The 60,751-nt window shown below is 45.4% G+C and overlaps 1 protein-coding gene across 2 annotated transcripts; it reads left to right on the top strand.

Moving 5' to 3' along the window:
- The first annotated feature begins 22,682 nt into the window (after nt 1-22,682).
- Nucleotides 22,683-45,082, top strand: SC5D (sterol-C5-desaturase). 2 transcript variants are annotated; one of them, XM_008161025.3, is made up of 5 exons: nt 22,683-22,767; nt 36,569-36,786; nt 37,992-38,124; nt 40,927-41,027; nt 42,789-45,082. In XM_008161025.3, the coding sequence occupies exons 2-5, from the start codon at nt 36,577-36,579 to the stop codon at nt 43,242-43,244; spliced, it is 900 nt and encodes a 299-aa protein (XP_008159247.2). In that variant the 5' UTR covers nt 22,683-22,767; nt 36,569-36,576; the 3' UTR covers nt 43,245-45,082. The 2 variants fall into 2 exon arrangements, with proteins under 2 accessions (XP_008159247.2, XP_054568451.1); XM_054712476.1 differs by lacking the exon at nt 22,683-22,767 and adding an exon at nt 22,860-23,009.
- The last annotated feature ends 15,669 nt before the right edge of the window (nt 45,083-60,751 follow it).

Here is a 60,751-nt window from a genome sequence, read left to right as displayed (position 1 = left end):
ATGAAACACTGCACTTGCGACAACATGGATGGACCTTGAGAACATCATGCTAAGTGAAACATGCCAGTCAGAAAAAGCTAAGAACCATATGATTTCACTCCTATGTGGGATATAAAACTGAAGCTGATAGACACCAACAGACAACAGGATGGCGGTGCCAGGCGGCCGAGGGTGGGAGATAGAGAACAGTAAAGGGGGCAAATGCATGATGACAGAAGATGCTGTGACTGGGTGGTGGGCACACCATGCTATATACAGAGCACGTGTGATAGAACTGTGTGCTTGAAACCTAAACGGCCCTAGTAACCAATGTCACCCCATAAGTCTAATTGCATAAACAGATAAGGCTGCAGTGAACATCTGAGTGCAGATACCTGTTTTGAGTTAGTGTTTGCGTTTCCTTTGAAACAATACCTGGAAGTGGCGTTGCTGTGGCACATGGTCACTCATTTTGAATTTTCTGACGATCCGACATACTGGGGTTCACAGTGGCTGCACCCATTGGCATTCCTGCCAGCAGTGCACAAGTGCTCCCTTTTCGCCACATTCTGACAAACACTAGTTCTTTCTTGAGGCTTAATTGACATTTACAAAACATTTCACCCCAAAGTTGCAGAATATACATTCTCCTCAAGTGCACATGGGTCATTCTCAAAGATAGACCACATGTTAGGACACAAAACAAGTCTCTACAAGTTCAAGAAGATTGAAATCACATCAAACATCTCAGATAACAATGGCATGAAATTAGAAATCAACTACAGTAAAACACTCAAAAACATTCAAACACATGGAGGCTAAATAGCATGTTATTAAACGGTGAATGGGTTACCAATGAGATCAAGAAAGAAAGAAAAAAGAAAAAAAAAAAAACTTCCTGGAAACAAATGAAAATGAACACACAACAACCCAAAATCTCTGCGACACAGCAAAAGCAGTCCTGAGAGGAAAGTTCATAGCACTACAGGCCAACCTCAAAAAACAAGAAAAAGCATAATAAACCATCTAACCCTACAACTTAAAGAATTAGACAGAGACAACAAGAAAATCCCAGAGGAAGTAGAAGGAAGGAAATAGTAAAGATCATAGTGGAAATAAATGACATAGAGACTAAAAAAATAAAAATACAAAAGATCAATGAAACCAAGAATTGGTTCTTTGAAAGGATAAACAAGATTGATGAACCTTTAGCCAGACTCATCAAGAAACAAAGAAAGAGACTCAAATAAATGAAGTCAGAAACGCTAGATGTGAAGTAACAACTGACACCACAGACGTACAAAGGATTGTAAGGAAATACTATGAGCAACTCTTTGCCAAAAAAAAGGCAATCTGGGTGAAACGGACAACTTCCTGGAAACATGCAATCTTCCAAAACTCAATCAGGAGGAATCAGAAAACCTGAATAGACCAATAACAACTGATGAAATTGAAGCAATAAAAAAATTTAAAAATACAGCAAACAAGAGCCCTGATCCAGACGGCCAGACGGCTTCACAGGGGAGTTTTACCAAACATTCAAAGAGCTAGCACCTGTCCTCACACTATTCCCAAAGAGCCCAGAGGTTTCCTTATGTTCTGATGCTGCCACACACAAGGCTTTGGGGTTCGTCTTGGCAAGGGAGACAGGGTGGGAACCACACCCCACAAGAGACACATATCACTTCTGTCCCCGTTTCATTGGCCAAAGCAGGTCACAGGCTCTCACTGACTTTTCGAGAAAGGAGACTTCCAGCCTGCCCTGAGCCTGGAAGCAGGATGACTGGGCATCTAGGTGCCAGCGCCACACTGCCTCCGCGTACGTTAACCCTCTGCGTTCGGAGGAATGCAGCTGCAGAGCTGAAAACAAGGAGGCCGCTCAGCTGCCGGCCTGCAAGGCAGAGCCTGGAGATGACGCTCAGCCTAAAACAAGTTGGTCGGTGTGTCAGGAAAACCTTAACTTCGCTCTCTCTCAAATGAGAACAGTACGCTTCTTTAAAAACATGCTTGTGTTTTAAAATGACACCATACAAGTGTAAACCACATGACAGTGCGTATTTACGGAACCCCAGAGCATTGTTGTTTTCTCACTCAAAAAAATTGGCCTCAAGGGAGGGAGGGAAAGCATGTGCTTAGGAAAAGTTACAAAGGATGTTTCTGTGGAATCCCATTAACTTGGTGTTTGTCTGATGGCAAAAGAAGCGACACCTTGGAACCTGGTGTTTCTGACGACTGGGAATTCGATAACTCTCAAATTATTTTTAGAATAGGAATGTGCTCTCCTCAAAATCCCAAAGGCAGAACTTGAGAGCACAAACTGTCCCACATTGCCTAACATTCTAGCTGTTTGACACTGAAGTAGAATAAAAAAAATTTCAATTAAAGGAATTATCAAAAGATGATAATCATGCAGGCTTGGGCTGATAACGACTCTTTCTCGCTAATTCAGAATTATTTAGGCATCGGCCCCATCCCGAACCCTCCAGCCTCTCTCCTGGAACCCTAATTCCACACCTGACTTCACTGCTATTTGGTCCTGGTCAGAACAGGATGGCATTTCTAGGCCTTATGCACTGCTAGCTGCAGTACCACCCGTGGAAAGGAGGATCTAACAGCACCCTCTAGTGTCCTTCTTTATTTTTGCCTGGAATCCAAACGTGTATATTGCACCACACTAATTAAATATGATTTCTCTCCGGCTGGTGTGCTTGGGCGTCGTCCCACGCACTGGAAGGCTGTTGGTTTGATACTCGGTCAGGGCACATACCCAGGTTACGGGCTCAATCCCATATGTTTCTCTCTCCCTTCCTCTCTCTCTCTAAAAATAAATTTTAAAATCTTTTTTAAAATATTATTTCTCCCCCTTCTTGAAAGCTTAGATGCAGAACATTACCAGAATATAGCTTTAGAGAACACACAAATGCCAAGGACATTTTCTGGAGAACAGTGTGGGGTTTTTACACGCACAGTAAGCATCTTTCCAGGAAAATATCAGCTCTTGGCATCCCATGCAAATTTTGTCTTTAACACCCATTTTTCTAACGTGTTGGGGGAAAAATTAAGAATCTCTTTGAAATGTTAAGAAATAATCTGATTTTAAAAACTCAGGAAATATTTAGCTTCCCTATGCATTAAGTCTCCCCAGCAGTAACTCTGGTCTAACAGAAGGCTCTGTTTATGATGATTTAATTATTTTGCTGAAATAAACTCTCATATAAGACAAGATCGGCATGACATAGGGACATATCTCTGTGTCTATAGATAAAAAATAAAGCACAAAAGACGCGTGGCTCCACAAAGAACTTGCAATCACGTTCTGTTTGCTAAGGAAACAACGTGCCGCTCTGTGCTTCTGTTCGCATGGGCCTCTGCGTGAGCTGCTGTTTCGTTTGCTGGCGGAGAGAATTGAGTTGAAAGAATCGGTGCAGGGGGTTGAGCCCTTGCTCAGAGTCATTTCAGGGCTCCTATGAGTTTCTAAGTTTCCTCTGCAGAGCAAGTGCCGCCCTTTCCCTCCCTGTGTCATCAGTCTTCGGTGACTTGGTGGGTCCATCCAGCTCTTCGGAACCATTTGGAAATCGTTTAAAAAGGAGCCCTAAGGAGCTGACCCTAAAGACTAGAGTTTAAGTCACGGTTACTGTTCACTTGTCTGTGACAGGGGCTTTCCATCTATTATTTCTTTTCGTCCCCCTTAATAATCCTATAAAACAGTCATTTCCTTCTTTTGTACATGAAGAAACAATGGTCTAAAAAGGTTAAGTAACTTGTCCAGAATCATCTGATGTCACAGAGCATTTGATAGAGTGGACAGAATCATTGCAAAAGATCGTGCAAACAAGCCCCCAAGTACGTCTCCTCCATGTTGCCCAGCCCCGTGCGTGAGGACACAGGTTGGTCAAGCTCTGTTGTCACCGGAGTGTTAGCATACGGACTATCAAATTCTAAAACAATTTTATATTTTTATGCTAAAATTAATTTCACGGCATTCCACTGGAAATGGAGCAGTTTTGCTCATAGCATCATAATTCAGAACACGGATTTTGGAGTTAAACAGATCTGGGTTTGAATCCAGTTTCACCACTTACTAGCCAGATGCACTTCATTCATTTACTCACCAAATACTTGATTGGCTCCTTGTACCAGGTCCAAAGCGGTAAATAAAAACAGATATAGTCCCTGCCCTTATAGCACGTACAGGTAGGTGGGCAGAGCAGTAGTAAGCAGGCAAACAAACCAAGGTGTCATTCCCAGTGGAGAAAAGTCTTATGAAGGAAACATAGGGCATCATGGAAAAAAGGAAGGGCGTACACATTTAAAGCAACGTCAAGCAGGCCTTCTGAGAGGGCACCATTTCAGCTGGCATTGAGGGAAAAGAGGAACCAAGCTTCAGGAGAGGCATTTCAGGCAGTGGCCAGAGCAAGGACAAAACTCTATGACTTGAGAGTGGTGTGTGGCAGGGATGAGAAAGAGCACGTGTGGGTGGAATTTTCTAGGCTGGCATGCGCTAGGATAGAGAGGTAGGCAGGGGCCTTATCGCCATGAGAAGTCATCTGAGTTTTATTTCAATGGTAAGAATAAGCCACTACAAGACTGTCTGTAGGAGAGTGGTATTACCCAATTTATTTTTTAAAATACTTTATATTTTAGAGCAGTTTTATGTTCAAAGCAAAATCGATCAAAAGTTACAGAGTTTCCACATAGCCGTTGTCCACACACAAACACAACCTCCCCCACTGTTGACACCCACACTAGGGACATTGACATCGTCACCCTGAGTCCAACATTCATAGCAGAGTCCACGCTGGGTGCTGTTCATTCTGTGGGTTTTGACAAGTGTATGAAGATTTGTATCTCTTTATAGTATCACCCAGAATAGTTTTACTGCCCTAAAAACCCTCTGTACCCTGCCTATTTATCATTTTAATTTTCATTTAAAAAATAATTTCAAACACTACGGTATATCGAGAATGGATTTGTATAGACAGGAAGAGAGGAAACAGGAAGAACAAGTGATGACTGTATTACCAGAGTTGGCCAGAGCCCTGGGACAGAAGACATGGGAAAAATTAATGGCTTTGAGCTATATTTTGGACTGAGTGATAGATACTGAATTTGAAGATAAAGGCAAGATAAGAATTTTAAAAGATTCTGATTTGTACAACTGGGTGGATGATGATGTCATTTACTGAGTGGGAAAAGTTTAGTGAGAAATAGTTTCAGGGGGAAAAACCAAGGGTTCAGTTTTGACATGTTGAGCATGATGTGTCTGTAAGTGATCCAATAAGGTGTCACTTAGGCAGTAAGATACATGACAGGAGCTCATCAAACTAGTCTGGTGTGGTGATAAGCCACATACAGGAATCATATCAATTTAGGAGGCATTTTAAACTTAAGATAGAATTAAGGGAGAGAGAATAGAAGGGACCTCAATCTTAAGAGGCTTAAAAATCTAAAAGATCAAAATTTAGAGGTTAGACTGAGAACCAAGATGGCGGCATAGGTAAACACCTGAACTTGCTGTCTCGCACAACCACTTCAAAACTATACAACTAAGAGAAAAATCGGATTTCACCCAGAACCAAGGAAGGCTGGCTGAGAGGAATTTATTCAACTAGGAGGAAAGAGAAAAGAGCATCTAGACTGGGAGGAGGTGCAGAGGCGCGGAAGAGCGAAGGTACCGAGGCGCCGTGGAAACGGGCTGGCAACTGAGTACGCTGTGGCCTTTTTCAATCAGGAGGGAGATACAAGCTCCGGATGCTCTGAACTCTAGTTCCAGGCGAGACTCTGGGGACCCAGACTCATACGGGGAGAAACTGGACTGTCCAGCATCAGGCCGGAACACGAGGGCGGCTTTCGATCAGAGGTGGTCACAGTGTTCATTGTTCCTGCACGGGGCCACGGGACACAGAGACACAGGGACCTATGGGGCAGAGCAGACTGGCAGATATTGCAGTTTGCTCCGCCCAGTGATTCCCTGAGACCACGCCCCACCCAATTTACAACCCCACCCAAGCTATGCACAGAGGCGTTTGCATATGAATGGCCTGGCCTTTTGCAACCTAACCTTACAAACTGCAGCTGGGTCAAAGAACCCCAGAGCTTCCAAAAGACAGCCTAAGGCTCAGCAGCAGCCTGCACTCCTTCACAGCTGGGCCTCATCTGGGCACCTCCAAACCCCAAACTAAGAGGAGGAAACTGCAGATCTCTCTGTAGCTCCTGCTGGGTGGCCTCAGGCAGAGGCTGACTTTGCATCTCCTTGGAGATCCAAGAACCAGTGTACCCAGTGGTCAGAGTGAGACCACACCAGATTACAACTCTTCACATCCATAAGAGACACATTCAGGGGCAGACTCAGTGAGCACCAAAGCCCCACTGAAGCAAGTCCTGCCAAATAAGGGTGTCTCCAGCACAGAAGTTCTCCCATTGTAGACACAGCTGGACCTCACAGCCAATTGACCTGGAGGGCAATTCCTTCCAGTGATACCAACAGCAATCAAGGCTTAACTACAAGAAGACTGTGCAAACAGCCCACAAAGGGGTGCACCAAGAGTGTCCACCTCTGGTGACTGGGGAGGCTGAGCCACTGGGCCCTATAGGACACCTAGCACACAAAGCCACCCTATCAACACAGGGAAGCAGCCAAAATGCAGAGAAAAAGAAACAGGTCACAAATGAAAGAAATGGAGGAAAGCAAACTACAGGATATAGAGTTCAAAACCACAGTTATAAGGTTACTCAAGAATCTTCTAGAAACCACCGAGAAATTTAGTGAGATCCTCAAGGATATGAAAAAGGACCAATTAGAAATTAAGCATACACTGATTGAAATAAAGACTAATATACAGAGATCCAACAGCAGACTAGAGAATCAAGTCAAAGATTTGAAATATGAAAAAGCAAAAAACACCCAACCAGAAAAGAAAAAAAGAATCCAAAAATATGCAGATAGTGTAAGGAGCCTCAGGGACAACTTCAAGCGTACCAACATCCTAATTATAAGGGTACCAGAAGAAGAGAGAGAGCAAGATACTGAAAACGTATTTGAAGAAATAATGACAGAAAACTTCCCCTACCTGGTGAAAGAAATAGACTTACAAGTCCAGGAAGCACAGAGAACCCCAAACAAGAGGAATCCAAAGAGGACCACACGAAGACACATCATAATTAAAATGCCAAGAGCAAAAGACAAAGAGAGAATCTTAAAAGCAGCAAGAGAAAAACAGTTAGTTACCTACAAGAGAGTACCCATACGAATGTCAGCTGATTTCTCAACAGAAACTATGCAGGCCAGATGGGAGTGGCAAGAACCTACAACCAAGATTACTCTACCCAGCAAAGCTATCATTCAGAATTGAGGTCAGATAAAGAGCTTCACAGATAAGAAAAAGCTAAAGGAGTTCATCACCGCCAAACCAGTATTATATGAAATGCTGAAGGGTATTCTTTAAGAAGAGGAAGAAGAAGAAAAAGGTAAAGATAAAAATTATGTGACAATAAATACATATCTATCAACAAGTGAATCTAAAAATCGAGTGAAAAAATATGAACAGAATAAACTGGTGAATATAATAGAATCAGGGGCATAGAAAGGGAGCGGACTGACAATTCTCGGGGGACAGGGATGTGGGGGGTACGGGGAGAGACTGGACAAAAATCAAACACCTATGGACAAGGACAGTGTGTGGGGGGGGGTAAGGGCATGGGGTGGGGTGGGAACCGGGTGGAGGGGAGCTATGGGGAGAAAAAAAAGAGGAACAACTGTAATAATCTGAACAATAAAGACTTATTTAAAAGAATTAAAAATAAAAATTTAGAGGTTAGAAAGAGAGTGGGAAATTGCTAAAGGAAACCAAGTAAACAGCCAGAAAACTCAAGAACGAGTGTGACTGATACTGAGGAAGGAGTATTGCAAGCAGGATGGAGCGGGAAGGTCTTGGCGAGTTATTTAACACTAGAGGCCGGGGTCCCTAGGCCTGTCCAGCAATCAGGGCCAATTGGGGCCGGGCCAATCAGGGCTGGGCCAGTTGGGGCCTAAAGGCCCCGATGGGGTCAGGAGAGGAGGCAATGGTCACTGGGCCAGGCACAGAAGGAACGGACACCGGACACTGACACTGGCACCCTACCACCGCGGTTCCCCGCCTCCTCCCCTCCTCCTTCCCTCGCCTGTGCCACCACCGGGGTCTGCCGGCCAGGGATAAGAACAGGGGTGAGGGACTGCGGGAGGTTGGCCACCAGCCCTGAGGAGGGAGCCGGCCCTCAGTTCCCCTGGGAAAGGATCCACGTCCACTGCCACCCACCCCCGGTTCCCCACCCCAGCCTGGGGCTGGGCCCCAATCAGGCAATTGGGGCCTGCCGGCCGCAGGGGGGTTGGGGGAGGAGGGGAGAGAGGAGGGACCATGGGAGGTTGGCTAGACAGGGGAAGTTGCCTGTGGGAGCACGCTGACCACCAGGGGCAGCTCCTGCATTGAGTGTCTTCCCCCTAGTGGTCAGTGTGCGTCATAGCGGCCGGTCGTTTCAGTTGTTCCAGTCGCTTAGGCTTTTATATATATAGATTTCTGAGAACCTATAAAATCAGTAAAAGAGGGATAATGCTTATTCTTACGGTTATTCAGCATATTAAATGAAAAGACAAATATATTTAACGCAGGACTCTATTATAATACATGTGCAGTAGTTTTTTATCTTTGTTATCCAAATGCCGTCAATTATTGCTCATTGCAGATGTGTGGAAGAGAATCTAGTAGAGAGCTGTGTTTATAGGAATGCCAATTCAACTGCCTTTTATTATCACTCTTTCCTTACTGACATTATAAATTACTATAAATGTATAAGGATAAATTGCTTCTCGTGTAGAAGAAGAAATGGCCCAGCTAGTGTAGCTCAGTTGGTTGAGCATCAAACCATGCACTAAGGGGTCGATTCAATTCCCAGTCAGAACACACCTCGTTTGTGGGCTTGACTCCCCAGTAGGGGGCATGCAGGAGGGAGCAAACTGATGTTTCTCTCGCATTGATGTTTCTCTCTCTCTCTCCTGCCTTCCTCTCTCACTCAAATCAATAAAAACAAATATTTTTAAAAAGAAGAAGAAATATCCGTGAGAGAGTAATTTACTTAAAACCTGTTCTACTTTTCCACCATTTCCTATACTATTTGGCTATCCTGTAAAGTGTATGAGTGGTTTTTGGGTGTTTTTTTTCCAGTTAATTTTATCTGTCACCTGAGGATTGACCAAATCAACAAAGTTACTAACATATTAAAATACTAGCCCACACCCCAGGCAGTGTTACTCAGTGGTTGAGCACTGACCTATGAACCAGGAGGTCATAGTTCAATTCCCAGTCAGGACACATGCCTGGGTTGCGGGCTCAATCCCAGTGGGGGGTGTGCAGGAGGCAGCTGATCAATGATTCTCTCTCATCATTGATGCTTCTATCTCTCTCCCTTCCTCTCTCTGAAATTAATAATAATATATTTTTTAAAAACTACTAGCCCACTTACTATAAAAGCATTCATATAGATATCTCTTAGGGGAATATCCTCCAAAAACCATAGTGTTGTTTCTGAACGCTGACATGCTGTTTAAAGAGGAAAATTATCAAGCACATAGGCTTTCCAAAAGAGCATGATATAATTAAAAACTACTAAAAACTGAAGCGTTAATTTTAAAAGCAGCTTTTATTTATTAAAATTATACAAACATACATTTCAGACCCATTATTAATGCACTTGGATATTTTTGCTAAATAGTATCTGCAGGTTGAAATATATGGTTTAAATTTGTTCTTAATAGCATTTAAAAATAGAAAGCTATTTTCAAAACAGTGGTCCTTATTAAGTTTTATGAAGACCAGTTGGACTGCTAATAATTACATTAGCCTAGCAAAATTCAAACAATAGAAAGTAAAGATTAAATTTCCTAAGCTTATGAAAAAAATCCAAAAGAAATAGAAGGACCCCTCCTGCATTACTCTCCAAATTGAACTCTTGGAAATTTTCCCTAAAAAGATGTATCTCAATAATTTTATGATTCAATGGAGACTCCCTTATAAGCAGATATAGCAGGCAATTTTCTATAAAATAGCTTATTAATTTGTATTTACCCAATGAATACTAATTAGTAGATAATACCCATGAAAGAGAAAGCTAAATATCCATGAAAAACTGTAGTATGAATTGGATATTTGGGGCCTAATTCTGATTATTGCATTAGAACATATATGAGCTGGAGCTGACCAAGACACTTATGTCCTCTAACTACTCATTTTTTCTCCTCTCATCTGTGTTCTCACTTACACTCTCTTCCTTCCCTTGTTCTCACTGTGGTCCCAAAACTCTATAAGGCAATAGCTGAATCATAAACAACCAAAAAATGTATTGTTCATAAATAGATGGGCAAAAGGTACAAATATAAAATAGATGCTGCTTTGCATGTCATGAAATTCTACATAGGGACTAAGAAAGAGCCACTAATTTTGGTTCTAAGGTTTCTAGGAAACAATGCAAAAGTAACTCAATTTAGGATCTATAATAAAAAAAAAACTGCTTAAAAATAACTGGAAAATGAAGTAGACAAAATGGGTATAATTATTTAGTAACTCCAACCATGAGTCACTTCCGTTGGGATCTACATATTCGCGGAGGTACTTTTGTCACCTGTCAGCCATTTTAACCACGTATGAAGATCAACTGAACTAAGCAGCAGACCTTACTTGTTTTGGCCTGTTTGATGTACACATGAAACCATGTTGTCCAATACTAAACCAGAATTTTATTTTTAAAAAAGAACCAGATATTCCAATATCTGCATTCTAGAGCGTTCTGGTCAAGACTGCAGAGTACAGAAATGCTGTGCTCACCTTCTTCCGTGACCACTTCAATTACAACTGAAGTCTAGAACAACCAACTTGGAGGACCAGCTGATGACCAGCTGAACTGAAGTTCAAGATACAAAGAAAAAGCCATGCTGAGGCAGGTGAGATGCAAAGCAGCTGTCCCCACCCACATTCACACATGTGGCAGTTAAGAATTAGGAGAAACAGCTGCAGGTACCTCCTGAGGAGCAAGGGGTCTCAGACCCACACCGGCCCCCCAGCCTGGAGCTCCAGTATGGGAAAGAGAGGCCCCCTCGCACGTGGCCGTGGAAATCCGCAGGGATTCCGTCCATCCACACGAGAGGGGAGGCTGCTGAAAACCCAGGCGCTCTTTACAGACCTCTTCACAGACTCACTGGCTCGCAGGCACTCACCCGGGCTCTGGTGGGTGAGTGGCAGCTCAGGAGGCACCACAGACAGACAGAGAGGCTGAGCTGTGTGTCTCCCAGGCGTGGGCGGGAGGAACAGCCGCCATTGTCCCTGTGTTGAGCCCTCCTCTCACAGGGGCAGAAGGTGGGCGCCATCATTCCTGTGTTGAGCTGTACCCCAACACAACCCACACTGAACCTGTATGAGCCTAGTGAACACCACTCGGTCCCCTGATGACCAGGAGACTCACCCAGAGCGCACGCACCAGCGGCCCTTGTGGTAGCAGGAAGCCGGTCTCCTCCTGTGCTGTTGTTCTTAGAAATTAGGCGATGGCCTCGGTATGCCATGTGCCTTTTCCAGGCCGCCCCAGGCTCAGCGCTGATGCTAAAGCTGAATCTGCATTGACCTGCGATTCCCTGAGACCCCGCCGCACCTGACTGCGCACTGCACGAGACACTTCCCACGCCCGGGTCTCAGGGGCAGCTTGCAGGTGGCAGTAGAGCATGGGTACCCTGTGCCTTTTGATGAATGGCCCCAGTACTGCTGGTCCAGGTGCAAAGCATGGCCTCTCCCACATGCCTCCAGTTCCAGCACGAGCAGCTGTCAATTACACATCGATCTGTAGCTCCTAACAGTGTCGCTGAGCTGATCACAGGCAGCTGCGGCCCTTGGCCTGCAACAGAGACCCAAGAGGCCTCAGCACCAAGCCGTGGTAGCTGGCGTAGACTGCAACAGAGTACCACCCAAGCAGCTCTACCGGTGGCACCCCCAAAGGTGGTTTTGGCAGGCACCAAGCCCACTAGGGTGGAGCCTGCTCAATGGGGTAAGCCCTCACGGAGCAGCCCTCACACTGTGGCCATGGCCAGTCCTCCGAAGGAAGGGTCAATCCCATGCACAGACGGTCCAACAGCAATCAAGACTCAACTACAACAGTCGGGCTCACACAGCCCACACAAGGAGCACTCCTGGGGCACCCAGCTCAGGATCAGAGAGCCCGTGCCACTGAACCCACAGTAAACCCGCCACATGAGGCCATCCTGCCCAAACTAGGAAACGCAGCAGATCTGCCTAATACACAGAAGCAAACACAGAGAGCTGATCACAGGTAGACAAAATGAGGAGGCAGAGGCATGAAATGAAGAAAAACTCCAGACAAAAAATCTTTCAAAAATGAGGGAAATCTTCCAGACACACAGATTTTTTTAAAACTGGCTATAAGATTACTCAGGAATTTAGGAGAAGAATAGATGAACTCAGTGAGAATTTCAACAAAGGAATAGTGAGTATAAAAAAAATCCATAGAAACCACAAAAAAGAACCAATCAGAAATAAAGACTACAATAACTGAAATGAAAAATACACTAGGAGGATCAAAGGCAGATTAGATAAAGCAAAGGACCTAATCAACAATTTCAAAGACAACATAGCAGAAAATACCCGATCAGAACAAAAATAAAAATAAAAAATGAGGATAGTTTAAGGAACTCTGGGACGACATTAAGCATAAGAACATTTGCATCACAGGGGTACCAGAAGGAGAAGAGCAAAAGGAAATAATTGAGAACCAGTTTGAAGAAATAATAACTAAAACCTTCCCTAAACTGATGAAAAAAAACAAAACAAAAAAAACATGCAAGCCCAAAAAAGTGCACAGAGAGTCTAAAAATAAAAGATAAATCCAAAAAAGCCCACACCAAGACACATCATAATTAAAATGGCAAAGGTTAAAAACAAAGAGAGAATCTTAAAAGCAGCAAGAGAAAGGCAGTTAGCTACCTACAAGGGAGTTCCCATAGGACTGTCAGCTGATTTCTCAACAGAAACTATGCAGGTCAAAAAAGAAGGAACAAAATATTTAAAATGATGAAAAGCAAGGACAAACAACCAAGACCAACATAATGGCTATCAGAAAGTGAAGAGATAAGAAGCTTCCAGATAAGAAAAATCTTAAAAAAAAAAAATCTTCATCACCTAACCAGTGTTACAAGAAATGTTAACGGGACTTCTTTAAGAAAACAAAACAAAACAAAACAAAAAACAGAACATAAATGTGAATAATAAAATGGCAATAGCTCTGTATCTATCAATTTTAAATGTCAATGAATTAAGTTCTACAATCAAAAGACATAGGCTGTTGATTGGATAAGAAAACAAGATCCATACCTACATTGTCTACAAGAGACCCACTTCAGGTGAAAAGACATACACAGACTGAAAGTAGAAGATGGAATAATATATTTCATGCAAATAGAAACAAACAAACAAAATGTAGGGTATAAATACTTATATCAGACAAAACAGACTTAAAAACATAGGCTATAATAAGAAACAAAGAAACATTTAATGAGGAAAAAGGAATCCATGAAAAAAGAGGATATAACATAGACACAGAAGCACCTAAATATATAAAGCAAATATTGACAGATATAAAGGGAGAGATCAACAGTAATACAGTCATGGTAGGGAGTTTAGCAACACATCGACATCAATGGATAGATTTTGCAGACAGAAATTCAACAAGGAAAGAGCTATCTTAAATTACACATTAGACCGGATAAATGTATTGCATATTTTTAGAGCATTTCACCCAAAGTAGCTGAATATACATTATTTTTAATTGTACATGAAACACTTTTTTTCTGACTAAATGTTAGGCAATAACAAAAAATAATCTCGCCCTGACTGGTCTGGCTCAGTGGATAAAGCATCGGCCTGCGGACTGAGGGGTCCTGGGTTCGATTCTGGTCAAGGGCATGTACCTTGGTTGCGGGCACATCCCCAGTGGGAGGTGTGCAGGAGGCAGCTGATCGATGTTTCTAACTCATCGATGTTTCTAACTCTCTATCCCTCTCTCTTCCTCTCTGTAAAAAAATCAATAAAATATATTTTAAAAATCTCAATAAATTTAAGAAGATGAAAGTCATATCAAACAACTTCTTCAACAACAAATATATGCAACTAGAAATCATTTACAAGGAATAAAAAACTGAAAAACACACAAACACATGGAAGCTTAATAGCATGTTACTAACCAATGAATGAGTTACCAATGAGATCAAGGAAGAAATCAAAAGATATCTTGAGACACACAAAAACAATGAAAACACAAAGACCCAAATTGTATGGGACACAGCAAAAACAGTTCTTGGAGGGAAATTCATAGTAATATTGGCCTACCTAAAGAAGAAAAAAAAAATCTCAAATAAACAATGTAAGAGTAAATCTCTTAAAGGGACTATAAAAACCTCACATTTAATTAACATACTAACCAAGAATTTAAAATAATTCAAAGTGAGTAGAAGGATGGGAGTAATAACTATCAGAGGAGAAATAAACAAAAGAAAGTCTAAAAAATCAATATATAAGATCAAATAAATGGTTCTTTGAAAAAATAAACAAGATTGATAACCATTAACCAGACTCATAAAAATAAATAAAAAGAGCAAGAACCAAAATAAATACAATCAAAAATGAAAATGAAGTCACAATTGACACTACAAAAATAAAAAGATAAAAGAATTATATGCCAGCCCATAGAGTGGTCTGGAAGAAGTGGGTCCATTCCCACAAGCATACACTCTTCCCAGACTGAACCAAGAAGAAACAGAAAATCTAAGCAGACCAAGTATTACCAATGAAGTCAAATCAGAAATCAAAAACTACAGGTTTGCTCCCGTGGGCGCTGGGCAGGCGTGGCTCCCACCCAAGGGGAGGAGAAGGAACCAGACGGGGAGGTCCCAGCGTTGGGGCCACAGGGGAGTCCAGGTCTGCTCTCCACATGCGTGCCTGTCTGCTACCTTTTCAAAGGGCAACCTGCACCCGGGGTCAGCTTCCTGGAGCCCACCACGGGGAGGACTGCGACGAGGCGCACGAGGAACCAGGGCCAGGCCGCGGGGCAAGGACAGGGCAGGATCCTGGGCCCCCGGCAGCACAGCCCCAGAGCCAGCAGCAGGCAGCCCCTCACAAGTCCCATGCAGGACCAGGGCACCGTGTTGGGTGCTGGGTGCTGGGAGCTGGGTGCTGGGAGCTGGGAGCTGGGTGTTGGGTGCTAGGTGCTGGGAGCTGTGAGCTGGGTGCTGGGAGCTTGGTGCTGGGTGCTGGGTGCTGGGAGCTGGGTGCTGGGAGCTGGGTGCTGGGAGCTGGGTGCTGGGATCTGGGTGCTGGGAGCTGGGTGCTGGGAGCTGGGTTCTGGGTGCTGGGTGCTAGAAGCTGGGTGCTGGGTGCTGGGAGCTGGGAGCTGGGAGCTGAGTGCTGGGAGCTGGGAGCTGGGTGCTGGGAGCTGGGTGCTGGGTGCTGGGTGCTGGGAGCTGGGACAGGAAAGTGTCCTACTGCCTGTCACTACCAGAGTCAAATAAGTAGAGATGAGGCTGACTCTTTATGGTGCATATTATTATTATTCAGACGGCCGGCAACCTCAGAGAGAAGCAGGTGTGACACCATGAAAAGACCACTCTCACATTCACCTCAAGTCAGCCCTTGTTTATATATGGTTGGACGGTGGGAAAAATCTAAAACTAGTGAGTTCCTAGGGTCTGATTTCTATCATTGTCCCGGCAAAGACTGCCTGCAACGCTGCAAAGTTTCACTCCAGAACACCGACTCCCTTTAGATAGGTCAGTCCTTGGTCTCCACTCAAATGTACCTTCTGAGGAATGAGCCCATCCAGGCTCGAGGCCGCCTTATCTTTACCGCTGTTTCTCTTCTTGCAACACATCCTCCAGTTTCCTGGGCTCTGTAAGAAAGTCTTTTTTCTATTCTTTGCCCCTCCCCTCTGATTCCCCACTGCTAGTAGTAAATCTTCTATCTGTGAGATTAGTTTCATATGGAAGCCTCAGTAAATCCAGGAAGATTGGAATCATATCAAGCATCTTTTCCAACCACAATTGCCAAAAACTAAAAATTGACTACAAAAAGAAAACTGGGGGGAAACAAAAATATGTGCAGACTAAACAACATGCTATTAAGCCAATAATGGATCTAAAGGAAAATCAAACTAGAAATCAAAAACTATCTTAAAGCAAATGAAAATAAAAACACAACTATTCAAAACTTATGGGCTGCAGCAAAAGCAGTTTTAACAGGGACATTCATAGCTATATAGCCTACCTCAAGCAACAAGAAAAGAAAAACAAATAAACAATCTAAATAAATTGGAAAAATCAATAAAACAAAACTCCAAGTAAACAGAAGGAAGACTATTAATAACATCAGAACAGAAATGCATGAAATAGAAATTAAAATAAAAACAGTAGAGAAACCAAGATGGCGGCATAGGTAAACACCTAAACTGCTGCCTCACACAACAATTTCAAAACTACAACTAAAAGACAAAATGGACATCATCCAGAACCACAGGAAGGCTGGCTGAGTGGAAATTCTACAACTAGAAGGAAAGAGAAAAGCACACTGAGACTCAGAGGAGCTGTGGAAGGCAGAGGTACAAAAGTACGTGTGTGGAGAGGGCTGGCAACTGAGTACGCAGTGGGCTTTCTCAATCGGGAGGGAGACAAAAGCTCCCGACTGCTCTGAACTCCAGTTCCAGGCGAGACTCTGGGAACCCAGACTCATTTGGGGAGAAACTGGACTGTCTGGCAGCAGGCGAAACTCGAGGGCGGCTTTCTCTCAGAGGTGCTTGCAGCGATTACCGCAGGACACTGAGACCCAGGGGCCTCTTAGGGCAGGGCTGACAGGAAGCCATTGCTGTCTGCTCCATCCTGAGACTCCGCCCCATCCAAGCTGAGCACAGAGGCTTTTGCAAGTCTTATCTCATAAGTGTGTCTCCAGCACAGAATTCTCCCATAGTAGACATAGTTGATCCTCACAGCCAATTGGCCTGGAAGTCAATTCCTCACAGTGATACCAACAATAATCAAGGCTTAACTACAACAAGACTGTGCACACAGCCCACAAAGGGGTGCACCAAGAGTGTCCACCTCAGGTAACTGGGGAGGCTGAGCCACTGGGCCCTATAGAACACCTAACACACAAAGCCACTCTATCAACTCAGGGAAGCAGCCAAAATGCAGAGAAAAAGAAACAGGTCACAAATGAAAGAAATGGAGGAAAGCAAACGACTAGATATAGAATTCAAAACCACAGTTATAAGGTTTTTCAAGAATTTTCTAGAAAAAAGGCCAATAAATTTAGTGAGATCCTCAAGGATATGAAAAAGGACCAATTAGAAATTAAGCATACACTGACTGAAATAAAAAATAATATACAGAGATCCAAGAGCAGACTAGAGGATCACAAGAATCAAGTCAAAGATTTGAAATACGAAGAAGCAAAAAACACCCAACCAGAAAAACAAAAAGAAAAAAGAATCCAAAAATATGCAGATAGTGTAAGGAGCCTCTGGGGCAACTTCAAGCATACCAACATCCGAATTATGGGGGTGCCAGAAGAAGAGAGCAAGATATTGAAAACCTATTTGAAGAAATAATGACAGAAAACTTCCCCAACCTGGTGAAAGAAATAGACTTACAAGTCCAGGAAGCACAGAGAACCCCAAACAAAAGGAATCCAAAGAGGACCACACCAAAACACATCATAATTAAAATGCCAAGAGCAAAAGACAAAGAGAGAGTATTAAGAGCAGCAAGAGAAAAACAGTTAATTACCTACAAGGGAGCACCCATACAATTGTCAGCTGATTTCTCAACAAAAACTATGCAGGCCAGATGAGAGTGGCAAGAAATATTCAAAGTGATGAATAGCAAGAACCTACAACCAAGATTACTCTACCTAGCAAAGCTATCATTCAGAATTGAAGGTCAGATAAAGAGCTTCACAGATAAGAAAAAGCTAAAGGAGTTCATCACCGCCAAACCAGTATTATACGAAATGCTGAAAGGTATTCTTTAAAAAGAGGAAAAAGAAGAAAAAAGTAAAGATAAAAATTATGAACAACAAATACATATCTATCAACAAGTGAATCTAAAATCAAGTGAATAAAAAATATGAGGAACAGCATAAACTGGTGAATATAATAGAATCAGGGGCATAGAAAGGGAGTGGACTGACAATTCTCGGGGGGAAATGGGGATAGGGGGTGCTGGAAGAGACTGGACAAAAAGTGTACACCTATGGATGAGGACAGTGGCGGGGGGTAAGGGAAGAGGGTGGGGTGGGAACTGGGTGGAGGGGAGCTATGGGGGGAAAAAGAGGAACAATTGTAATAATCTGAACAATAAAGATTTATTTAAAAAATAATAAATAACAAAGTAAAATGTGCCATGTAGTGGGTTGTTTATTCTAAATGCTTGATCCTATTAAAAAAACAATAGCCCTAGCTGGTTTGGCTCAGTGGATAGAGCATCTGCCTACAGACTGAAGAGTCCCAGCTTTGATTCCAGTTAAGGGCACATGGCAGGGTTGCAAGCTGATCCCCAGTAGGGGACGTGCAGGAGGCAGCCAATCATTGATTCTCTCTCATCATTGATCTTTCTATCTCTCCCTCTCCCTTCCTCTCTGAAATCAATAAAAATATATTTTAAAAAAAAGAACAAGACTTCCAGTTCTACCAGTCACGTATGTAATTGTCTGTTTCTTCACATTACTCCCCAATTTACTATCATTTTTTTTTTGAATCTTTGTCATTTTGATGAGTGGAACACGATACTTTTTCTAATTTATTTAACTAATAATAAGATTGAACATCTTTTTTCCTTTCTTTCTTCTTTTGGCCATATGTATGTTTTCTTCTGTCTTTAACCATAGGCTGTCTTTAACTATTTTCCTAATTGGGAGCTTGTCTTTTACAAGTTATTGAGACTGTATCTTAAATCCTATATAATAAAGCGGTAATATGCAAATTGACCATCACTCCAACACACAAGATGGCTGCCCCAATGTGGTCAAAGATGGCCGTCACTAGATGGCCGGCAAGGAAGGGCAGTTGTGGGTCATCAGGCCAGCAGGGGAGGGCAGTTAGGGGTGACCGGGCTGGCAGGGGAGGGCAGTTGGGGGTGACCGGGCCTGCAGGGGAGGGCAGTTGGGGGCAATTGGGCCGACAGGGGAGCAGTTAGGCATCAATCAGGCTGGCAGGAGAGTGGTTAGGGGGTGATCAGGCTGGCAGGCAGAGTCGTTTAGGGGCAATCAGGCAGGCAGGCAGGCGAGTGGTTGGGAGCCATCAGTCCTGGATTGTGAGAGGGATGTCCCATATTGAAGAGGGTGCAGGCTGGGCTGAGGGACACCCCCTACACCCCCGTGTACGAATTTTGTGCACCAGGCCTCTAGTAGATATATAAATGTACATTGCAAAGTTCATTTTGAGGTTATTCACTTACTTTTTAATTTGTATGTAGATTTCTTTTAAAATCTATGCAATTTTAAATTTTGGTCAAATATTTCTCTCTTTGATGTCATATTAGGTATCTCATATTACTACGTAAAATGTCTACCATCTTACTATTTCACTCATGTCTTTTTAGTAAAATTATTTTACTTCCTCTCTGGCCCTATCTATTTATATTGCCCTATCCTATCTAATAATAGACAAATATGCAAATTGAGCATACCTCCGACACACCCACAAGCTACGCCCACCATCCAATCAGAGCGAGCATGCAAATTAACCCAAACCAAGATGGCTACAGCCACAGAGAGCAAGGTTTCCTAGGTAACAGAGGAAGCCAAGCTTTCCGCCTGCCCTTGCCAGGCCTAAGCCTCCACTCAAGCTACAAAGTTTCAATTATAGAAGGTAAGCAAATTCAAACAAATGGTGGCAGAATGGAGCTTGAGAGAGCAGGCCAGGGTTGCTGCCGGCAACAGGGGAAGCAAAGCTTTCTGCACACCCTGGCCGGGCCCACCCACTTAAGGCAACAAAGTTTCAATTATAACCCCAACACAATGGCTGCCGGCCTCGGAGGGAGCCCCAGGCTTGGCTCCGCTCCAGGCTACAAAGTTTCAATTGTAGAAGGAAAATAAATTCCAGATACCAGGGCCTCCACTTGGGTTGCCAGGGGGCGTGGCCGGCCTGCAAACCACCACAGGCCCCTCGCTCAGGCTGCCCCACGCCCCAAGGGAACCCCCACCAGATCCGGGACGCCCTTCAGGGCAAACCAGCTGGCCCCCACCTGTGCACCAGGCCTCTATCCTATCTAATAAAAGAGTAATATACAGATTGATCATCACTCCAACACACAATATGTCTGCCCCCATGTGGTCAAAGATCCTGCCCCCATGTGGACACAAGATGGCCACCACATGATGGCCAGCAGGAGAGGGCAGTTAGGAGGCACCCGGCCTGCAAGGGAGGGCAGTTGAGAGGGACCAAGCCTGCAAGGGAGGGCAGTTGGAGGTGATCAACCCTGCAGGAGAGGGCAGTTAGGGGTGACTAGGCCGGCAGAGGAGGTAAGTTGGGGGCAAACAGGCTGGCAGCAGAGTGGTTAGGGGTTGATCAGGCTGGCAGGCAGAAGCAGGTTAGGGGCAATCAGGAAGGCAGGCAGGCAAGCAGTTGGGAGCCAGCAGTGCTGGATTGTGAGAGGGATATCCGACTGCCCGTTTAGGGATCCGACTGCCCACCGGGATCGGGCCTAAACGTGCAGTCAGACATCCCTTGAGGGGTCCCATATTGGAAAGGGTACAGGCTGGGCTGAGGGACAACCCCCCTCCGTGCACGAATTTCGTGCACCGGGCCTCTAGTAATTCTATACAACTCTCCAACACATCCAATGTTCCCAAGTTCCACTAAAGGCCTCACCAGCTCTAGCAAAATGTAGCTGTGTGGGGACAGGTGGAGGTGGGCAAAGGAGGGGGTGGGAAATGGGGGATGAAAGAGACTTGCTTGAGGCAATGGGTGCCCGAGGCAGTGTGCAGACATGTTTATTGACTTGTACACTTGAGACCTGTATGGTTTTATGGACAATGTCACCCCAATAAATTCAATTTAAAAAAAATGTAGCTCCCATTTCCCCTTTCCTTTTCCATTGCTAATGACCTTATTTAAGCCTCCCCAGAGGCACACCCCCTTCCACATTGTCTTCTACATACAATTCTTTTTCCAAATAATAATGCCTCACTGGCTAATGGCCTCTCCCCAGGTGTGACTGGCAAGCACATTCCCTAGTCATTCCAATGGCCCTGGGCACACATCTGTCTGCCCTTTGTCCCTTTGTCCCCTCCCCTCCTCCAGTGCTTTGCAGGGAACAAGCCTCTAATGTCTGGCCTTTTATGAGTAACTAGAGGCCTGGTGTGAAACAACCCCCAAACGCAAGAACAGAACTTTCCAGAAAAAAAGCTAAATGAAATGGAAGCAAGCAATTTATCACAGAGTTCAAAGTAATCATTATAATGATGCTCAAGGAATTTAGTGAGAACCACAACAGCATTAAAAAGAACGTCAATACCTTTTAAGTCACATTTTTATTTTTCCTAGATATGAATATAAAAATCTTAATCTAAAAAATTAAAGGGTGAAATAAGATAACAAAGGAAAGAAAAAAGAAATGTGATTTAGAAAGCAGGGAGGCAATTTTACAATATATAGAAGTATAAAGTTTTGTACAGCTGACAATAATATGTTATATGGCAAATTATTTTTTAAAAATTAGGCAAACTACAGATATTTAAAACAATACTGAATATAGGTTTGTTTGGAATCTAATAATCACCCCCCTACATTACAGCACTTCCAATAGTCCCATAAGGAAATGGAAATGATCCCCCCTTTCCATGCACTTTCTTCTGTTTCTCGCTCAGGGGGCGCGGCCGGCCAGGTTTCCTTGGATTGGCCAGCGTGCTGGAGAATGGTTCTCGGGCTCCATCCCGCACTCAGTCACCGAAACAGGCCCCCGGCCCGAGAGCCAGCCGGACGGCGCCGCGGGAGGCGGGCTCCTCCACGGGCTCCAGAGGGGCCGCTCACACGCGCGGCCCCGGTCCGTGTTGGCAAAGCTACGACCACAACACACACCGCCCCGCACACAGCGGCCCCCGCACACAGCGGCCCCCGCACACAGCGGCCCCCGCACACAGCGGCCCCCGCACACAGCGGCCCCCGCACACAGCGGCCCCCGCACACAGCGGCCCGGAGCCTGCAGCCCGGAGCGCACGGTGCGCTCGCTGGTCCGGGCACGGCTGCTGCCCGTTACCCGCCCACGGAGACCGGCCGGAGCAGATTCCGCCCTTCGCGCGGCGCGGAAAGGGCGGCTCGCGGAGGCCGGGCGTCTAGCCGACGCTAGCGCCGCCCTCACGAGGGGGAATGCCGCCATTCCCCTCAGAGGGAAGGCCACGCTCCCTCCGGGTGGAGCGCCGCCGGCAGGGCCGTAACCAGGACTTCGGTGAACCTGCTCGGGGCGGGTCACAAACACACAACACGCCCCGGCCCCCCGCGCGGCTGCGACCCGCGACCCGCGCCAGGCCCCGCCCACCACCACGTGACCGCGCTGAGCGGCGCAGGCCCAGTCACGCGATCCGCCGTCATATCAGCTTATGGCCGCGGCCCCTGATTGGCTGGCGGCTCCGGGGGTCCTGGCCCCGCCCCCGCAGGAGCACCTCTCGGCGGCCCCGGCCCGCCCCGGCCAGTGGACCCGAGCGGCGGCCGAGCTCACAGGTAGGGGGGCGGCGCGCGAGCGGAGCGGAGCGGGTGGGGCCGCGGGAGGGGCCCGGGGGAGTGAGGGCACCTGGCCTTGGACGAGCGGCGGGCGGCGGGGGAACTCCTGCCGAGGCCGGCACCGGGCAGGTCCTGGGGCGTAGGCGAAACTGGCCCGAGCGCTCCGCCGACCGTCCGCGGACACGAGCCGGTGGTTTTACAGGTTTTACCTGTGGTTTTCCCCGGGCCCACACGGCCGGCAGGTGAGCGACACCCCGAAAACAGGCCGGGGGACGGGACGGGGCGGGGGGCGCCGCGGGCCCGGCTGGGGGAGCGGGGCCCAGGCCGGCGGGGGCCCAGGCCGGCGGGGCCGCTGCCCGGCTGGAGCCGGTACTTGGGCGCCCAGAAGCCTGTCCGTGTGGACGCTGACCCGGGGCTGAAGAGAAGGGAGTGCCTTCCGGGGGCTGCGGGGTGCCTCGTGCAGGGAAGGGGGCCCCGGACACCTTGCTGTGCCGAGAACGCCTTTCGTTTGTTTCTTACGGGAAAGGCGCGGCTGAGGTCCCCGGTGACTTCCCCGCTGCCCGCTGGTGCGGGCCCCAGGTTGGGGGGGGGGGGCTCCACAGTCTGAGGAGACGAGAAGGGGCACAACCTCTGACGTCAGCACCCTAAGGGGAAACCATGCCCACTAGCGTTCTGTGGGTAGCGGAGGGCCTTTGGAGATTGTGTAGAAAACAATGGTGCCTCTTCATCAGATAAAGGCCATCAGATAAAGTTTCCGGAGGGAAAGTTTTGGTAGCTGGGTGGGTAGGTTTAGCCAAACCTGGGAGCTTACCTGAACTTTAGCACCTTCCTTTCTTTTCCCCTTAACTTTGTCATGATAAATAACTACCAATAATAAGTGCGTGGCCCTTTATCTTTAAAGAGTGCTTTTCCATTCATTATGTATTGTAATTAACACAGAAGCTCAGTTTCCCATCTGCATGTGTAATATCTTGAGAGAGAATATGATGGAATAGCTAAGTGGACAGACTCTGGAATATACATCCCAGCTGCTGCTTGTTTCTGAACAAGCATTTAGGTACTCCTGATATTAGTTTCCCGTCCACAAAAGGGGGTTATAGAATTGAGAAATGGGTTACAAGAATTAAACAATGGAATACATAAATAGTGCTTTAAATATTACTAGGGCTATGAGAAATGAGGTTATGAGAATTAAGCAATGGAATACATGAAAGTGCTTTAAATAATACTTGGTTCTTAATAAGTTTTAGCTATTAACTATACTTTTAAGATAAAGCAAAATAGTAATGGTAGACTCAGTCATTCTAAGCTTAATTGTGTTTTATTGATAATTACATTTTAAGAAAAGATTTCTTTATTTTTGCAAAGGTAAAATAATATTTATTGTAAGCTTGTATTTCTGGCAGAGGTCCTTAACTTTGGGTTTGTAGAGCCCCTGAGGTCAGCCCCTTAAAATTATATGAGCTTGTAGAGTCGCTGAGAATTTAAAAAGTTAAAGCACTAAAGAGTTGAGAGTGACAAAGAGGCAGTAGAACTCGGTTAAAATCAATCAAGTGGCGCCTTATTTTTTAGTTAGGTTGAGGTAGTTTTAACACAGCTTTGGCTCCCATTATAGTAGCAATAATAGCTCCTATAAATTGACTGTTTTCTGTGTATCAGATGATGCCTCAAAACCGTGTTCTTAGTCTCTAAATCTATAATGCGGATATGTTGTCACCACTTTATAGATGTGGATTTGAATCTAAACTTCAAAATTGAGTTGCAGTTTTGCAATCATGTTGCTGTTGATTTCAGAAGATTTTATGTTAGATGTAAGAAATTACAGCAATATATTCATAAATGTCTACTTACAACATTCAACAAATAGAATGACTTGAAACCAAAATTCTGAAAACTGCCTGTAGATTGACTGAGGCCTTTTTCCCTCCCATCCAGCACTGGTTTACCATCTAGTAAAACCTCAGTATAACAGATTGATTCAGGAGAGGGGTGTCCTTTAAAGCCGAAAATCTGTTATATAATAAACTAGGTTTTTCGAATGCATATGTAAAAAAATTGACAATTTAGTTTTCCTGTTTTTACTTACGTAGACAGGTTTGTGTAACTAAAATGAAGTATGTATGAAAAGTTTAATTTCATTTTAATCTTTGTATGCTCATTACCTAATGGAGTGTTTGATACTTAATTATTGATTGAATGAATAATGTATGATGAAGGATATATGCCAATATCTGCCATTTGGTATTAATTAATTAAAATTTTCTTTCAGTGATAGTGAGGAAAAATGTGTGCAACTTATATCACAAACAAGGGGCTACACCCTAATACATAAAGAGCTTTTAGAATGTGATGTTAAGAGACTAAAAACCCAGTGTGAAAATGGGCAATGGACAAAACACATGATTTACAGAAAAAAATACAAATGATTCTAAATAGATAAAATGATGTTCAACCTCACTCATAATAAGACAAATGTAAAATAAATATGCAAGGAGAACCAAGTACAGGTGTTTATGCCATAGGTAAACACTGTGTTTATTTGTGCCATAGGTAAACACTTGTGTTTACCTATGCCAGGGGTCCTCAAACTTTTTAAACAGGGGGCCAGTTCACTGTCCCTCAGACCGTTGGAGGGCCGGACTATAGTTAAAAAAAAACTATGAACAAATTCCTATGCACACGGCACATATCTTATTTTGAAGTAAAAAAACAAAACGGCAAAAACACCCGCATGTGGCCCGTGGGCCGTAGTTTGAGGACGCCTGACCTATGCCATAGGTAAACACCTGTACTTGCTGCCTCCCACAACCACATCAAAATTACAACTAAAATACAGAACAACTGCCCTAACCGGTTTGGCTCATTGGATAGAGCATGCGCCTACCGACTCAAGGGTCCCAGGTTCAATTCCCATCAAGGGCATGTACCTTGGTTGTGGGCACATACCCAGTAGGGAGTGTGTAGGAGGCAGCTGAACAATGTTTCTCTCTCAACAATGTTTCTAACTCTCTATCCCTCTCCCTTTCTCTCTGTAAAAAATCAATAAAATATATTTTAAAAAATAAGAGAGAGAGCAAAATATTGAAAACCTATTTGAAGAAGTAAAGACAGAAAACTTCTACCTAGTGAAAGAAATAGACTTACAAGTCCAGGAAGCACAGAGAACCCCAAACTAGAGGAATCCAAAGAGGACCACACCAAGACACATCATAATTAAAATGCCAAGGGCAAAAGACAAAGAGAGAATATTAAAAGCAGCAAGAGAAAAGCAGTTAGTTACCTACAAGGGAGTGCCCATACGATTGTCAGCTGATTGCTCAACAGAAACTATGCAGGTCAGAAGGGAGTGGCAAGAAATATTCAAAGTGATGAGTAGCAAGAACCTATAACCAAGATTACTCTACCCAGCAAAGCTATCATTTAGAATTGAAGGGCAGATAAAGAGCTTCACAGACAAGAAAAAGCTAAAGGAGTTCATCACCACCAAACCAGTATTATATGAAATGCTGAAGGTGTATTCTTTAAGCAGAGGAAGAAGAAAAAGGTAAAGATAAAAAATATGAACAAAGTGACAAATACATATCTATCAACAATTGAATCTAAAAATCAAACAAATAATCTGATGAACAAAATAAACTGGTGAATGGAATAGAATCAGGGGGATGGAAATGGAACAGACTGACGATTCTCAGAGGGAAGAGGGTGTGGCGAGTACGGGAAGAGATTAGACAAAGATCTTATATGCTTGTATGCATTTCCTATGGACACAGACAATAGGGTGGTGAGGCCCTGGGGTGGGGTGGGAACTCAGAGGGGAGCTATGGGGTCGGGGGAAGAGGGACATCTGTAATCTCAACAATAAAGATTAATTTAAAAATAAAATAAATATGCAGCAATATATCATTTCTTTGCTATGAGATTAATGAATATCCAAATGTTTGATGATAGTCTTTGTTGTTAATGTTGTAGAGAAATAGGCACTATCCTACATTACTATGGACCTGCAAAGTAGCACAACCCCTATGAGAAGCAATTTAACAATATTTACTAAAGCTACCAATGCAGTTACTCTTTGACCTAGTTCTTCTGCTTGTAGTTTACCAATATAGGGTTAGTCATTGTAGCATTGCTTGTACTAGGTGTACCGGTTAATAATGTGGATTATTTTCAATAGATGGAGTTACACATATGTTGATATATACGCAATTTGATATGTATGCTATTTTGTATTGACAACAAGCTTCAAAACTTCATATGTCATATTTGCTGAAGGTGTTAACATCATATATATTTTTACACTTAAAAATGTCGAATTTCATGCAACAAAAAGCATTTGCAGGAAGTTATAATTCACTACTTTATTTTGAAGAAAAGTGCTGTTGAATACTTTGGGAAGCTTATGGTGAACATGCTCCATCTCAGGATACTTGTGAACACTGGTTTAAACGCTCTAAAAGTGATGATTTCTATGTGAAAGACAAAGAATGTCCAGGTCAACCAAAAAAGTTTGAAGACCAACAATTACAAGCACTATTGGATGAAGATGCATGTCAAACTCAAAAACAACTTGCAGAAATATTAAACACTAGAAAATTCATGCACTGGAGTGGGGGGGGGGGGTCCCTCAGCCCTGCCTGCCCCCTCTCACAGTCTGGGAGCCCTCAGAGGCAGGAGGCGACGCCCCATCACATCTCTGCTGCTGCCACTGCTGGCAGTGCAAGCCTCGGCCGGCCCTGGTTACCTGAGCCTCGGGCGGCCCTGGGCGGCTGGGCAGCCGCGCAGCCGCCATCTAAGGCTTGCCTGGCCTTGGGCCGGCCCTGGGTGGCTGGGCAGCTGCCATCTGAGGCTTGCCTGCACCTCGGGCTGTCCCTGGGGGGCTGAGAGGACTGGGAGACTCTGGAGGCAGGTGTGTGGAGCAGCTGGGACTACCTGGGGGCGGGCCTGGCCTTGCCGCATGCCTGCAGCCCTGGCAGGGCTGAGAGGACGGCGCGACATCTTTGAGGGCGGGGCAGTCAATTAGCATATTCCCTTCTTATTGGCTGTGGGCACCACCATTTTTGAGGGCAGGGCAGTCAATTAGCATATTCCCTTTTTATTGGCTGTGGGCGCTGCCATCTTTGAGGTTAGGGAAATTAGCATATTCCCTCCTTATTGGCTGTGGGCGCCGCCATCTTTGAGGGCATGGCAGTCAATTAGCATATTCTCTCCTTATTGGCTGTGAGTGCTGCCATCTTTGTGATGGCATGAGGGTCAATTAGCGTATTCCCTCTTTATTAGATAGGATTGCTCAGCAAACAATTTCTGATTGTTTACAAGCAATGGGAAAGATTTTAAAGGGTGGAAATGGTTGCCACATCAACTGAACGAAAGACAAATGGAAAACCGAAAAGTCATCAGTAAAATGTTGCTTCAGTGGCATGAGAGAAAGTCTTTTTTTGCATTGAATTGTGACCGGCGATGAAAAGTGGATTTATTTTGAGAATCCCAAATGCACAAAATCATGGGTTGATCCAGGTCAACCATCAACATCGACTGCAAGGCCACATTGTTTCGGAAAGAAGACAATGCTCTGCATTTGGTGGGATCCGGAAGGTGTGGTGTATTATGAGCTTCTCAAACCAGGTGAAACCATTAATACTGATCACTACTGACAACAAATAACCAATTTGAACCACGCTTTGATCGTGAAATGACCAGAATGGGCCAGAGGACGGCAAAGTAATTTTGCTTCATGATGATGTAAAGTGTGCATCACACACTTCACAACCAGCTAAAGATACGTTAAAAGATCTTGCCTGGGAAGTATTAACCCACCCACTGTATTCACCAGACCTTGCTCCTTCAGATTACCACTTGTTCCGATAGCACATACACTTTCTGAGCAGCACTTCAAAACATACGAAGAAGTGGAAAATTGGGTCTCTGAATGGTTTGCCTCAAAACAAGAAACAAGAAAAGTTCTATTGAGATGGTATCCACAAATTACCTGACAGATGGGGGAAATGTGTAGCTAGCGATGGACATCACTTTGTATAAAGCATTTTTGATGTTTCTCTTGAAATTATCGTGTTTTCTTTGATTACAAAATCTGCTATTATTAACTAGTACACCTAGTAATAACAAAGGGTTAGTTTCTATCCAGGTGTCTATATGTAGATTGAATAAACAACAGAGAAATCACACAAAGGAACTTAGGCCCACAGTCCCTTAGCCACAGTTTCAAAGTCTGGAAAGACCTGAAAACCAAAAGTTCCTTTGTTAAAATTTCACATTCAGCCCTAGATGGGTGGCCCAGTTGGTTGTAGCATTAACTTGTATGTCAAAATGGTGAAGGCTTCAATTCCAGTTTAGAGCACATACCTAGATTGTGGGTTCAGTCCCTGGTTAGGGCACATATGGGGGCAACTGATCAATGTTTCTCTCTCACATCTATGTTTCTCTAAAATATTCAATAAAAACATATCCTCAGGTGATGATTAAAATTTAAAAAATGGTGTTCAAAGTCATTTAATAGCAAATCTTGACTCTAGCTGACCTAGGTGTACCTACCAGATCCTGCCTCTATTTTTTGTTCGTACTGTTTTGTTAGTTTGGGTTTAATTACATGTGAAAATAAAATATAGTTAAAGGTAACCCTGTGAATAACAGAATGAATGGAAGCATCTGTGATTAGTAATAGTACAGAACATGGAGCTATTATAAGAGCTTGTGCCTGTTATGTCTACGAAGCATTGTACTAAAGAATAAGTGAATTAAAGAATAGAAAGAGAGGCCTGACTGACATGGCTCAGTGGTTGAGCATCGACCTATGAATCAGGAGGTCACGTTTCGATTCCTGGTCAGGGTACATGCTTGGGTTGTAGGCTCCATCCCCACTGTGGGACTTCAGGAGGCAGCTGATCAATGATTCTCTCTCATTGTTGATGTTTCTATCTCTTTCTCCCTCTCCCTTCCTCTCTGAAATCAATAAAAGTATATTACAAAAAAAAAAAAAACAGGAAGATAGATTGCAGATATTTTACACTGGCAATGAGGACTGAGAAGGATGAAAAGTAAAGAACCATTGTACGGGTTAGAAAATGATGATCCTAACCATGTCTTCATTAAGTAAATTTGATAAGGAAGTAAATAAATGCCACTGATTGCTTTGTTGATCGTGACATAAACTAGAATATATTAGGAAGAGCTGCTACTGAAGATGAGTGTTAGTGTTGCAGGTAGAATGGGGTCACAAGGAAAGCATCCAGGAGACCCACATCTGGGAGAATAAGTGATAAAGTTGATTGAAGCTGAAGTAAATGCAAAGTGTTGTCCCACGTCCAGCTCTGTCACGCTCGGAAAAAAGTTCAGCCTTGTCTTCAACAGGCCCTGAAATAAGGCAGCAGTGTCCAGACATTTTGCGTGAGCAAATGAGGCAGACCCATGTTTCTGGGAAGGAAGGCGGAAGAGAGGGAGCCGCCCTTTGTCTTTGTTAGGCTGGTTATATTATCTTGGGCTTGGGAAGGATCAAGCACTTCTTCAAACTAACCAAACAATTTCCAATATTTCCTGGCTGGCACTGCATCCTCCCTCTAGCCAGTCCACTTCCTAGACCTTCCAGGGTCCTGTGTCCCTTAACCAATCCCATCATTTCCCAGGCTGAGTTCACCACCTTTGCTTCTACTGTACATGTGCGTCTATCTCCTTTATTGTTCTACTAGAGGCCCGGTGCACGAAATTCATGCACTGGGAGGTGTCCCTCAGCCCAGCCTGCACCCTCTCCAATCTGGGACCCCTCAGGGGATGTACGACTGTGGGATTGGGCCTAAACCGGCAGTCGGACATCCCTCTCATAATCTGGGACTGCTGACTCCAAACTGCTCTCCTGCCTGCCAGCCTGATCACCCCCTGACCACTCCCCTGCCAGCCTGATTGATGCCTAACTGCTCCCCTGCCAGCCCAGTTGCCCCCAGCTGTCCTCCCCTGCCAGCCCGATCACCCCCAACTGTCCTCCCCTGCCGACCTGGTCGCCCCCAACTGCCGTCCCTGCCAGCCTGGTTGCCCCTAACTGCCCTCCCCTGCAGGCCTGGTCACCCCCAACTGCCCTCCCCTGCTGGCCTGGTCGCCCCCAACTGCCCTCCCCTGCTGGCCTGATTTCCCACAACTACCCTCCCCTGCAGGCCATCTTGTGGTGGTCATCTTTGACCACATGGGGTGGCCATCTTGTGCGAGGGTGTGAGGATCAATTTGCATATTACCTCTTATTATATAGGATTCCCCCCAATGATCTGTGGGCACAGACCCGTAGTTCCCTATGGAGTGTGTGGAGCTGTAACTTCCTAGGGAAGCAAGCCAGCTTATTATCCTGTTCAGCTCCCTGGTTTATTAGGCTTAATAATGTCTGATTCACTTTGCTCCCTTTCTTTAATAATATCTAGCTACCTACACTAACATTAGTACTAAGAAGGAAAGATTCAGAAATTTAGGAAGCCGTGTTGTGAAAAATATCTGAAAGTCTGGTAAATATTCTGCTGACCCTAAAGTAGCTAAACATTTACCTTGATGAATGTGCTAAGATAATATCTGATGAAAACCTGAATGCTGAATAGATTTGCAGTGGTGATGAAATAGTTCTGTATGTGTTTCACATTCCAAAAAATACTTCAGACTGCAGGAGCACACCAGTGCTTCAGACACGCGAAGATAAAGTTGGCAGTGATAGCAAAAGCCACCACCTAAAGTGTTTGAATGAGCCTCACAAAATCCTGGGCATCTTTATGCCAAAATCTTTGGGCTGATTCAGTAACACATCCTAGACAGCTCTTTAGTGCATTCTCCTCAACTTTTTGTTAAAGTAATATTTTTTCCATTTGCTTTCCACCCTCTGTGACTGAAATACAGCCTTTATAGCACCTTATGTTACACTCTGGGAAAAATAATGTGTGTTTGTGGTGCCTGCAGTAGTTAAAAGAGACCTACAAATTAGCAAAAACAAACAAACAAACAAACCCCTCACGTGTACATAGCACACAGACGCGATAACAGTGGCGATAACTGGAGGGAAAGGTTGGTGGGGGCTAGGTAGAAGTGGGCAAAGGTGGGGAAACGGGGATGGACAGGGCCTTGCTGGGAGAATGGACGCACAGTGCAGTGTGCAGGTGATGTTTTATTGAGTTGTGACTTGAAATCTGCATGGTTTCACAGACCAACATTACCCCAATAAGTTCAGTTAAAAATGAAAAGCTTCCTATGACCCAGCAATCCCACCTCTGGGAATTTATCCAAAGAATCCCGAGACACTAATTTGAAAGAATACATGCACCCCTGTGTTCATTGCAGCATGGCCAAGATTTGGACACAGTCCAAATGCCCATTGGTAGGTAATTGGATAAAACGGTCTGTGGTACATTTACACGATGGAATACTACTCGGCCATAAATAAAAGAAGGAAGTTTTACCCTTTGTGACAGGATAGATAGACCTGGAGAGCATTTTGCTCAGTGAAATAAACCAATTAGAGAAAGACAAATACCATATGAATCTAATGAACAAACAGACTCATAGATAGAGAGTAGGCTGATAGCTATTGGGGGAAGTGGGCTGAGGGGGGTGCATGGAGGGATTGAGCAAAAGAGAATAAAAGAACCCATGGACATAGACAACAGTGGTGATTGTAGGGGAAGGGGCCCCCCCGGAGGGGAGGATGGTATAGAGGAGATATATGGTGATGGATGGAAATTTTACTGGCAGTGGTGAACACAGTATACAGATGATGTGCTGTGGAATTGTGCACCTGAAACCTGTATACTTTTGTTAACCAGTGCCACCCCAATAAATTTAATAAAAAGGAAAATTCTAGCATATAAAAAAAAAGTCAGTCGTAAAGATCTTGTTTTCCAGATTGCTAATGCTTAAAATGATGTTGATGTTGATAAATCTGCATTAGTAAGGTGACAGTAAGGTTTGAAAATGAACCTGCAAATAAAGATTTTGCACCATTTTGTATCCCCAATGAGAAGATGACACCTGACTCCATTACGTACGCCAGATATTTAACAGCCAGAACCATAAGAAGTCAGCAGAATCTGACAGGGAAGAAATGCTGGACATGGATCGCAATGCTTCTGTTACGCATTCTTGGACGGTGGGGGAACTACTGAATGGTGGTTAAGCAAGCATGAAGACAGTCCTGACTGCGGTGATGGCTACCTTGTGAAGACAAATGGGAAAGTTACTGAAGGCATTATGGTGGCAGTTAAACAGCATTGGTGGGGCAGAAACATTTGGTAAGACAGGTGGCCTTGGTAGAAATCTTCAAGAGGCCATCTTGAGTAGCGTTGCTCTATCACTTGAGAATCCTGATCCTGGCCCGTCATCAATGTCTAATTCCAACCTCATGGGCCCTTCTCTACAATATCCTCCAACTACCAGATTTAATGAAAATGTATTACATATACAGACACACATACATGCCGTTATTTAACTTTGGAATGTATGTGAAAGTTTACAGGATATTTTCTCTTAAAAATAGAAGTAATAACTGTTTTAGTCTATACAATTCTTTATTTGTTTATTACTACATATAGTTACTATATAAATTATTATACTGTTTGCAGTGTACATCGACTTAATGTGAATATTCATACATTTTTCTAAACAAATATTTGTGTTTACTGGTAGGAAGATGTTTTTACCTTGGAAAAATCTAGAAATTCTGAGTTGCAAAATACATCTGAAACCAAATGTTTCATGGGGAAAAAAATGGTAGCCTTGTGCTATAAAAAAGGAGATGGTGACTTCCAGAATAGCAGAGTAAGACCCTCCTCTGAAAGTCTGCTTTTTTATAAAAGCAACAAAATACTGACAGAAGTTGCCAAGATCAATTTTTGTAGAACTCTAGGAATTAAAGATTTACAATAATTCTAGGAAGGTTTATTCTAGAAAAATGACTGAGACACAGAAAGAACAGGAAGCTTTGTGGCATTTTAGCTTTCCTCATTTCTAGCCCCTCCCCCAGCTTCGTGGGAGCCTTGAAAATGAGCCTTGAAGCTGTGGGAATCGTGAAGCACTGCAGCCTAGCAGCCCTGGAAGGGACAGGACAGGTTTGCAGTTCCCCAAAAGCCCCAACCCAGAGAATTTCACTATATGACCTCTCTGGCAGTTCTCTGAAAAACTGTGTTCTCGAGGTTTTTGTCAAGTGGTGATCGCTTCACCTCGTAGTTTTAGGAGACAGTTTTGACTGTTGGCACTAACAAGAGCCAGAGCAAAACACTTACAAGGAAGCACTGAGGGGTGCCCGTGACAGTCTGCAAAGCTCTGCCATTGTGTTGGATCTAGAGCGATTTCCACGGGAAGGCTTGTGCACCCAAGGAAGGTGGGAGAAGGCCCTGATCTCTCACTGCCGGCTGGCCTTGCAGGTCTGTGCAAGCAGGAAGTGAAGGCTACGTCGGAGATAAAACTGCCCACGGGAACACTGAAAGCATGGCCCCACACACAGCACCTCACAAAGGCTGGTGGCTTAAGGCATTTAAGAAAGTCTGTCCACTCATTCGTGATAAAGACTTTAGTAGCTGCACACAACCAAGAATGCAGCCTGGAGAAGTCACTAACAGCAGCAGCATGGAGCCCTGAGGAAGGCCCATGGGAATCTGGTTTCCCCAGCTGCCACGTTATGTGGTTTAACATGTTCCTTAGGAGACACACAGAGGAACAGGTAAGTATGGCCTGTACGTGCACAAAAAAGCAGTCAATTGAAACAGTCTCTAAGAAAGCCCAGATTTCCTGGGAAAAGACTTTAAAATTGGCTACTACAGACATGTTTAAAGAACACCATCTAAATAACAAAGTATGGAACAATATCCAGCAAATAGAGACTATCAGTAAAGTGATAGAATTTATTTGTTTAAAGAAAAGAACCAAATAAAAATTCAAGAATTGAAAATATAACTTGAGTTTCAAATGAACGATCAGACTTAACATCATATTTGAGCAAAGAAAACAAAGAAAGAATTTGAAGATAGGGCAATTGAGATTTATCCAATCTGAGGAACAGAAAGTAAGAATGAAGAAAAATTGCCGAAACCGGTTTGGCTCAGTGGATAGAGCGTCGGCCTGTGGACTCAAGGGTCCCAGGTTCGATTCTGGTCAAGGGCATGTACCTTGGTTGCGGGCACATCCCCAGTAGGGAGTGTGCAAGAGGCAGCTGATCGATGTTTCTCTCTCATCGGTGTTTCTAACTCTCTATCCCTCTCTCTTCCTCTCTGTAAAAAATCAATAAAGTATATTAAAAAAAAAAAAAAAAAATGAAGAAAAATTAACAGTCTCCAGACTTGGAGGATGCCATCAAGGATACCACCATAAACATAATAGGAGTCCCAAAAGAGAAGAGAGAAAACTAGTAAAATGGTTGTTTTAAGAAGTTATGGCCCAAAACTCCTTAAATTGGATGGCAAACAATGTACACGGCTAAGACGCTCAACAGTGTGGAGAATGCGGTTTCTTGTGGAGGTGATGAAAGGGTTCTGAAATTGGATAGTGGTGATTGCACAACTGTGAGAATATGCTAAACACTTTTCAATCATTCCCTGTAAATTGTATCGTAATAAAGCTACTTTATTAAAAACAAAAAGGAGGATATTCTTTATATTATAATGGAAAGATCTCCAAAATACATTGTACGAGAAAAGAATGTCAGTGTATCTAATGTGTCACTTCTATAAAGAAGGGAAATAAAAATTTGTAGTTGGATCTTACATTTAAAAATATTGTAAGGATTTATAGGAACTAATGAGGATGGTTACCCAGAGGGCTGGAAGTGAGGTGAGGACCGTGCTGTACAGAGATACGTATGGAAGCGACACCTCTCTCTATCTCCCTTTATAGTGATTATTTTAAACTACATGCTGCATGATTTTTAAAAAGTCTGCATGCTTGTGTGGAATCAATGGGGAACTAGTAGGGGTAATAGGCTGTAAATAAGTAATTATATAAATATTGTAAAGGGTTCTAATTTTTTTCATAAATTGATATTTATTTATATGGTCCGATATGTAGCAGATAGGGACCATTTGATGGACATGGGCAGCAGTGTGGTGAAGGCCTGGGATGGGTGGTGGCTTCTGGTTGTTGTTCACAGGAACAGGCTCTGGGTTTGACTCGGGGGGCCCCAGTTTCCTGGCCCGTAATCTAGAGCATTGCTTAGTGGTGGGAGGAATAAATGTATTCTAATTCTTAACCTTTGTTCTGTCAATGAGAGCGGCCTTTTCTTGTGTCATAAGAACAGATAGTGCCTGACTTCTATGCTTGTGGTGGCAACATAGATACCTTTTAGGTAATTAAGTTTCAGCACTGAAGCAAAAATCTCTGCAATAGGAGGGTTTTGTTGGTTGGTTAATTTTGTGTTGTGTGTTTTTTTAGAAGGGAGCGGCTGCTAAAACTTGTAGCTTAAAGAGGAAACCATTTGCCTGGGTACCTAGTACCTTACATTCCACATCTTTACTACTTGCCGTGTTGCCCTCAGGCATCGTAGGAAGGAACACTGAAAAGGAATTGGATCTACATTTATCCATGGACATGCTAAACCTTAGAGAAGAACTTACTGAGTCTCGGTTCTCTAACAGCTTTGGCGTCCCCTTCTACAATAGGAAGAGATTGGTCTAGAGATGGTACTTAAGATCCCTTCAAGCTCTAAAGATGGCATTCCAGGGGTTCTGGCAGGAGCAGACTTCCACGTGCTTATTAAAGCAGGAGCTTCGGGTCTTGTCTGAAGAACGGTGCTTTGAGGAATGTCAGCGTGTAACTGTTGCGCGTGTTTCTCCTTCAGGTGCTGAGATGGATCTCGTCCTCAGTGCTGCCGACCGCTATGTTTTCACACCGTACGTCTATCCAGCCACGTGGCCAGAGGACAGCTTCTTTCGACAGACTATCAGTCTCCTGATTGTAACAAATCTTGGGGCTTATATCCTTTATTTTGTCTTTGCAACACTCAGCTATTATTTTATCTTTGATCATTCTTTAATGAAACATCCACAATTTTTAAAGGTAAGTGATTTTCTTAACATTTTAACTACTGTTACCCTAAAAAGAAAACACAATACCATGAACTTGTAAGCTATTCAGATTAAATTGGTTATAAGCATTAAGTAAAGTTTTTGATGGGTTATATGCTTTTGGTAGGGCTGATCCCACCTCTCCTTCCTTAAGTTAAACAAACAATGAGTCCAATTTCTTTTGTTAACTGAAAGCCTCGTACTTTGTAACCAGTTACAAAGAATTCCTTTAGTCCTAGCTGGTTTGGCTCACTGGATAGCACATCGGCTTGTGGACTGAGGGTCATGGGTTTGATTCTAGTCAAGGGCACATGCAGGGGTTGCAGGATCGATCCCTAGAAGGGAGTGTGCAGGAGGCAGCCAGTCAGTGATTTCTCTCATTGATGTTTTTATCTCTCTCTCCCTCTCCCTTCCTCTCTGAAGTCAATAAAAATATTTTTTTAAAATAATTTTTCTGCTAATAATGGTAGATAAATGCACACATTTGTGTAGTTATTTTTATATTTGACTCACAACTGAAATAAATTTTGCTATGTATATTTTCCTTTAGTTAGAGGATCAAAACACAGTAATTTTAGATTAGTTTATAATCATTTTTGTTTCAGTTATTTGTATTTGTCAGATACAAATCTCAAATACAAGTCTCCAAAAACTGTGGAAAAAGAGGATTATGGATGGAAGTTAATTATGAAAGAAATAATTATTCAGTAAAATAAAATTTAGAATACAGATTTTGGTGGAAGGAGAATAAGCTCGAGAATTTAAAATATTTATTGTTTTTGCTCAGTACAAAAGGAATTTCTTACACACCCATTCCTACATATTAACATTTTAATGGAAACATTTTGGGAATTAGCTTGTTCATATAAAAGAGATTCTAGGCCGGCCGGTGTTGCTCAGTAATTGAGCGTCTACCTAGGAACCAAGAGGTCATGGTTCGATTCCCCATCAGGGCACATGCCCCAGTTGGGCTCAATCCCCAGTAGGGAGCATACAAGAGGTAGCCAATCGATGATGTTTCTCTCATTGATATTTCTATTTCTCTATCCCTCTCCCTTTCTCTCTCAAAAAATCAGTAAAAACATATTTTATAAAAAAAAAAAAATACAAGCGATTCTAAAAATCCAACCCCAAACAACTCTATGCTAGTGTTGCTTAACGGGCAGTGGTTTCTAAGTGTTGGAAATGTCATTTCAGAACCAAGTCTATCGAGAGATCACGTTCACGGTCCAGGCATTGCCGTGGATGAGCATTCCCACTGTCTTGCTGTTCCTGCTGGAGCTGCGAGGTTACAGCAAGTTATATGATGACATTGGAGGCTTTCCAAGTGGTAAGTGAATAACCAGGTCAGCCCAAGCTGGTGTTTCTAAAGAATCTAATCTGCCTCTTCCTTCTTTTAAAATAATTAGAAAGCCGTGGCCAGTTTGGCTCAGTGGATAGAGCATCAGCCTGTGAACTGAAGGGTCCAGGTTCAATTCTGGTCAAGGGCACATGCCCGGGTTGTGGGCTTGATCCCCAGCAGGGGATGTGCAGGAGGCAGCCGATCAATGATTCTCTCTCATCATTGATACTTCTATGTCTCCCTCTCCCTTCCTCTCTGAAATCAATAAAAATATAAAATAATTAGAAGTTGCTCAGTTGTTTTTAATATTTGTTAATATTATTTTATTTTATGCATTTATGTCTTGCCAAATAATGTGCATTTATTTAAGTTTATCTGTCATTTTTAAATCTTTGTTTTAGATGAAATTGTGCTGGGGGAAAGATTGGCATGATCAGATATATAAGCCTTTGCATTTGCTTCCCTGTGTTGAATTCAAACGTCTAAAAAAAAAAATAACTCAGATAATACATGATAATTACAGAAAATCAGAAAATACAGATTTTTAAAAATCAATTATTTTCTACTAGAAACTGTAAATCTTCTGACATATACCCTCAATGCCTTGTATACTTCATTATTTACATTACTAGAGGCCCGGTGCACAAAATTCGTGCATGGGGGGGGCGCGGATGTCCCTCAGCCCAGCCTGCACCCTCTCCAATCTGGGACCCCTCAAGGGATGTCCAACTGCCCATTTAGGCCCGATCAAACGAGGATAGGGCCTAAATGGGCAGCCGGACATCCCTCTCACAATCCAGGACTGCTGGCTCCCAACTGCTCGCCTGCCTGCCTTCCTGATTGCCCCTAACCACTTCTGCCTGCCAGCTTGATCACCCCCTAACCACTCCCCTGCCAGCCTGATTGATGCCTAACTGCTCCCCTGCCAACTTGTTTGCCCCTAACTGCCCTCCCCTGCAGGCCTGGTCACCCCTAACTGCCCTCCCCTGCAGGCTTGCTTGATCGCCCCCAGCTGCCCTCCCTTGTAGGCGTGGTCCCTCCCAACTGCCCTCCCCTGCTGGCCATCTTGTGGTGGCCATCTTGTGTCCACATGGGGGCAGCCATCTTGTGTGTTGGAGTGATGGTCAATCTGCATATTACTCTTTTATTAGATAGGATAGGATAGAGGCCTGGTGCATGGGTGTGGGCCAGCTGGTTTGCCCTGAAGGGTGTCCCGGATCAGGGTGGGGTTCCCTTGGGGCGTGGGGCGGCCTGGGCGAGGGGCCTGTGGTGGTTTGCAGGCCAGCCACGCCCCCCCCGGCGACCCAAGTGGAGGCCCTGGTATCTGGAATTTATCTATCTTCTATAATTGAAACTTTGTAGCCTTGAGTGGAGGCCTAGGCCGGCCAGGGTGTGCCTCCATTACTGGTGAAACCCAAGCCTCCTTCTCGTTCCGTTGCCATAGCCATCTTGGTTGGGTTAATTTGCATACTTGCTCCTGATTGGCTGGTGGGCTTGTGGGTGTAGTGGAGTGGTGGTTAATTTGCATACTGCTCTCTTATTAGATAGGATAAAAATGAAACTTCACTATGCATACTGCTTTGGAGTCAATTTTTTTGCTGTTAACAACATCTATGCCCATATTGTTATGCCTGTAAATATTAGCATTATGTAGTGTTAGTTATAGTGTCTCATTCTGTAGATATCCATAGTTTATTTACATGAACTCTGATTTTTAGACCTTTAGAGTGTTCTTTTTGTCTATTATAAACAGTCCTACTGTGACTAAGCTCACTTTTTGTGAAATTCTGAAATTATTCCATCAAGAGACATTTCTAGTGTCTAGTATTAAACAGTAAGAATAATAGTTAACGTTTATTGAGTGTTAACCTTTTGCACTCGGATGTTGAGTGTGGCTCGACACGGTTAGCATTAGAATAAAGGAATCGAGAAAAAAGCAAGCGAGTGCAAAGGGTTAATAAGTACCAGCTACAGTTTTAAACTTTCACGTGTCTTAATTCATTTTATTCTACATAAGTTCTGTGAGGTAGGTTCTGTTATTTGCTGCTTTGTAGGTGAAGAAATGGAGTTTGCAGAGCATTTTAGTGACTCGCCCAGGTTTCTCCACAAAGAAGGGTGGGTCAGCCCCAGCCTGGGTTCCGAGTAAGGACGGGCTGGCTAAGGCAGGGAGCGGAGATCACACACCCGGGGGGGCTTGCCGAGGCTGTGGGAAGTGATGGGATTGCGAGGGAAAATCAGCGGAGGAAGGGCATTCTGGACACACGGGAAAGCATGAGCAACGGGACAGCGGTAAGACTTCCGAGATGTTGGGGACATTGAGTAACCCAGCCTGGTTAGTCAGGAAGAGGTGAGGTCGGAAAAATCAGAAAGGGCTGGGTTATGGAGTAAATGCTCAGTTTGAAGTATTTAGTGAAAAATAAAATTCTAACCAGGGAGATCATGTATAAAGACATGTTTATGAAGGAAGATTATTAAATAGAATTATTCTCAGAGATTAAAATAATACCGATGCTTCAGGAATATCTTTTTTTCTGTCTCATAAATAGCTTAATAGTATAATTAAGAAAGATTTTAGGTGGGGCATTTCCAAGTTTTTACATGAAGAAAAGGAGGAAATGAGCAGATTCTAGAGAGTCAAAGGAGATGAATTTATAATGTGTTTAATTGGCCAAAACAGATAGTTTGTAATATTTGAGTCTAGGTTCATACTTTGCATTTAGACATGTAAAAAATAAATGCTAATCCTAGAAGCTGACTGTTGATTCCACTGTGCACTGTTCTCTCTTCTAGGCTTGTTTCACCTCATCGTTAGTATACTGTCCTTCCTCTTTTTCACTGACATGCTGATCTACTGGATCCACAGAGGCCTTCATCACAGACTTGTATATAAGGTAGATCATTTTTAGGGAAAGAAAACAATAGTATATATAAATATATGTCAAACTGAATCTCATAGACGCAGACAACAGCATGGTGGTTACCAGAGGCAAGAGGGAGGGCAGGTAGTAAAGGGTAATTGGGGGACAAATGCTTGATGACAGAAGATGCTGTGACTGGGTGGTGGGCACACATGCTATATACAGAGCACGTGTGATAGAACTGTACACTTGAAACCTAAATGGCCCTATTAACCAATGTCACTCCAATAAATTTAATTTTACAAAACAGAAATCGCCCTAACCGGTTTGGCTCAGTGGATAGAGCATCGGCCTGCAGACTGAAGGGTCCCGGGTTCGATTCCAGTCAAGGGCACATCCCCGGATTGCAGGCTCAATCCCTAGTAGGGGGCGTGCAGGAGGCAGCTGATCAATGAGTCTCTCTCATTATTGATGTTTCTAACTCTATCTCTCCTCCCTTCCTCTCTGAAATCAATAAATACAATTTTTTTAGAAAGAAATCTTGTTAAAGGGTAGAATGACCACATAGAAATATGCCTGAGTTCAGTAATCTGATGTGGCTTATAAAAAAAAAAAAAATCCTGTCCTAACCAGTTTATCTCAGTGCATAGAGCATCGGCCTGTGGACTGAAGGGTCCCAGGTTAGATTCCAGTCAAGGGCACATGCCGGAGTTTCAGGCTTGATCCCAGTAGACGGCATGCAGGAGGCAGCCGGTCAATGATTCTCTCTCATCATTGATGTTTCTACCTCTCTCTCCCTCTCCCTTCCTCTCTGAAATCAATAAATAAATATATTTAAAAAAAATAACCCTATGCCTGACCTGATGTGGTGTTTTAGTCATTGAATCCCACCACTCAGGATCCTGTGTAAAACTTCAAGAATAATTTGAGTTTCTTGATCCTGGGTCAGTCTCACTGGATGCCTTCAGTCCAGACCGGCGCCCTTCAGGCTAGGCTCGCCGGGATCAGGATTAGCAGGGAGGACGGAGTTATCAGGTTCCCAACTGATGTTCTCACTGAATTTTATTGCCCAGTTGAACAGAACTATAGATTCTACTGATACAGATCTAGATTGACCACTGATACAGAGTGAAGAACATGGGATTTTATTGACTGAGTTGTGATTTGCCACATACCTCATTCTAACTAAAATCCTACAGCAAGTGTGGCATTCTAGCAGTATTTTCAAAGAGGGTCCCCAGACTACCTGGGTCCTTTTTAAAAAGCGATATCTGGCTCCCACTCTACACTTAATCCAGTGCAGTCTTGGAACCAGAACTCAGCATCACTTTTATCAAACTTCTCAGATGATACTTAGATACTAAAGATTGACAGCTGGAATATGGCTGGGCATCTGGAGAGCAGCCATGATGAGGGTCCCTGGTTCTGGGGGATGCATGAGGAGTGCCCTGTAGTGGGGTGCAGGGCAAGCTGAGGTGGTAAAAAAAAAAACAAAAAAACAGTTTGCAATTATAAATTAATTCTCTCTTTCCAAGAATTTCCTCTAATTACTGTAAATACCTAAGTAACCATAGTGATGAAAATACCAGGTATATTTTGTTGTATTTTTGATGAGTCTGAAGTGTTGGTGCTAAAATTTCACGGGAGGGTAAAGAAGGAAGGCATTTTATAAAGTGATTCTGCTAATTTCGAAGGGGTGTTTTAGTTGTCTTCTCCACGGCCTGAGTATGACAAGCTAAGCTGAGTGTTGACCTGGGTGAAGGGTGAGTGCTGATGGTGTTCTCTTCTCCGCAGCACATCCATAAGCCTCATCACATCTGGAAGATCCCTACTCCGTTTGCAAGCCATGCTTTTCACCCTGTGGATGGTTTCCTTCAGAGTCTGCCTTACCACATATACCCTTTCCTCTTCCCGCTGCACAAGGTGGTTTACTTGGGGCTGTACGTCCTGGTCAATATCTGGACCATTTCCATTCACGATGGTGACTTTCGTGTCCCCCAAATCTTAAGGCCGTTTATTAATGGCTCAGCTCATCATACGGATCACCACATGTTCTTCGACTACAACTATGGACAGTACTTCACATTATGGGATCGGATTGGAGGCTCCTTCAAAAACCCTTCCTCCTTCGAAGGGACGGGACCCCTCAGTTACGTGAAGAAGATGATGGAAGAAAAGTGCAGCAGCCATGCAGGGAGCGCGCGCCAAGAGGGAAAGTCACTCCTTGGAGAGTTTACGAAGACTGAGTAGGTTATTAAGTATTTTTAATAAGAAAAATGCTCTGTCCAGCAAGAGACTAGCAGGTAGACGGTATCATTTGAAATCAGCATGTGGTGCTGCTGAGAAATGACCCCAGTGGTGAGTCAAGGCAAGAAGCTGTGAGCATCGCGATCTTAGCCTCATGCCAGAACTCCTGATGGGGATCTAAGGGACAGCGTGTGTCTGTGTAGGCAGCAGAGTTATCATCTGTATCGCCTCAGTAACCATTTTTAAAAGAGAGACAATAAATTATTGAGGGGATTAGGTTATGTCTTTTTGCCTTAATCTATCATAATCCTTAAGAAAAATCCATTGTGCTTAAAATACCAACGCAGCACCATGACGACGAAATGCTAATGTGGAGGTGGTTCCTTGTTTCAGGAATGGGTGTCTCTGGTTCAGGGGTGATTTGTTCACGCATCAGTGTGGGAAACTACTGATCCTGCATGTTAGCAGCTTTGTCAGTAGCCTAATTAAAGCAGCGTAATTAGGTCACCACTTCTTACACACAGGAAGCTTATTCTCTGGGGACCTTGTTAAATAATACATTTTACTGATGAATAAATAAATTTGAATTAAAAAAATAATTGATCCTATCATGATTTAATCCAGATCTGAGATTATTTAGAGATTTTGATGGTTTTTATTCAAAACTACTATTTAATAGTATAAAAATATATGAACCGGAATATGTAGTATTTCCCCCTTATTCATGGGGATACATTCCAAGACCCCCCGTGGGTGCATAAAACTGTAGATATTTCCAAACCACATATATGTATATATGTTATATTTTTTCTATACGTACAAAACTATGATGAAGTTTAATTTATAAATTAGGCACAGGTTAACAACAATAGCTGATAAACTATGGTAATTAGAAAGGAAATTAGATGCCCAAATAATATATTTGACACTACTGATCTTTAAATTAAGTTGATGCACTTTTTTGTTGTTCAATGTATTCTGAAGAAAATGAAATGTAAAGTATCCCTTTTATGAAAATATTACCATGGAGGCTCTTCAACATTTAAAAGATAATAACCATTAGTAATAAAATATGAAGTTTTTCATATGATTTACAGGAAAGTAATAAGATCTTCAGCCAGAATTTTCTAATTTCTAACACAACCCAGAAACTATGTCAAAAATCACGAAGACAAAATTGGTTCAGTTTGAAATATGAGTGGCATTGGTTATGCTGTATTAATTTTGCAAAATCAAGTCTCTAGTGGAACTGTCATTCATTTTGGCTGGACGCACTGCACTTTTGATGTTTCAATGTCACAAATCTGTAATTTTCTATAATCAGGAATAATTGCCAAATATTTAGGCCTAACACTGAAGATTAGTTTTGAAGTATTATTTTCCCCTCACTTTTTCCCACTTCCTCTGCAAAAGATTTAACTAATATTTTCATAAATGTTGTGTATTGTAACATAAATATATTAGAGAAACATGGTTTGCTAAGACATTCTTTTAAAATCTATTTAAAATTGATAAAAGATGATTATGACTATTAAACTGTATCACAAATACTGTAACAGCACAGAGTATTCTTTGTACAATTTTGTATTAATTTGAAACCACAGAAATGATGTGGATTGTCAGAACTGTTTAGAGTGTAGTGTCCTCAAATGCTCGTTGTCAAGGGGAGAAAAGAGAACCTGGTTCCCTTTATGTTTCACATTTGTATTGGATTTGAGTGGGTAAGCACTCTGCTTTATGAGACTCGTCATGACACCTAATGCTTGGGATCCAAATGAATTGTTTTTCCTCTTTGAATCGCTGTTACAATGTTTAGATTAAATACACCAATGTACTACTCATTTTTTAACTGGTAAATGTATCTGAGTGCTCTTCCCCGACCAACCCAACCCCCTAGTACTCTGCTTTGCCCAAGAAAAAGAAGGAAAGTTTGAAGTAAATTTTGTTCCCTAGTGATAATGGGAGCTAAAGTTTATGGAGCTTTTACTCTTGGTCAGACACGGTTACCAATGCTTGGAAACGGACCGAGCGGGGCAGCTTTCCACGGTTATTTCTCTCGTGCGGTTCAGTGAGCAGCCTCCACGGCTACTCTGAGGCTCCTTCCACCTTGGGAGGCCCCTGGCTCTCCGTCTGCTGTCTGTTCAAGGAGTCCAGAAGGGAAGGGGGAGAGACATGGAACATGTCTGTGTCAGGCGTGGAAGTCAGGCATGTCCCTCGCGTGTTCCTGTGGACAGAACTCTGTACGTGGCCCATCTAACAGATTCAGAGACTTGGGTCGTCCGTTTCTTGGGCAGTTAGCCAGTTTGCCAAGCTCATATAATTCCCCTTTTTATGAGGGCTCTAATAAAGGTATTGAAGAGGGAATGCACTCAGGCTATCTCAAGTTGTTATTGCCCTAGTTGCCTTCACATCCTTAATTCCGTAACTCCAATTGAGTGTTAACGTTTCCTCTAGATTTTATTACTGTGTCGATAATAGGAAAGAAAGGACATACTCTGGAGAGAGGGAAGCTTCCTCAAAGGTAATCCAACTAGTCTCTGCCCTCCCACCCCCTTTTTTTTTAATCCTCACAGAATGATATGCTTTTATTGATTTCTAGAGAGAGAGCAAACATCAATCCGTGCCTCGCCCATGCGCCCTGAATGGGGATCAAATCTACACCTAGGCATGTGCCCTGACCAGGAATCGAACCCACAACCTTTTTTGATGTGCAAGGTAACATTCCAACAACTAAGCCATGCGGCCAGGACCCACCCTTTTCCCTAAGTCTGGTCTCTAAGTACTAGTGTGCTGAGCAGGCCTGAACGCTTTGTACACTCCATCGCGTCCTCCTGTCCTCCAGGAAAGGGTTTCAGAGAAGATTCTTTGAAGTGAGGATCTAAATTCCCACAGGAAGGGAAAGTCAAGATTATATTTTTCATGTTTATGTTAAAACTTGGGAAATGGATGGAAGTGGTACAAAACTCAGAAGCCTTTGCTGACTCCTCACCGGTGTCTGTCGCTCTCGCTTGTCGGATGCTGTGGCCGCTGCCTTCTCGCCCGGCACACGTTTCTCTTCCTCCATCTTCAGGAAGTCAGAACTCCCAGTTCAGTTCCTGAGACCTGGTTCCCAGTGCAGGCTGGTGTTCATATAGAGGTGGTGTCTGGGAGGAAGACGGAATCCGGGAGACACATCAGGACAGATACATTTGTGATTAACTCCTGAGGAAAAGTGTGAGGCCGAGACCGATTGCCAATGAGTGCAAAGACCGTGTCCAAGGAGGCCAGCTGAAGGGTGGAGAACTTACTTGTTGTCTAACTTCCAATTCACAGCACTCGCTGGGCTGTGGCAGCAGTCACTGCTTTCTGTCATGTTGCTATTTATTCTAGACCCTAAATTCCTTCCAAGTAGAGACCATGTGTGAATCCTGGCGGTAGTAAACCATTATATCCTTCTAGAATGCCTGGCCTGGGTGAGGCTCAAGAAATACCCCCTGAGTGAAGGAGTGGAAACGCCATGCTCTCCAGTAACTATCTAATCCCGGTGTCAAACAGCTCGCTGCACATCTTTCAGCTCAGACACTGGCTTTTTAGCCAACAATTAGTTTCTCATTTGTTCGTTAGCTGACAGTGGCCGTGTGCCCCGGGGCAGTCCCAGGGAGAGCTTGGGGGACGGAGAGGTCACTGCAGCAGACATCGCCATCTTTCATTCCCTTGCTCAGCGTCCCGCCTTCCTCTGGAAGCGAACCGTCCAGCACCCGGGATCCAGACGGTGTGTGACTCGGGGGCCTGAGTGCTGATTGGAGGGGAGTGAGACGGGGTATTGCCTAAACTGGCTCCGGTGCAGGAAGGTCCTCTCCGGCAGTGATGGCTTCCATGGAGAAGGTACAAGCCCGCAGGGTAATCTAGCTTCGGGCGGAGCCTAGTTCGTCTCAGAGGAACCGGAGACGCTGAGAGCTGTGGAGTGAGACAGTTCTGAGTTGTGGCTCCGTCACTCGGCCGACTGCATGGCCTTGGTTCCTCCATCTGTAAATTGATGAAAACGCTACCTACCCAGTAAGACTGAAGTTAGAAACGTGATCGGAGGCTCTCATTCGTGGAAGTTTGCCGAGTCTCCAGGTTTAATGTTATTGTTAAGCCGACGGTCCGCCCTGAGTGGGAATCCGCTGCAGCGGGAGCACAGCCCGGAGGACCAGGGGCTGCGGAGCAGGGGGAGCCACACGCCCTCTAAGCCGAGTTCCCGGCCCACAAAGCGGCCGCTGGAGTGAAGGGGCCCCCTGCACCCAGTGCGGTGGCTGAGAAGCTGGAGGGTCCCCCGCTGCAAGGGTCCCCCCTTAGGAGTGTGGGTCCCACACCAGAGCCCCAGGGCCGGAGCAGTGACTCCTGGGACTCTGCCCGGGAGAGGGGAGCCCCGGAGCCTCAGCCCGGAGCGGTCGCGGCCGCCTGGAGCTCTGGCGGCGGGAGGAGGCGGCATCGGGGGATGCGGCTCCAGAGGGCCCGGAGGGCCGGCTGCTGAGGGCCTGTCGGGCCAGCATCCCTCAGGCCTTCAGGTGCCAGTCCCGGGCTGGCCCCCCTTTTCACAGCCCTCCCAGGCACGCACCAGCAGGCCCTCCATGAGGTGGCGCCATGCCAAGCTCCGCTCTGGCAGAAAGGACCGTGGGTCTATGGACAGCGCCCTGAGCCGCGCTCTTTTCCTGGAGAAACTCAGACTCTCCGGTGGTCCTTGAACTGTGACCTGGAACAGGGCACCCCCCACCTGGGTTCGGCAGGCGCCACTCCGCATGGCAAAGCCCTCTGCTGACCGGCCTGAGCCCTGTGTGAGGGTCGGCGGGCCTGGCCAGGTGGCCCGCGCTGCGGCCTTTCTGCCGAAGACTGGGAAGTCCAGCACCTCAGGGGGAGGAGCTGATAGGCTGTCGGCCTCAGGAGCCTTGGGTTTTTCATCTGCCCCAGCTCAGAGCTTCAGGAAGCCAGTCCTGGGACACGGCCCGGCCTCCCACCCCCCCACGCCCAGTAGACAGCCACAAAGAGCCAATATGTGGTGGCTCCAGATGGGGAGCCCACAGCTGGTCACACACATCTGCCGTCGATCTCCCCTGGAGTCCTGGCCAGCACACCAGCGGGGGGCTTCCACCCACATCAGAGCTCAACCCAACTAGCCACACAAATGGCACAGACAAGGGCCCGGGAGCCACCAGCCCCGGCTGGAGCCACTCTGTCTGGGGGCAGCGCTCGAACAGCCGCTCGCACACGGCGGTGAGGTCCGTCCAAACAATCAGGCCGCTGACGGGTGACCACCCACCAAGCAGCCCGCGGCATTCGGGCACGGGACCCACCGGGCATTACCCCTGGAGCGCCTGGCTCAGCGGCTTAGAAGATTGTGCCCCTGAGACCCGCAAGGCACCTGCCTCAGACACCCTCGTAACAAGCTGGGGAGTCAGCAGACCCACCCAACACACAGGGACAGACACAGAAAGGTGACAAAATGGGAGACAAAGAAATATTCTTCAAGTGAAAGGGCAAGAGAAGCCCCAGAAAAAGAATCAAAGAAACTGAAGCAACAAAACACCAGATGCAGAGTTTAAAGCAAAATTATAAGGATGCGCAAGGAACTTGGGATAACAGCCTCAGTGGGGAGTTAGAGACATTTACTAAAAAAGACATAGAAGCCATGTAAAGGACCAGTCAGATGAACATGTCACATTTGAAATGAAGAACACGCTGGAAGGGGCCCAGCAGGTTGGATAAGGCGGAGATTGGATCAACAATGGAGAGGACAGGCGAGCAGTGCTGCTGGCCCTGCGCCCAGCGTGGCGGCCAGGAAGCCGGAGGGTATGGCCAGCACCTTGATTGACCAAATTCTCCTAACCATGTAATATCACATATGTGATCAATTACATTCTCTTAAACATTTTTTAATATTTTTAATTTATTGATTTTTGAGAGAGGAAGAGAGAGAGAGAGGAGAGAGAGAGAGAAAGGCAGAGAGAGGCAGAGAGAAACATCGGTTTGCTGTTCCATTATGTTATGCATTTATTGGCTGATTCTTGCACGTGCCCTGACCAGGGATCAAACTCACAACCTTGGCAGATGGGACCATGCTCCAGCCAATGAGCCGCCTGGCCAGGGTCCGCAGACATTTGATAAGGGCGTTAGCGTATTTGGCTCATCCCTGCGAGGGCAGACTTGTATGTAGTTGTTCTCAGCTTCCCTGACAACTCATCCCTCACATGCTCATACTTAAATATACTTACACACCACATAGCATAGTGATATCAAACTTAGTCACTCAACATTAAAGTATTCATATGTAGACTTCTGTTTACTTCGCACGTCGTTTTGTTATGCCTTCCTCTAGCTTGAGATTATAATTTCACTCGATGAGAGCTGGGCCCCGGCCTGTGCTGCCAAACCAGGAAGCAGCAACGTGCAGTGACTGCCCTGCCCCTTCACTTGGGGGGGGGGGGGGGGTATGACTCACATAAAGTAAAATGTAGGCATCTTAACTGTACAGGCCAGTGAGTTTTACACAGGTGGACAGCATGTAACCACCACCCCACTCAAGTTATAAGACATTTTCTTCACCAGAAAAGGTTTGTATCTCCCTTTGCAATCTCTCCCGGTCCTCGGAACCGCTGACTGCTCTTGTCTAATTTTGCCTAATCTAGAATTTCACATGAATGTACTCTTGGGTTTAGTTTCTTTCACTTACCAGCTTTGAGACTCACTTGTGATGTTACAGATATCTATAGTGTGTTCCTCTTTATTGCTGAATAGTTTGCCATTGCAATATATCACAATTTGTTTATCTGTGTATTTGTTGATGGATATTTGAGTTATTGTTAGTGCGGTTATTATGAATAAAGCTGCTACAAACATGTACAAGCCTTTCTATGGATGTATATTTCCATTTCTCTTTTGTAAATACCTATTCGAACTGCTAGGTCCTGGGTAGACACATGTTTAATTTTATAAGAAACTATAAAACTTTTTCAAAGTTTTTGTACCATTTTAAATTCCCATTACCAGTGATGAGAATTTCCATTTCTTCCACATTTTCAGGAAAACATAGTATTGTCAGTTTTTATTGGATTTGTCATTATGGCTTAAATTGTATTTTTTAAGACTAATGAAATTAAAACCTTTTCTCCTGCTTTTTTGGCTGTCTTATGTTTCTTCTTTCAAGTCTTTAGGCCATTTTTTAAAAAATTGTGTTATTTTCCTTTGTATTCTTTATAAGAATTCTTTATATACTTATACTTTGTCAAATATATGTATTATGAATGTTTACTCTGAGCACAGAAATTAACTAATTGAAAACAGAAAATCAATAGAAAAATCAAAAGTTGGTTCTTTGCAAAGATGACTTAGTTGCTGTCTAAGTCTTCCTTCATCTCCCCTCCGCTCCCCCAGGACCATCCTCCGGCAGTCCTTACGCTCCGGCCCGTCCCCGCCCTCGGGCTGCCTGGATCTTCTTTCTCCTCCGCCTCTTTCATGTCAAATCTCTCATCCTCGGCTCAGGAAGACAAGCCCCTGCGTTAGTTAAAACTTCCCGCAGTTATTGCTCGGGCCTCTCCCTGTGTCTCGTCCTGAGGAGAGTCAGGAGCTTCAGAGCCGCCCTGGCTCCCCGGGGCTGAGGACCGGGGTCAGAACAGTGCTCTCTTGTTCTCTCCGAAATCCAGGAGGACGATCGCACACCAGTCCTTCGCCCTTTCCTGCCTCACAGCGGGACCTGCGTGGGAGGCGGACTCAGGGCCCTCAGCGCAGGCCCCTCAGCGCAGCCCCGTCCCAGGAGCCGGGCTCCCCTGCAGTAGGTGCCCCTGTCTTTCAGGCCGATAGCTGACTTACTGCCATTAATTCGCCACTCACTCACCGAGAGCCAACTGTGCGCTAAGCATTAGTAAGACTCTGAGAAGCTGCTTCTGACTTTTAAAAAAGGACGCATTTGCACAACCACATCCTGAAACAGCCAGGCCTGCCTCCTGGGCATTCCGGTTGGAGCTTAGACAGTAAGCCCTCGTGCACCTCCACAGAAGTAGGGAAATGGGAGGTCCAGGAGAGAGGGGCCACCCCTAACCATGTACCCAGAGTCAGAGCGCCGGTCTGATGGACAGGCCCCGTGGAGCTCCTGACACGCCCCATCTGCGGGTGAGGGGCCTGGTTCCCAGGAAAAGCAGAGCTCCTGCAGTAACCGGGCTGCCAGACCACAGTTCCCTGGAGAAGGAGGGCGCCTGCGTCCCGTCCCCCCACCTCACCCCATGGCCTGAGTCTGTGGGCATCTTCGTGGGCAGGCCACCTCACGCAGCGCCCGGCCCGCGGATGGTCCAGCCTTGCGTCCAGCACTCTCTTCAGACTCGCTCCTCGCCACCCGAGCAATGCCAGAGCCTCCTCCCACCTGCCTCCTCCCGCCGGGGCCGCTGCTCCCGGGAAAGGCTCCTGACTGTGGGTACCAGGCCGACCGGGAGAACCGGCTGGTGCTCTGGCCAGCATCACCACCACATGCTTCTCGGTAAACCAGCGCCCATCAGGTCCTGCGGAAACCTCCGGGCGGGGCCAGCGACAGCTTCGTGCTTGGACCTTTGAAGGCGGAGAGCATGCCAAGCCTTTTCCAGCCCGGCACCAGGCTGCGTGGGAACGCCATGTGCCCACCTGCTGGGCCGCAGCCCCAGCTCCCAGAAGCACTGCTCCCGGCCCCGCCTGGGGGGGGGAGGGGGCGCCCGGCTGACTGCGCCCGGCTGACTGCGGGCCCCTTACAGATCCCCAGGCTGCTTCCTGGGCTATGGAGGTGGGGCCAGGAGGCAATGTTTTAAATTGATTCCAGGAGGAAGGGAGAGGGAACAAGAATCGGAAGCATCAGTGATGAGGGAATCATTGGTCCAATGCCTCCTGCACGCCCCCTGCTGGGGATCGAGCCCGAAACCCAGGCCCACAACCCGGGCATGTGCCCTTGACCAGAATCTAACCCGGGACCCTTCAGTCCGCAGGCCGAGGCTCTATCCACTGAGCCAAACCGGCCAGGCGGAAGCGCATGTTTAATGACACAGCCGGGCACTCTGAGGCAGCAAGCGCGGCAGCTGGCATCGGGAAACCATCGGCGCACCTCAGAGCTCCGAGTCAATGAAGACACAGCCGGGCTGGCCTCCCTGCACCTTGGATGGCGATTCTGGCATTCAGGCTATTCTGGGTTGTCCTGTTATAACGCCCACGTCACAGGAAGTTTAGATCACCAGCTCTGCTCCCTCCCAGCCCCCAGAGCAGAAGCTGCCGGAGCGGCACACAGCCGGTGAGTGTGAACCACGGAGAGGCTTTGAACAAATGGCATTTCCCCTAACCAGGTCTCGACAGCCCTTTAAAAACACAACAAGCCAGGAGAACCAAGATGGCAGCGTAAGCAAATGCCTGAACTCGCCACCCCACAACCACATCACAATTACAACTAAATACAGGACACCATCAGAACCGCGGGAAAGCTGGCTGGATGGAAGTCCGACGCTAGAGAGGTCAAGAAGCAAGCGCACTGAGACCGGTGGGAGGTGCGGAGGCGGCAGAGCAGGCTGGTCCAGCACCCACGTGGCCGCTTTTTTAATCGGGAGGGAGATCGCCTCGGCAGAGGCCGCCCAGAGGAGCCAGGGGTCCCAGCCCCAAACCAGGCCCCCAGCCCAGGCTCCCAGAGCTGGAAAAGAAGTCCCTCCAGGCAGTAAGAACTACAGCTGTAAAAACCAGTGCGGGTTGGGGCTGAGTGACACACAGGCTGCTGGAGACCCAGCTGCTCCTCTTAAAAGGCCGGCACCTCAAACTGAACTTACAAGCTTCCACTTCCTCTCAGCTCCAGTGCTGGGCGAGGCTCTGGGGGACCCAGACACATACGGGAGAAACTGGACTGTCTGGCATCGGGGCAGGAACTTGGGGGCGGCTTTCTTCCAGACAGAGGTGCTCGCAGCGGTCATTGTTCCCGTGCAGGGACCTCTCCAGTTGCAGGACTGACTGGCAGCCATTTCTGTTTGCTCAGCCTGGTGATTCCCTGAGACCCCACCCCACCCAATTTACAACCCCACCCAAGCTGTATGCAGCGGCTTTTGCATATGAATGGCCCGTCCTTTCTCAGGCTTAAAACCTGTCAAACAAATTGCAGCTGGGTCAGGGAGCCCCAACCCTATCAATAAAAGGCCCAAGGCCCAGCACCAGCACCAGCCTGCCTTGCTTCACAGCTGGGCCTCATCTAGGCACTTCCAACCCCATACAAAGAGGAGGAATCTGCAGATCTCTCTGTAGCTCCTGCTGGGTGGCCCCAGGCACTGGCTGACTTTGCACCTCCCTGGAGACCCAAGAGCCAGTGTACCCAGTGGTCAGTGTGAGACCATAATAGAGTACAACTCTACACATCTATAAGCGACAAACTCAAGGGGCAGACTCAGTGAGCGCCAAAGCCCCACTGAAGCAAGTCCTGCTCCATAGGGGTGTCTCCTGCACAGCAGCTCTCCCACTGTAGTCACAGCTGGTCCCCATAGGCAACTGGCCTTGAGGTTGTTGTGGAGCGGATGCGAGTGAACGACCACTGGAGCCCAGACCAAATTAAAATTTAGGGAGCCTTTATTAGCCAGGCGGCTGGATGACCCGGCGACTGCTCTGCCATTCTCCATGCAGGGAGACCAGAGAGCAGCAGCGACCCTTTGTGTAGGACCGCTTTTAAGCCCATTAACCACATCCGGTTTTTGCAGAACAAGTAACCCAAGACAAAACAGTTTTTCCCAAGCAACGTCAGGATCAAGCCAATGACGACCATGTTATTCACAGGGTCATCCTGTTCTTCAGAAAGCTGACAGTGTTCTATGAAAGAAGACTACGTGCTGGGAAGGGGCCATGAGACCCTATCTCAAGGCCTGGCCTGGTGTCAGCACTGACAACTCTATCTGGGGCCTAGTCCACTTCCTCTCTGGAATGCTCAAAAATTCCCACTCTCCAACAAGGTCAATTCCTCCCAATGATACCAACAGCAATCAAGGCTCAACTACAACAAGACTGTGCACACAGCCCACAAAGGGGGGCACCAAAAGCATCCCTCAGGTGACTGGGAGGCTGAGCCACTGTGCTCTATAGGACACCTACCACACAAGGCCACTCTATCAACTCAAAGAGCAGCTACCCAATACATAGAAACAAACACAGGGAAGCAGCCAAAATGCGGAGACAAAGAAACATGTCACAAATGAAAGAAATGGAAGAAAGCAAACTACTGGATATAGAGTTCAAAACCATGGTTATAAGGTTACTCAAGGATCTTCTAGAAACCTCTGAGGAACTTAGTGAGACCTTCAAGGATTTTAGTAAGAATGCCAAAAAAAAAAAAGGGAAAGGACCAGTGAGAAATTAAGCATACACTGACTGATGTAAAGAATAATATACAGGGATTCAACAATAGACTAGAAGATCCCCAAGAATCAAATCAATGATTTGAAATATGAGGAAGCAAAAAAACACCCAACCAGAAGAGCAAAAAGAAAAAATAATCTAAAAATATGAAGATAGTCTAAGGAGCCTTTGGTACAACTTCATGTGTACCAACATCTGAATTATGAGTGTGCCAGAAGATAAGAGAGAGCAAGATATTAAAAACCTATTTGAAGAAATAAAGACAGAAACCTTCCCCCACCTGGTGAGAGAAATAGACTTACAAGTCCAGGAAGCACACAGAACCCCAAACAAGACGAACCCAAAGAGGACCAAACCTACACACATCATAATTAAAATGCCAAGGGCAAAAGACAAAGAGAGAATATTAAAAGCAGCAAGAGAAAAACAGTTAATCACCTACAAAAGAGCACACATACAATTGTCATCTGATTTCTCAGCAGAAACTATGCAGGCCAGAAGGGAGTGACAAGAAATATTCAAAGTGACGAAAATCAAGAATCTACAACCAAGATTACTCTACCCAGCAAAGTTATCATTCAGAATTGAAGGTCAGATAAAGAGCTTCACAGACAAGAAAAAGCTAAAGGAGTTCATCACCACCAAACCAGTATTATATGAAATGCTGAAGGGTATTCTTTAAGCAGAGGAAGAAAAAGAAAATAGTAAAGATAAAAAATATGAACAACAAAGTGGCAACAAATACATATCTATCAATAATTGAATCTAAAAATCAAATGAATAATAAATCTGATGAACAGGATAAACTGGTGAATGGAATAGAATCAGAGGCATGGAAATGGAACAGACTGACAATTCTCAGAGGGAAGGGACTGTGGGGAGGGGGGCGAGAAGAGATTAAAGAAACATTTTATATGCATGTATGTATTACCTATGGACACAGACAATAGGGTGGCAAGGGCCTGGAGCAGGATGGGAACCGGGTCGGGGGAGCTATGGGGGGGGGGGGGGGGGAAGAGGGACATCTGTAATAATCTATAATAATAAAAGCCTAAACGACCACCGCAACCAAACAGACAACCGAGCAGGCTGCGTGGGGCGACCAGGCCAGCAGGGGGGTCAGTGAGGAGTGTGGGAGCCCCTTTCACATCCTGTGTGGTTCAGGGTTCCTGTTCAGGGTTCGGGTTCTGGAGGAGGCCGCACACAAATGAAAAGAGACTAGGAAAGTATTAGTTTGGTGATATTGGGGGCCAGGCGGGAGCCCAAGAGAGGACTACACACCGCTCTGGCCTTGCCATCCCTTTTATTGAGACTATGGGAAACACCCATAGCCATTAGGCAGGAAATTCCAATAACAGAAATTTATATAGACAAACAGAGGTGGAGGTGGCTTCAGCTAACAATGTCTCAACTAAACAGTGAGTGGTTACAGCAATTAAGGTTGTTGACCAGCCTCCCGGACTTCCTGTCCACCTCTCTCTATTAGTGAAACAGTGATTGGTTTCCGGCAGAGGAGCAACCAAACAACCGAACAGCAGGCTGCGTGGGGCGACCAGGCCCACAGGGAGGGCAGTTGGGGGCAACCAGGCCAGCGGGAGGGGGGGGCAGTTAGGAGTGACCAGGCTGGCAGGGGAGGCAATTGTGGGTGACCAAGCCAGCAGGGGGGCCAGTAAGGGGCAACCAGGACAGCGGGGGGGGGGGTGGAGTAAGGGGCAACCAGGCTGGCAAGGGGGACAGTTGGGGGTGACCAGGTCAGCAAGGGGAGCAGTTGGGGATGATCAGGCAGGAAGGCAGGTGAGCAGTTAGGATCCAGTGGTCCCAGATTGTGAGAGGGATCCTGTATCAGAGAGGGTTCAGGCTGGGTTGAGAGAAGCCCCCCCACCCCCCCCCCCCCCCCTGTGCATGAATTTCGTGCACCGGACCTCTAGTCTCAACAATAAAGATTAATTTTTTAAAATGCAACAGAGCCAATTGTATTTTTAATCACATCTCTCTACTCCCTCCCTAGCTCCCCACTGTCCCGTGTGGCTCCCTCTACCAGTTCCGAAACATAAAGTTCCAAAAATGCTGAGCACATGCCCAAACCAGCACCTTTATAGATATGTCTGTTTGCTTTTATTATTGCACGGTTGTACACTAAAATAAAAACTTCAATAAGAAGATAATAGTGGAAACCTGAAACACGCGTCAGAAAGATTATATGCACTCCTATGTTCATAGCAGCACAATTTACAATGGCTAAGTCTTGGAAACAGCCTAAGTGCCCATCAGCAGATGAGTGGATTAGAAAACTATGGTACATCTACACAATGGAATACTACCCGGCAATAAAAAAGAAAGAACTCTTACCATTTGCAACAGCATAGAAGGACCTGGAGAGCATCATGCTAAGTGAAATAAGCCAGTCAGAGAAAGACAAATATCACATGATCTTACTCATATGTGGACTCTAATGAACCCAATAAACTGATGATCAAAAATAGATCCAGAGTCATAGAAGCATGAACAGACTGTTGAACAACAGAGGGAAGGTAGGGAGGCTGGGTGGGAAGAGATCAACCAGTGAACTTGTGGGCATATATGCATAACCCGAGGACACAGACAAAGGGGTGGTGAGGGCCTTGAGTGGGGAGGACAGGAGCGACTGGAAGAGGTTAATGGGGGAAAAGGAGGACCTATGCAATACTTTCAACAATAAAGATTAAAATAAGAAGAAGAAGGAGGAGGAGGAAGAGGAGGAGGAGGAGGAACTGGAGGAGGAGGAGGACGATGAGGAGGGGGAGGAGGAGGAGGAGGAGGAGTAGAAGGTGGAGAAGAAGAAGGAAGAGGAGAAGATAATAGAGGCATCATTGTCATGAATCCATTAATAAGACCCAAATTTTGGAGCTGATCACTGCACCACAAAACCTCTGAGGCCATCATCACACAATCGCAAGAACAGAGACAAGGAGACAGCTGCCAGGGAGATGGCTGAATGGGGCGACTCACCCACACAATGACACTGTGCAGCCCTGGCAAACAGTAAGAGAGCTTCTGTGCCCGTGTCTGGGGAAATGTTTCAGATACAATGTTAATTGAAAAATAAAAGCAAGCCGAGACCGGTGTGGCTCAGTGGATAGAGCATCGGCCTGCGGACTCAAGGGTCCCGGGTTCAATTCCGGTCAAGGGCATGTACCTTGGTTGCGGGCACATCCCCAATGGGGAGTGTGCAGGAGGCAGCTGATCGATGTTTCTCTCTCATCGATGTTTCTAACTCTCTATCCCTCTCTCTTCCTCTCTGTAAAAAATCAATAAAATATATTTTTTTAAAAAAGCAAAATGCAGACTCAAGATGACATATTGTGCATTTATTATATCTGCACTTCGGGAAGGATATGTTTTTTAAAATAATGTCGCCTGCCTTTGAGGAGAGCTGAGTGGCGGTATGTGTGTGTAGGAAAGAATGGGTGGAAGAGGGTTCTCATAGGCTCTTCTGTACTTTAGTTAATGCGTCACCTGTTCCAAACATTAAAGTAAAAACATGGACAGCAGCTCCTCGGACATTCCTCACAGCCTGGCCCCCAGCGCCATCCTCGCTCCCACCTCAAACTAAGAAACTGAAACTGGCTCCAGCCTCCAAGCCGGAGAAGGAGCCGACCCCTCGGGACGTGCCAAAGGGGGAAAACCAACAGCGAGAAGCGACTGAACATGTTGATGAAGCACAAAATGAAACAGACAGACTCAGTGAACAAGCCAGTGAGGAGGTTTTGAAAGTAGAACAGAAACATAACAAACTCCGCCAGCCATTTTTTCAGAAGAGGTCAGAACTGATCGCCAAAGTCCCACATTTGGGGTAACAACATTTGTCAACCATCCACAAGTGTCTGCACTGCCTGGGGAAGAGGATGAAGAGACCATGAGGAACCAGAGAGCTTCTGTACCTGGTTTACTGACCATTCTGACGCAGGTGCCGATGAGTTGGGAGAAGTCATCAAAGATGACATTTGGCCACATCCATTGCAGTATACTTGGTTCCTGACATGGACGATGAAGAAGGGGAAGGAGAAGATGATGATGATGAAGAAGAGGAAGGGTTGGAAGATATTGATGAAGAAGGGATGAGGATGAAGGTGAAGAAGATGAAGATGATGATGAGGGGGACGAAGGAGAGGAAGATGAAGGAGAAGATGACTAATGAACACTGATGGATTCCAACCTTTTTAGTTTTCTCCAGTCCCTGGAGCAAGTTGCAGTTTTTTTTCCGTTTTCTTTTGTCCCCTCTTGTGCTCAGTCGCCCTGTTTTTGAGGCCTCTCTTCTCTCCTTTACACCATGGTTCTCCCCTTTATTGGCGGGGAGGGGGGATGTACCTTGAGCAGAATACAGGGGGAAAAGATCTTTGCCCCTTTCTGTTCCAAATTCATTTTTATCCCTTCCCGCCTCAAGAAAAACTTAATGGAACCAGCTCCACCGTGCTCTGTGGGAAGAGAAAAACCTTCTGCTCCCTCAGCTCTGCGGGAGCTGGAGGCGCGAGGCCCGCGAGGAGGGCACAGAATTCTCGCTTCCCCCTTCTCTGTACATTGGCTCAGAGGTTACATGTGCCGCTATGTGAATACGGACAGTTCGCATTTGCCAACATGCATCTGTCTACTTTCTCTTGTTTAGAAAAAACCTTTAAAAAGGGTGGGGGCGTTATAGAAGGTCACAAAGGGAGGGTTTCAGACGTTCGGTGGGTTAGGGGGCATTTTGACAACACGGCCCCTCCTTTGGCGTTTACCCGTGATGTTTCACGGACATCCTCGCCGTCCGAGATGACACTTTTCCAATAACATTCTCTCCTGAGGACGAGTGAGTGGGCCCTGCCCCTCGATGGGAGCATCCGCAGGCCCTGTGGGGTCTTATTCGGAACTGACATTTCTCTATTGTAATTCCATTCCTGTTTATCTTTAAATTTTATTTTTTGTTTCACTGGAAAGGAAAGATGATGCTCAGTTTTAAACGTTAAAAGTGTACAGGTTGCTTTGTTACAATAAAACGAAATGTGTACACAAAGAAAAACACCGTATGTCCATTGGCAACTCTTAAGTACCATGTGGGAATGCAGGTGATCCGCATGGAGCTAAACGTAAAGGTATTTATTTTAGCTTTAATCTGGTTTTACTTTTTTTTTTTTTTTTTGCAACAGCTTCGCCTCTCTAATTATGTTTTTGCTCACGTTAATTTAGACCAGTGGTCAGCAAACTCGTTAGTCAACAGAGCCCAATATCAACAGTACAACGATTGAAATTTCTTTTGAGAGCCAAATTTTTTAAACTTAAACTTCTTCTAACACCACTTGTTCAAACTAGACTCGCCCAGGCCGTGGTATTTTGTGGAAGAGCCACACTCAAGGGGCCAAAGAGCCGCATGTGGCTCGCGAGCCACAGTTTGCCGACCACGGATTTAGCCCAAACCTGAGTTACATGCGCACACACAGCTGGACAGGAGAAGGAAGCAGCCAGGAGTGAGTCACAGGAGGAACATTTGCATAATGAAGGATGTTTAGGACTTGAAGGTGACAGAGTTAAAGTCAACACCCTGGGATTTGCATACTCTTACTAACCGTCAAAAGTCAGCCTAAAATTATGGCAGTGGATTGCAGAAAATAGCCCACGCCTTCCCCCTGTGTAGCCACACCCTGACCCTGTGACTAGTAGCTCTTCCTATCAAGCAATAGACTCTATTTCCCTATTGTTTGCCCCCTGGCCTTCTCTGGCTAATAGACTGAAGCAAAAGCGAGGGTGTGCTCGCCCCAGCCTGGCACGGAGAGGCCTTGCACCTGCACTGCCCTCGGAGAGCCCTGCCTTGGACATGAGCCCGGACCTGGGCTCCCAGTTAGGAGGGGGACCACTGGGCCCTCGTGGAGGTTTCAGGGATGAGACAGCCCAGCTGAGATCAGCCAAGTCTACCAGCAACTGAGCGCAGACAGAGGAGAGGCCACCCAGGGTCAGAGCTGTGCAGCTGACCCAGAACTCATGACGTAAACGCTATTGGTTAAGCCACTGGGCTTTGTGGTTGTTTCTGAGGAGCCTCATTGCAGCAACACATGACGGACAGAACTCTGCCCTGCTCACTTCGCTTCCTTCCTCCCCGGGAACCTACGATCGCCTTCTGATACCCACCCTCCGTCTCCATCAGGTGTCAGATC

Source organism: Eptesicus fuscus, chromosome 23 (assembly GCF_027574615.1).
Source record: "Eptesicus fuscus isolate TK198812 chromosome 23, DD_ASM_mEF_20220401, whole genome shotgun sequence".
Lineage (NCBI taxonomy): Eukaryota > Metazoa > Chordata > Mammalia > Chiroptera > Vespertilionidae > Eptesicus > Eptesicus fuscus.
This window is presented reverse-complemented; position numbering and strand designations above follow the sequence as displayed.

What these genes read in the sequence shown, in the direction of transcription:
- SC5D (XM_008161025.3), top strand. Translation starts at nt 36,577, where the DNA reads ATGGATCTCGTCCTCAGTGCTGCCGACCGCTATGTTTTCACACCGTAC. An exon ending in CATTGGAGGCTTTCCAAGTG is followed by an intron (nt 38,125 to 40,926) that starts GTAAGTGAATAA and finishes TCTCTCTTCTAG; the next exon opens with GCTTGTTTCACCTCATCGTT. An exon ending in ATCACAGACTTGTATATAAG is followed by an intron (nt 41,028 to 42,788) that starts GTAGATCATTTT and finishes TCTTCTCCGCAG; the next exon opens with CACATCCATAAGCCTCATCA.